This window comes from Moschus berezovskii, chromosome Y (assembly GCF_049115385.1).
Source record: "Moschus berezovskii isolate FMDL1 chromosome Y, NW_MosBer_1.0, whole genome shotgun sequence".
Classification (NCBI taxonomy): domain Eukaryota; kingdom Metazoa; phylum Chordata; class Mammalia; order Artiodactyla; family Moschidae; genus Moschus; species Moschus berezovskii.
Window position 1 is genome coordinate 81,185,107 of NC_142489.1, and position 60,948 is coordinate 81,246,054.

The 60,948-nt window shown below is 41.4% G+C and overlaps 2 protein-coding genes across 4 annotated transcripts; both read right to left on the minus strand.

Moving 5' to 3' along the window:
• Nucleotides 1–13,160: 13,160 nt before the first annotated feature.
• LOC129540274 (RNA-binding motif protein, X chromosome-like) lies at nucleotides 13,161–38,681 on the minus strand. Of its 3 annotated transcripts, XM_088834411.1 has the most exons (9): nucleotides 38,576–38,681; nucleotides 38,001–38,111; nucleotides 35,870–36,034; nucleotides 19,789–19,935; nucleotides 17,816–17,927; nucleotides 17,767–17,777; nucleotides 16,522–16,654; nucleotides 16,356–16,444; nucleotides 13,161–15,602 (listed from the first exon to the last, which is right to left on the minus strand). In XM_088834411.1, exons 1-9 carry the CDS (start codon nucleotides 38,679–38,681, stop codon nucleotides 15,298–15,300), a joined length of 1,179 nt encoding a protein of 392 aa, XP_088690537.1. In that variant the 3' UTR covers nucleotides 13,161–15,297. The 3 variants fall into 3 exon arrangements, with proteins under 3 accessions (XP_088690537.1, XP_088690535.1, XP_088690536.1); XM_088834409.1 differs by lacking the exon at nucleotides 17,767–17,777 and having other exon boundaries at nucleotides 16,522–16,647; XM_088834410.1 differs by lacking the exon at nucleotides 17,767–17,777 and having other exon boundaries at nucleotides 16,522–16,647; nucleotides 19,783–19,935.
• A 12,350-nt stretch (nucleotides 38,682–51,031) lies between these two features.
• LOC148773177 (testis-specific Y-encoded protein 3-like) lies at nucleotides 51,032–58,488 on the minus strand. Its single transcript, XM_088834536.1, has 6 exons — nucleotides 57,985–58,488; nucleotides 57,273–57,350; nucleotides 57,014–57,125; nucleotides 56,769–56,914; nucleotides 56,563–56,649; nucleotides 51,032–51,274 (listed from the first exon to the last, which is right to left on the minus strand). The coding sequence occupies exons 1-6, from the start codon at nucleotides 58,486–58,488 to the stop codon at nucleotides 51,032–51,034; spliced, it is 1,170 nt and encodes a 389-aa protein (XP_088690662.1).
• Between the last annotated feature and the right edge of the window lie 2,460 nt (nucleotides 58,489–60,948).

Sequence of the window (60,948 nt, forward strand, 5' to 3'; positions counted from 1 at the left end):
TCAGGCTCTCTGGGATGGTGTACACAGGTCCAGACCTAGGATTGTACCAGCTCCTTCTTTTCCAAGAACAGAGCTGTGGCCACCATAATCCCCCCTGCAATGAGAAGCCCTTGCATCACAACCCTAAGAGTTGGCCCCTGCTCTCTGCAACTAGAGGAAAAGTCCATGCAGCAACGAAGACCCAAAAGAAATCAACAGAGAAATTATTTATAACAAATTCTGGCATTACAGAGATGTTGCAAAGAGCAAAAGAAGCTATTACTATTAGACAAAAAGCCTTCTTAACAGAGCCTAGCATAGAGGAAACGCTCAATAAACGTTCACTGTTGTCAGAACTGCAACCACAGAAGAGACAGTAAATCTCTCCTGAAGAACTGATGGTCTATCCGCAGAAAGCAGACAACACAGAAGAATCTAAAAGACTTTCAAGCAAAACTGAAAGGAACTAGTGACGAATGCTACTGAGTGCCTGCTGCACTCCGGGCACAGAATCTTGCCTTTTGTGTGCATTAACAACAAACCTTTCAGTCACCAAGGAAGCAGAATTACTGTTATCCCCATTTCACAGACTTAGAAACTTAGGCTTGGGGAGTAAGAAAGTGGCGGCGTTGGGACTCGAAGTGGGTTCCTTCCAGCTCAGTTCAGTCAGTCGCTCAGTCGTGTCTGACTCTCCGCGACCCCATGAATCACAGCACGCCAGGCCTCCCTGTCCACCACCAACTCTATTTTCCACCTAGTCAAATGCAGCAATCTTGGAGCCCAAGAAATAGTCAGCGACGGTTTCCAAAATTTCCCCACCTATTTGCCATGAAGTGATGGGACTGGATGCCATGATCTTAATTTTCTGCATGTTGAGCTTTAAGCAAACTTTTCACTCCCCTCTTTCCCTTTCATCAAGAGGCTCTTTAGTTCTTCGCTTTTTTCTATAAGGGTGGTGTCATCTGCATATCTTAGATGACTGATATTTCTTCCGGCAAACTTGATTCCAGCTTGTGCTTCATCCAGCCTGGCGTTTCTCATGATATACTCTGCATATAAATTAAATAAGCTGGGTGACAATGTACAGCCTTGACGTACTCCTTTCCCAATTTGCAAACAGTCTATTGTTCCCTGTGTGGTTCTAACTTTTGCCTCTTGATATGCATGCAGCTTTCTCAATGGCAGGTCAGGTGGTCTGGTGTTGCCATATCTTTTAGAATTTTCCACAGTTTGTTGTGATCTACACAATCAAAGTCGTTGGCAGAATCAGTAATGCAAAAGTAGATGGTTTTCTGGAACGCTCTTGCTTTATCCATGATCCACCAGATTTTGGCAATTTTATCTCTGGTTCCTCTGCCTTTTCTAAATCCAGCGTGAACATCTGGAAGTTCACAGGTCACATACTGCTGAAGCCTGGCTTGGAGAATTTTGAGCATTACTTTGCTAGGGTGTGAGAGGAGTGCAATTGTGTGGTACTTTCAGCATTCTTTGCCTTTTCCTTTCTTTGGGGTTGGAATGAAAACTGACCTTTTCCAGTCCTGTGGCCACTATGGAGTTTTCCAAATTTGCTGACAAAATGAGTGCAGCACTTTTTCAGCATCATCTTTTAGAATTCGAAATAGCTCAACTGGAATTCCATCACCTCCTCCAGCTTTGTTCATATTGATGCTTCCTAAAATCCTTTTGACCTCACATTCCAGGATGTCTGGCTCTAGGAGAATGATCACACCATCTTGGTTACCTCGGTCGTCAAGATCTTTCAAAAAATTCTAATAAGAGGGACTGATATTTAAGAAAGATTATCTGACATCCACAGACTGCTCTTTGAACTAAGTAGTGTGCATATGTATTTTGTGGTTACAACAGTGCAGTCCCTTCCATTTGCGAACTTTAAAGACCCAGTCACTGTGAGGCTATGACTCTGCTATGACTCTGAGATTAATGTGAGCATCCCTGTGACACTAATTCCTTACTTCGATAGGCTCTCGAGTTTCAATCATTTCTTCTATAGCTACACACTTTCTTTCTGTGACGTATAGATTAAATTTATGTGTTGTGGCTAGACTATGAGCCAGGGCCTGAGTCAAGGCCTTTTGGAGGATTTTAAAAGTGTTTGTGGCCCTGGGGTCCAAAGCAACTGATCAGTACTTGTTTTTTGAGTCTGGCAGTGAAAGTCGCTCGGTCACGTTCAACCCTTTGTGACCCCCGGCCAAAATATTGGAGTGCGTAGCCATTCCCTTCTCCAGGGGATCTTCCCAGCCAGGGATCAAACCTCAGTGTCCTACACTGCTGGCAGATTCTTTGCCAGATGAGCCACAAGGGCAGTCCAAGAATACTGGAGTGGGTCAGTTCAGTTCAGTTCAGTTCAGTCGCTCAGTCGTGTCTAACTCTTTGCAACCCCATGAATCATAGCACCCCAGGCTTCCCTGTCCATCACCAGCTCCCAGAGTTCACTCAAAATCATGTCCATCGAGTCGGTGATGCCATCCAGCCATTTCATTCTCTGTCATCCCCGTCTCCTCCCGCCCCCAATCCCTCCCAGCATCAGTCTTTTCCAGTGAGTCAACTCGTCGCATGAGGTGGCCAAAGTATTGCAGTTTCAGCTTTAGCATCAGTCCTTTCAATGAACACCTGGGACTGATCTCCTTTAGAATGGACTGGTTGCATCTCCTTGCAGTCCAAGGGACTCTCAAGAGTCTTCTCCAGCACCACAGTTCAAAAGCATCAATACTTCGGCGATCAGCTTTCTTCACAGTCCAACTCTCACATCCATACATGACCACGGGAAAAACCATAGCCTTGACTAGACGGACCTTGGTTGGAAAAGTAATACCTCTGCTTTTTAATATGCTATCTAGTTCGGTCATAACTTTCCTTCCAAGGAGCAAGTGTCTTTTACTTTCATGGCTGCAATCAGCATCTGCAGTGATTTTGGAGCCCAAAAAATCAAAGTCTGACACTGCTTCCACTGTTTCCCCATGTATTTCCCATGAAGTGATGGGACCAGATGCCATGATCTTTGTTTTCTGAATGCTGAGCTTTAAGCCAAATTTTTCACTCTTCTGTTTCAATTTCCTCAAGAGGCTTTTGAGTTCCTCTTCACTTACTGCCATAAGGGTGGTGTCATCTGCATATCTGAGGTTATTGATATTTCTCGCGGCAATCTTGATTCCAGCTTGTGCTTCTTCCAACTCAGCGTTCCTCATGATGTACTCTGCTCATAAGTTAAATAAGCAGGGTGACAATATACAAACTTGATGTACTCCTTTTCCTATTTGGAACCAGTCTGTTGTTCCATGTCCATTTCTAACTGTTGCTTCCTGACCTGCATACAGGTTTCTCAAGAGGCAGGTCAGATGGTCTGGTATTCCCATCTCTTTCAGAATTTTCCAGTTTATTGTGATCCACAAAGTCAACGGCTTTGGCATAGTCAATGAAGCAAAAATTTATGCTCTTCTGGAACTCTCTTGCTTTCTCCATGATCCAGCAGATGTTGGCAATTTGATCTCTGGTTCCTCTGCCTTTTCTAAAACCTGCTTGAACATCTGGAAGTTCACGGTTCACATATTGCTGAAGCCTGGCTTGGAGAATTTTGAGCATGACTTTACTAGCGTGTGAGATGAGTGCGATTGTGCGGTTGTTTGAGCATTTTTTGGCATTGCCTTTCTTTGGGATTGGAATGAAGACTGACCTTTTCCAGTCCTGTGGCCACTGCGGAATTTTCCAAATTTGCTGGCATATTGAGTGCAGCACTTTCACAGCATCATCTTTCAAGGTTTGAAATAGCTCAATTGGAATTCCATCACTTCCACTAGCTTTGTTCATAGGCCCACTTCACTTCACATTCCAAGATGTCTGGCTCCAGGTGAGTGATCACGCCATCGTGATTATCTTGGTCGTGAAGGTCTTTTTTGTACAGTTCTTCTGTATATTCCTGCCACCTCTTCTTAAAATCTTCTGCTTCTCTTAGGTCCATACCATTTCTGTCCTTTATCGAGCCCATCTTTGCATAAAATGTTCCCCTGGACTCTCTAATTTTCTTGAAGAGATGTCTTGTTTTTTCCTATTCTGTTGTTTTCCTCTATTTCTTTGCATTGATCGCTGAGGAACGCTTTCTTATCTCTCCTTGCTATTCTTTGGAACTCTGCATTCAGATGCTTATATCTTTCCTTTTCTCCTTTGCTTTTCGCTTCTCTTCTTTTCACGGCTCTTTGTAAGGCCTCCTCAGACAGCCATTTTGCTTTTATGCATTTCTTTTCCATGGGGATGGTCTTGATCCCTGTCTCCTGTACAATGTCACCAACCTTCACCCATAGTTCATCAGGCACTCTATCTATCAGATCTAGTCCCTTAAATCTATTTCTTACTTCCCCTGTATAATCATAATGGATTTGATTTAGGTCATATCTGAATGGTCTAGTGGTTTTCCCTACTTTCTTCAATTTAAGTCTGAATTTGGCAATAAGGAATGCATGATCTGAGCCACAGTCAGCTCCTGGTCTTGATTTTGCTAACTGTATAGAACTTCTCCATCTTTGGCTGCAAAGAATATAATCAATCTGATTTCAGTGTTGTCCATCTGGTGATGTCCATGTGTAGAGTCTTCTCTTGTGTTGTTGCAAGAGGGTGTTTGCTATCACCAGTTTGTTCTCTTGGCAAAACTCCATTAGCCTTTGCCCTGCTTCATTCCGTGCTCCAAGGCCAGATTTGCCTGTTACTCCAGGTGTTTCTTGACTTCCTACTTTTGCATTCCAGTCCCTAGCCTATCTCTACTCCAGGGGATTTTTCCAACCCAGGAATTGAACTCCGGTCTCCTGAATTGCAGGTAAATTCTTTATCATCTTAGCTCTCAAGGAAGCCTAAGACTCATTAAGGAGATGATGTATAAAGCAATTATCCATATCCAGGAATACAAATCCTACAGTAGCCCATGATTCCTAAAAATCTTATCTCAAAATATTCAGCTTAAGAATTGATCTGACTCTCATATCCCAAGGCTTTGGTGCCCTGGAAGATTATAAGACCCAGATATTGGACCAAAAGCCTGAGGTGTTTGTGCTTTAGTCTTTGACACCTTGTAATTACAGTCTTCTAGGAAATTTAATAGTTGCTCTGTGGCTGAGGAGCCTAATTCCTCAATGGCCATACATAACAAGATATCATTGAAAACTGTAGCCTGTTGATCTGCAAATCTTTTTAAGTCCCAAGACAAAGCCAGTTTGAACAAGTGAGAGCTGTCTCAAAACCCTTTGGGACAAATGCGGTCCTTGAAAACAAACAAAAACTGACTTACCTAGGCTGATGGAATGTTGATAAAGGCATATTTTAAATCTAGAATTGTAAACTATTTGGCATTTTCAGGTACAGTGCAAGGCAAAGTATAAAGATTGGGGACCACAGGGGTGTAAAGGCACAAGTGCCTCATTGACAATTCTCAAATTTTGAACCAGGTGTTACTGACCACTAGGCTTCCTAAGCCCTAATATGGAGGAGATTATTAAAAGATACTAATAACCCTTGTAAGTTCTATGATTGGTCACAGTCTTTCCTTAGCCTTTGAACTTAAGAGATATTGCTTTGGATAAGGGAAAGAAGTAGGATCTTTAAGTCTGATAAACTTAGCTCTGCATACTTATTCCAATTTGTCCCCCTCAGCCCATACTTCTGGATCTGCCTGGGGAATGGAGGGGTTCATGTTCAGGTGCACAGAAACTTAAATTGTTACCAATATATCTCATCCCAACAAGGTATAAGAGTTCTCAGGCATTATTAAAAGGCATTTGAATTTAAAAAGAACCAGAGTCTCAATTACAGCTATGAGGTTGACTAAAATAGCACTTGTTAAAAATTTTTTTTATTGGAGGCTATATGCAGATGACACTACCCTTATGGCAGAAAATGAAGAGGAACTCAAAAGTCTCTTGAGGAAAGTGAAAGAGGAGAGTGAAAAGGTTGGTTTGAAGCTCAACATTCAGAAAACAAAGATCATGGCATCTAGTCCCATCACTTCATGGGAAATAAGACGGAAAAACAGTGGAAACAGTGTCAGACTTTATATTTTTGGGCTCCAAAATCACTGAAGATGCTGATTGCAGCCATGAAATTAAAAGACGCTAACTCCTTGAAGGGAAACTTATGACCAACCTAGATAATATATTAAAAAGCAGAGACATTACTTTGCCAACAAAGGTCCGTCTAGTCAAGGCTATGGTTTTTCCCATGGTCATGTATGGATGTGAGAGTTGGACTGTGAAGAAAGCTGATCGCCGAAGAATTGATGCTTTTGAACTGTGGTGCTGGAGAAGACTCTTGAGAGTCCCTTGTACCACAAGGAGATCCAAACAGTCCATTCTAGGAGAGATCGATCCTGGGTGTTCATTGGAAGGACTGATGCTAAAGCTGAAACTGCAATACTTTGGCCACCTCATGCGACGAGTTGACTCATTGGAAAAGATTCTGATGCTGAGAAAGGTTGGGGGCGGGCGGAGAAGGGGACGACCGAGAATGAGATGGCTGGATGGCATCACCGACTCTGTGGACATGAGTTTGAGTGAACTCTGGGAGTTGGTGATGGACAGGGTGGCCTGGCGTGCTGTGATTCATGGGGTCGCGGAGAATCGGACACGACTGAGAGACTGAAATGAACTGAACTGAACTGAATTAGTTTACAATATTATATTGGTTGGTTTTGCGATACAGTGACATGAATCCTCCCCAGGTGTTATTTGGCCAGTCCTCTTATGGCTGCAGATGCAGAGAGCAGACTGGGAGGTCTCAGTGAGAATGGAGAATGTATCCCCAGTACCTAAAAACAAATCAGTAATCCAGCCACCATCAGTTGTACCCTGGACTCCTCAGATGTTATTATAAAGGGGAACTGTGTGGGTATCCCAGGCCTCATCGGTCTTGGTTACTGGGAGGGTCCAATTACTGGGGCCTTTGTCTCTGAGGATTGTTCCTACTCCAGTGTGTTCCTTTACAGACCAGGCCCAGGGCCAGGGGCAGCATAGATGCCTGAAGACATTCTCACATGAAGTCTCTCCTTTCCACACAGGTAATATATTTGCCCCTTACCTGGGACTCCCTGGGCTTGAGGCACCCCTTGAGTCCCTGACTGCCTCATTACAGCCTGTACAGTCATGACTAGGGCCTCAGTTTTTCCTTAGTCCTTGGCTGTTTACATTTCTTTTCCTAGTGTACACCCAAAAGTGGAAATCAGTGCCATTAGACTGTCTCTCCATCTTTAGACACTAGTGCAAAGTAGTGTGCCAAACTTGGTTAAAAATTACAGGTTCTCATTATCCCCATTTTCAGATTTAGTAATTTACTGTAATGGCTTATATAACCCAGAAAAACATTTACTTTATTATAAAGGAAACAAATTGAACAGCGAGAGCAGAAGACACAGGTCTGGAAAAATCTCAAGCTTTCCATTGAGTCTGAGTTGTACCTTTCCGGTACATGAATGCATTTTTTCCCACCAATCTGGAATTCAATTACAAACTAGTTTGTTTGGTCTTAAACAGTTCCAATACACATGCATAATTGATGAAGTTAGTCATTAATGATTAACTGAATTCCCAATTCCTCCGACTTCTCAGGAAATCAGGAGTTAAGGGAAACTTCTAAATCTCTAATCTCATGGTGAGTTTCACTGGTAGCTAGTCTCCATTCTAAAGCTATCAAGTGGCAACCCAAAGTCACCTCTTTAGTGTCAACTCACATATTTTTGAAAGAAGCGTATAAATAACAAAATGCAGTCCTGTTACCAAAACCACTCAGGCAATTCCACAGGTTTCAGCAATTCTGTGCCAGAAACTGGGAACAAAACCTAGTACATATCAAATACATAAATACATATTTCATATGTGATTCCTGGATAGCTCCACTGGTATCAGTCTGCAATGTAGGAGACCTTGGTTCAGTTCCTGGTTGGTGAAGTTTCCCTGGAGAAGGGATAGGCTACCCGTTCTAGTATTCCTGGGCTGCTCTGCTGCCTCAGATGGTAAAGAATCCACTTGCAAGGCAGGCGTCCTGGGTTCCATCCCTGGGTTGTAAAGATCCTGTGATGGAGGGCATGGCAACCCGCTCTAATATTCTTACCTGGAGACTCACTATGAACAGAGGAGCCTGGTGGACTATAGGCTATGGGGTCTCAGAGTTGGACACAACTAAGCACAGCACATCACATACATATTTTGTATGTGTGTGTGTGTAGACGTTTTATATATGCATATTATAGATATATAAATTCAATTATATACATACCTATATGTATGTGTGCACATACACAAACATATGTACAGAATGAACCACAAGTCCCTGTGTTGCAGGGAGGGGGACCCCATCCAGGTCCCAAGAGTGGACTCTTAACCTGACACTCAGAAATGAATTGTCTGAGAAAACACTTGTGCTAACAAATTACTTTATTGGGAAAGGGTACCCAAATGGACAGCAGTAGGATAACGGAAGCTAGGACTGCTCTGCCAGGTGGCTGGAAGCCTCAGGTTTTATGGTGATGGGATTAGTTTCCAAGTTGTATTTGGCCAGGCATTTTGATGTAAGATACTTCCTGGTGGTGCAGACATTGTTCAACCAGGAAGAGTGCCAGTGAATATAATTCTGGGAAGTGTTAGAACACATGGCATCTCCTTTTGATCTTGCTGAACTCTTCTGTTGGTGGTGGTTTATTATTTCCATGTTCCTTATCAGGACCTCCTGTCATAAAATAACTCACATAAATGGTTACTATGATGCCTCGATAGGGTGTGCAGTTTCAGTGAATTTCACAGAACATTTCTATAAACACCAGCTCATCAGTGTTTATAGATTAAGGCTGTATCATGGCATTTATAGGGATGCTTTCCACAGATACTTTCATAGGTTTTCCAGTGGTTGGATCATGGTACTTATAGGGACACTTTCCACAGACCAGACAGATAACAATTATATGCATTATATGAAATTGATCTTTAAGGAAATTGTACCTGTTTCCTTTCAGGGGTTTTATGGCTTATACCTAATAATGTAGGCCAACTCACAGCTTCCAAGTCAGTATATTGAAAGGACAAGTTCAGAATACAGTGAGAAATCAAGAAAATTTTACGTTAATAATTATTAATTTCTTAATCCTGACAAGAAATAAAATATATGAGTGGAGAGAAAAATACAAGATTAAATCTTAGGTGGTATCTTTAGAAAATCACATTATGTGTCAGCTACAAATTGCCACTTGCCAAGAGCACTGCCAACAGCTGAACAAGAACATTTACTATCTGCCCTATGCTGCGGCGGCTGCCAACTATCAACACCCCTTGAGAGAGTCTAGTGTGCAGTGAGGCATTCTGTGCTCCAGGGAATCTAGACCGACAGGTTTTAGATAGTTGGTGATTTTCAGGAACTGATTTCATGATCCCAATTCCTGCATCTCCTCACGGTTAGAAAAGCACTAAATCCCATCAGCTCCTTGACTACCAGAAAATCTTTGTAACCTGAATCCTTAATTGTATTGCACTCCCCTTCACCAGGGGCTTCCCTGGTGGCTCAGTTGGTAAAGAACATGCTTGCAATGCAAGAGACTTGGATTTGATCCCTGGGCCAGGAAGATCCCCTGGAGGAGGAAATGGTAAGCCACTCCAGAGAATGCCATGGACAGAGAAACTGCAGGTTACAGTCTATGGAGTCACAGAGTCTGACACACCTGAACAATTAACACTTTCACTTTCCCCGTCACCAAAATATTACATACTGACCTCTCCTGATGCACCTCTTTCGAGTAGTCTGTCAGAGCTATCTGAGGTGCTGCCCCCCACACTGCAGTCCTGATTTTGCCCCAAAGACAACTTGTAACTTTCAAGTTGGGCATCTTTCTTAGTTGACAGAAATTTGAATATTACTTACTCATGAACAAAATTATGTGGTTAAGTGGTATAGCTAAAATTTTGTTTTATGGCATAAATATATTTTTCAGTGACTGCCATGTAACTAAATGACAGTAAAACTAAGGCAGTTTTAGTTGTTACAATAGGCAGATAGCTATGAGAAGAGAAATGGAGACAGTGGGCATGTGGCAGGAAATCATTCACCCTGTTAACAGCAGGGGTCCATAGGCAGACAAAAGCAGGAATGTCCAGACTGACAGGAAATCACACATTTTCTATAAGTGTCCCAAAGTCAGCAAAGAAATGTGTGGAATGGAAGGAATCTCCTGTGTTCACATGTAACCTATTGCTTATTATGCTTTCATTACAAAACAATTAGCCTTGCAAGAAAGAAATACCAGATCATGCATCAACACCATGACACTTCTGATCTAAGGTAAATAAAGACAACAGTCCCTCCTCCCCTCAGGAGACTGGAGCTGGGGTGAAAATCAGGGAAAGGACCTCCAAAATCCTTCCCCTGGGAATATTCTACCCCTTCATTTGTATGCCCCTCATAGCTGGCTTACCAAAGAAATGCAGAGTAGCACTTCCTCACCTATCTGCCTGTTCTCCCTCCAAGGACAGACCCTTGCTTAACTAAAACACTCATTTTACTTCTTATTCTTCCTTTCTTATCTTGAAATTCTCTCTGCAATGAGGCAAGAATCTTAAACTCACTGGGAACATGATGACTATTTACTCATGAAGAAGGAACAAATATAGCTTAACAACTAGTAGAAAACTTTTTTTTTTTCCTTTCTCGTTAATAGGAGAGACTGATTTACCTTAGAAGTCACCAAATTGGAGAGTATTTTTAGAGGTAAAAGCAGAAATTACAACAATTCAAAGTTCAATCTGTATGCAGGTTAAGAAAGGACTCGATTAGGAACAGACTGGTTCCAAACTGGGAAAGAAGTAGGTCAAGGCTCTATACTGTCATTCTGCTTATTTAACTCATATACTGAGTACATCATATGAAATGTCAGATAAGCTGGAATCAAAAGATTGCTGAGAGAAGTATCAATAATCTCAGATGACAGCACCCTCATGGCAGAAAGCAAAGAGGAATTCAAGAGCCTCTTAATGAACATGAAAGAGGAGAGTGAAAAAGCTGGCCTAACAGTCAACATTCAAAAAGCAAAGATCATGGCATCTGGTCCCACAGCTTCATGGCAAATAGATGAGGAAAATATGGAAACAGTGACAAGCTTTACTTTCTTGGGCTCCAAAAACAACTGCAGCTGGTGACTGTATCCGTGAAATTAAAAGACAGTTGCTCTTTAGAAGGAAAGATATGATAAACCCAGACAGCATACTAAAAAGAAGGGACATTACCTTGTTGACAAAGGTCCATCCAGTCAAAGTTACTTTTCCACTAGTCATGTATGGATGTGAGAGTAAGACCATAAAGAAGGCTGGGTGCCAAAGAATTCGTCTTTGGAGCTATGGTGTTGTAGAGGACTCTTGAGAATCCCTTGGATTGCAAGGACATCCAACCAGTCCATCCTAAAACACATCAGTCCTGGGTGTTCATTGGAAGGACTGATTTTGAAGCTGAAACTCCAATACTTTGGCCACCTGATGCGAAGAGCTGACTCATTTGAAAAGACCCTGATGCTGGGAAAGATTTAGGGAAGGAAGGAGAAGGCGATGACAGAGGATAAGATGGTAGGCTGGCATCAGTGACTTGCTGGACGTGAGTCTGAACAAGCTGTGGGAGTGGGTGATAGACAGGGAAGCCTGGTGTGCTGCAGACCATAGGGTTGCAGAGTGGAACATCACTCAGCAACTGAGCTGAACTGAAAGCTTAATTCCTTGGAGTGGTGGAAGAAAACAGGGATACAGACCAAATAACAAAATTGTGTCCTTAAATGATGGCGAGCTTATGCAGGAAACTGAGCAATTAAGAAGTTATTTTTAATAAAATATCACTTGAATAAAACAACTTTTAACAAAAAGAGCATCTATTCGTTAATTACAACATAGATAAAATTTCATTCAAGACCTAAGCATTAAAAATTACTTTAAGAATGTAGCTAACAGGGCTTCTGGGTGGCTCACTCTTAAAGAATCTGCCATCAATGCAGGAGACATGGGTTTACTTCCTGGTACAGGAAGGTCCCACATGCCAAGAGTCAACTAAGCCTGTGAGCCACAACTACTGAACCAGTAATCCAGGAGCCTAAGAACCACTACTACCACATGCCCTAGAGCCTGTGCTGTACAACAAAAGAAGCCACTGCAATGAGAAGCTTGTGTACTGAAATTAGGGAGTAACCACCACCTGCAACAACTAAAGAAAACACCATGCAGCTCCAAAAATCCAGCATAACCAAAAACAAGTAAATAGGAGAATGTCATTAACAAATGAGGTGATAAGGGCCTTTACTGAGAATCTGTCAGGTTCTAAATAGAGTCTGAATATAAGGAAAGATGGGTGGGAAAAGTTTAAAACATTCAAGTCACTTTCACCCTAATTCATTGATAAATGTAAAGCAATGACAGTCAAAGCTTCAGTGTCCTATGGAACTATATAAAGCAAACAGCCAGAAAAATAAAAGATAAAATTGGACAATAACTGAGTTACTTCTGAAGTAATGTGGTACATGGCAATACATACCAGAAATTTTCATTAAGAGAAATGGAATACAGAGCTGAGTGAAGATGTATGTACAGTTTAACTTTTATGCTAGTTTTCACTGGAAAAAATGGTGTTTAACTAAGGAATGAAAATATTTATATCATATATCACAGTAAGAAAAAATAATAGACTAGGTGTAAAAAGTCAAACTAACACTTTTAGAGGAGAAGGCAATGGCAAGCCACTCCAGTACTCTTGCCTGAAAAATCCCATGGACGGAGGAGCCTGGTGGGCTTCAGTCCATGGGGTCGCTAAGAGTCAGACATGACTGAGCGACTTCACTTTCACTTTTCACTTTCACACATTGGAGAAGGAAATGGCAACCCACTCCAGTGTTCTTGCCTGGAGAATCCCAGGGACGGGGGAGCCTGGTGGGCTTCCGTCTATGGGGTCACACAGAGTCGGACACGACTGAAGTGACTTAGCAGCAGCAGCAGCAGCAGCAACACTTTTAGAAAGTTATGTAACTTTTTAATTTCAAGATAAAAATTCTTAGCACAAACTACTAAAAGTTTACAACACATACAGAATTAATGAAAAATCACAAGTGAAAAAAGTTTTCTCTAACAGAAAGAACATCAAATGAAAACAAGCAAGATACAAGAAGATAACCACTTTAAGTCAAGGACTTTTTTCCACTTTACTCTGGCTATATAAATGTAGACGATTTCATAGTTGCTAGACACTAAACAAATTGCACCTTTATATTCAGTATATACAGCAAAGCCTGGGATACAGAGTTCTAGGTAAATGTAGAGAAGAAGAAAACTTCATTGTGTAGGTTTTTTAACACAGTTTCTAAAGCAACTTGATATTCTTTATTACTACACACCAGTTTAATGGCTAGGGTCAACAGAAAGGTACAATATTTCTTACACGATAAGCTTTTTCAACAGGAAATTTTACATTCCTGGGTTAATTGACATTTTCAAATTAAGCCAACTACAGGAACCTGCAGGTCAAACGGATTTTAAAAACAGGAACTCCTTACAAATAAAATGTAGAGAAAACTTATAGTTGAAATTTACTTCTCATTCTCTGTACTACAGACAAATTCATTATATTCTCATGAACGTTTTAACAAGATAGGCTTTTAACTTTGGTTATAATTTTCAGCATTTACTCTTTCACAAGCTCAAAAACAGAATCCTTGTAGCAATGTTGGGGAGAAATTATATTCTAGGCTGCCATTCTCATTTTCTCACAAATGTTGTCACTATGATAACAAGACATCCTGTCAAGGATCTTTCTGTTGCTCAAAGCTTCCAGGGTAGGTAATACAGACACTATTTCCTGTGAATCCGTTATGGTAACTAGAAATTATGCTACAACATTTATACTCTTATTCAGTCCTCACAAACACTACAGCACAACTGAATGAAAATTATGCCTTCATAATGTCTAGTAAAAATGTTACCAAAATATCAAAGGAGCAGTTGCTGACTTTGGTTGGCATTTCAGCAGTTACCAATGCAACTACTCAAAACATATCCTGTTCTTTCTCAGCTTCGTACTAGGATCAGTAACTTACTGCTTATTTTGTACCTGCTTACCTGGACAGTACTGCCTGGTGAACTTCATGTAGAACATGAATGTCACTTTTATGCACTGTCCTTTGTCTTGAAAATGTATTTTAACTATGCCTTTGACGTCTAACATGTGGAACAATCCTAAGAAATTTCTTAATCTGTCTTCTGAGTTTGCCTCAAATGTTATTTTGATTTTATTGTTAATGGAACCTTTAACAAGTAAATTTCTGTTACTTTAAAAGGACACTGCAAATTTCTCCACTAATTTTGCAAATTCCAATTTGTTCTGCAGCGCTTATCCTTGCCTCTTAATAAAAAGTTGATGTATTATTACTGATACCTAGGATTGCCTACAAAACCCCTTAACTTTCCTTATAGATAAGCCTATACTTTGGGGTTATACCAAGTACTCCAAAATGAAGTGAAAATAAGTATTACTTAAAGCATTGCATTTCCAACAAATCTAGAACTGCTTCCTTTCATGAAGATACATACTCAGAATACTTAACTAGTTCAATCCCGACTTAGGTGCAGATTGTTTTCTTTTTAATCGTGGTTGGCACTTTTATCATTTGCCACTTGAATGACTAAGACAATTGATACTTAACTTCAGACTTCTTAAACATTTATTCACACATCTAAATTTTCTTCTGATTTATACTATTGTTTTAAAAAGTTAGACAAAAATTTTAGTAAAGATGCAAACATTTCCTTCAGGTTTTTAGAGCCTTGCCAAACCTTCTATACACTGCTTTCAAAAATAACATGTAATATTGTTAACCTAAATATAAAGCAGGTAAGGCTTGCAATGGAGAAATACCATACTGCTTAATTCTGAATGCATTCGTGTGCAAAGACTACAAATGGAAACTTTAAGCAAACAGCACAATTCACCTTCTAAACAAGAAACAAGTGTTTTTATGCTCGTTTAACCCACCAGTAAAATAAACAATAACACTTTACAAAACATACTCAGAAAATTTAGACATTAAATTTAAAAATTTTAACTTCTATCTTTCAACCAGCAGTAACAAGTATGAAATTACTTTGAATAACTCTATTTTTCAACTTATCTGAATAATTCTATTTTTCAATTTATCTGAAAATTCATGGAGGTGAAAGTTTACAGCTCTTCCCTCCAAAACCAACGGTTTTCTTCAGCAATACTCAAGTACCAGTTAAAACAGAAACTCACAAAAAATTTTCCCATGCCAAGAAAACATTTTTAGTACCTGTTTCTGCCTACTCTTTCAGATCGGCTCCCCCCATGACCTCCCCTGGAAGCCTCACAACCTGAGCTACTGTATGACTCACGAGGAGGAGGGTACACCCTATCCTTGGAGGATGGAAACCCTTGTTCTTGTCTTCCGCCACGGTCACGACCACTTAAGTAGGTATCACTTCGGCTGCTTGAGTAACTTTTCCGACTTCCTCCATATCTGTCTCTTGTACTGCTATAATCATCATAGCGACTGCTTCTGCCATAACTCAGAGGTGGACCTCTTCCTGACGGAGCACCACGGGAGCCCCCTGTGAAATCAGTAATTGATAAAATTATAAAACTTTTCCCGTTACTTCTATAACATGACTGTAAAGTACTAAATCTTTGAAAGGATAGCCTTTATCTGCCTCTGTGGTGAAGATATGAATTAGCAGCAGTGGTGAAGGGGCTTTCACAGTTATTTAAAAGAGCAGTACTTTTTAGTTCCAGTAGTTGAGAAGGCAATGGCAACCCACTCCAGTACTCTTGCTTGGAAAATCCCATGGGTGGCGGAGCCTGGTAGGCTGCAGTCCATGGGGTCACTAAGAGTCGGACACATCTGAGCGACTTCACTTTCATGCACTGGAGAAGGAAATGGCAACCCACTCCAGTGTTCTTGCCTGGAGAATCCGAGGGACCGGGAAGACTGGTGGGCTGCTGTCTATGGAGTTGCACAGAGTCGGACACGACTGAAGTGCCTTAGCAGGAGTTTAAATGTTAATTTTTTGGAAAAGACTAAAATTTTGAACTTCATAATGTTCCTGTGCTTCATACTCTCAACAGCACTTTTGCTTTTAAAAATGTTACAATAATTTTTGTGATTAAAAAATGTGAGCTGCCAAATTATCCTTCATATCATTTGAAATGACAGATCAAAAATAATTCAAAGACCTTCAAACCAATCAATTAGGTAGAAATTACATTTTATTTTCTGAGAAAATAGAAGTAAACTTGAGTAAATGATGTAGATCTAGCATGTCAATTCTAATTTTGTCATTTGTAAGCTGTAACTGTACTCTTACCATAACTCTTGTATGAATCCCTGTAGGAACCTCCACTTCGATGTTCAGAATAATCTCTATCACGGTTTCCACCATAGCCATCACGATCACTACATTTAAGGGAATTAATGTTATAATTAACCATTTCCATAAGTTATTTGATTAAAAACAGAATTGTTTATAGTACCTATGTCCTCTAGAGGAATAATCATCTCGAGAACTTGAATGGCCATAATCACAGTATGCATAGTCTCTAGACGGTGGAGCATAATCCTCGGTGTCTCGCGAACTTGAATAATCTCTGCCTGAGAAACTTAAAACAAACAAACAAAATTAAATGACAAGAATTCAGAAAGAAAGTTTTAAATGTGCAAAGGACTTCAATATACTTTTCCTCAAGGAAGATATATAATTATGAACAAGAATATAAAACACTGCTTAACATAATTGTATTTTAGGGAAATACAGTTTCTCAATCCGAATGAGATATCTACTCTGCACCTAGCAGACAGGCTATATATAGAGAGAGATATTTTTTAATCTAAAATATAAAACATCAAGTGTTTGTGAACATGCAGAGAAACTGAAATCCTGTGTGTGCATGGTAGAAATATAAAGCTGTGTCAGACTCTTAGAGACCTTGTGGACTGTAGCCCACCAGGCCCCTCTATTGATGGGACTTTCCAAGCAAGAATTTGCAGTAAGTTGCTGTTTTCTCATCCAGGCAATCTTCCCCACTTCGGGACTGAACCTGAGTCTCTTGCATTGGCAGCAGTGCAGTTATGGAGATGAACGGTTCCTTAAAATACTGAAGTTACTGTACGACCCAGGAATTCCAATTCAGAGTTTACACCAAGAATTGAAAACAGGCACTCCAATGTTTGTACACATTAACTACAAAGATGGATAAACAAACCATGTTAACTATACATACAATGGTGTTAACCCCCACTCAAAAACTGAAGTACTGACTCATGCTTCAGCAAGGATTATCTTTGAAAACACTCACACTAATGGAAAAGCCACATATTAAAGGTCACATATTGTTAGGGCTTCCCCGGTGGCTCAGTTGGTAAAGAATCCGAGTGCAATGTGGACGACCAGGGTTCAATCCCTCAGGAAGATCCTCTGCAGAAGGGAATGGCTACCCACTACAGTATTCTGGCCTGGAGAATTCCATGGATAGCGGAGCCTGGCAGGCTACAGTGAACGTATGATATATTCAGGATTAGGTAAATTTACAGACACATGATATAGGTGGGTGTTTACTAGGGATACAGGAGGATAAAAATGGGAGCAACTGCTTATGGATTTTGTTTTGGGGTGATTAACTATTTTGGAACTGAACAGAGAGAGTGGTTGTAGAATTCTGAGTATTTTAAATGCTACTGAATTGTTCACTTTTAAAATTTTGTTAGATAAATTTTACCTCAACAAAATGAACTATGACTTAAAAATGCATGTATTTTATTTTTCTTTACCTCTCTTTAGTAGCACAACCATTATCTCTTGATGACACACAGTTATCTCTCCGAGAAGACATTGGCTCTCTATGAGGACCTCCTCTGTAATTTTCTCTCCGCAATACTGGACCTTTAATTTTAAAATGCTTACATAAGTATCTCAGAATTGAGAGTAATAGTTCAAAGAAAAAAAAAAAAATCAAAAGACTGGTATCTTTCCTCTCTCCAAAACAATTTAAAAAAACTACTTATAAAATCCCATTAATGCACATTTAGTTTGCTTTATACATGTAATTCCTGAACACTTTATTTTCTGACACCATCTGCTCCCTGTACATTTTGCATAATCCTTAAATTACAAGTAATAGAATCTCTCAAAACTTCAGTAAAATCTAATTAATTTTTGAAAACTATTATCACATATTCAATCACAAAGTAGCTGATTCTCTCCTAATGGTGATAAATTTAACATAAACCGCAACCTGAATTACTGACCTTTCTAAACAATAGTGCTTTTGAGTTCAACTACTTATTAGTAATAAAGGGCGCACTTGAAAAATGCTGCCTCTTCCAAAACAGGAAACTAATTCCCATAAATAATGTTCACTTCTTGTGCTAATTCTTATTAATTCCTGGTGGTCAGACTTCTCTTGTTTTGTTTGCTTACTGGGCTAATAGTCTAATGAAACTTTAGTTTTCTCAACTTCTTTACTATTTTGAAATCAATACCATATTACACTTGGCTTCAATAATAGTCTATACATAAAATGACAATTTGATAGTGATTCAAAATTTTTAACTGTACCAGGAGTCAAACAACAAAGTAAAAATATGTCAAGAATCCAAACTAAAGTTAATATGGCAAATTTCAGTTAATGTTTATAATTACATGAACCAGGTAGCCAATATAACAGAGCTAAACGATTCTACATTCCAAAATGCTGACTCATAGGATATTAGTTTTCATAAAAATACTTGACCTTGAAACTACATGAAAACTCCTACTAAGCAGCAAATGTTAGCAACTTAAAAAAAAAAAAAATTCTGAGGAATTCTCTAGCAAGCTTCAGTTCAGTTCAGTCGCTCAGTCGTGTCCGACTCTCCGCGACCCCATGAATCACAGCACGCCAGGCCTCCCTGTCCATCTCCAACTCCTAGAGTTCACTCAAACTCATGTCCATCAAGTTGGTGATGCCATCCAGCCATCTCATTCTCTGTTGTCCCCATCTCCTCCCACTCCCAATCCCTCCCAGCATCAGATTCTTTTCCAGTGAGTCAACTCGTCGCATGAGGTGGCCAAAGTATTGCAGTTTCAGCTTTAGTATCAGTCCTTCCAATGAACACCCAGGATTGATCTCCTCCAGAATGGACTGCTTGGATCTCCTTGCAGTCCAAGGGACTCTCAAGAGTCTTCTCCAGCACCACACTTCAAAAGCATCAATTCCTCGGCAATCGGCTTTCTTCACAGTCCAACTCTCACATCCATACATGACCATGGGAAAAACCATAGCCCTGACTAGACAGACCCTGGTTGGCAAAGTAATGTCTCTGCTTTTTAATATGCTATCTAGGCTGGTCATAACTTTCCTTCCAAGGAGTAAGCGTCTTTTAATTTCCTGGCTGCAATCAGAATCTGCAGTGATTTTGGAGCCCCCCAAAATAAAGTCTGACACTGTTTCCACTGTTTCCCCGTCTATTTCCCATGAAGTGATGGGACCAGATGCCATGATCTTCGTTTTCTGAACGTTAAGCTTCAAGCCAACCTTTTCACTCCCCTCTTTCACTTTTAGATTTAAAGGAAATGTCTTCCCCACTTCTATGTTAATCACCTACTACACATCTAAAATTAGATGCTAAAGAATTATTTTCCAGCTGTGAATCAACAAATAAACTAGTGATCAGTAAACATGTGCATCTTAAAGTTAAGCATTCATTTTAAAATTGCTCACTTTTACTAAGAAACAACAGTCCCTATATAATATAGCGTTTACCTTGTCCTTTCATTCCACTACTGGTTCGCCCTTGAGCAGAAGGAGCAGATCTTTTAGGAGAAGGACCTTCACATCTTGAGGATGGTCCTCTTTTAGGTGGATAAGTTTCTCTTGAAGAGCTCATATTGCGACTATATCCATTATCACCTGTATTTCAGTGAAATCTTTTAAGTAGAATAAACATTAAGTTTCGCTTACTGTTTATAGATATTTACTAAAGAACTACCATTGCCTTCAGCATTCGTATTTGCCTAAACCAATAAAACTAATTCCTCAAATGATACATCAGTTAGTACAATTCAGTTTGAAAAATTTACGAAATGAGTCAAGAACCACTGCTGTGATAGTAGTCTGAAGAGAATAAAGGAGGTGGAGAAAAACCAGGATAAAATAAATTTTTAAACACACTTGGAGGAAAATGATAATAATTCATACTATTCTGGTATCAAAAAAGCTTTTTAAAAAAGTAACACAATAGGGCGGCGGTCCTAAGACAGCGAAGGAACAGAAGAGGGAGACCACTTCCTCCACAAATTCATCAAAAGAGCATTTGAACGCTGAGTAAATTCCACAAAACAACTTCTGAATGCCAGCAGAGGATATCAGGCACCCAGAAAATCAGCCCATTGTCTTCGAAAGGATATACAAAAGAGGTAAGGATGGAGATCTGTCCCAGAAAGGGAGTCTAAAAAAAGAAAGAAGGTTCCAAACACCAGGAAACATTCTCACTGGCGAGTCTGTGGCAAGCCTTGGAAACTCAGAGGGCAACATAACTGGGAGGAAAAATAAATAAATAATTTAAACCCACAGATTACATGCCCAATGGTAACTCCCAGTGAAGAAGCAGCACAGACGCCCATATCCGCCACTAGCAAGTGGGGGCTTGGCAGGGAGATGCGGGCTGCATTGCTTAGAGTAAGGACCGGACCTGAAGGCCCCGAGGGCAATCTGAGGGAGCTAACTTGAGATAGCAAAGCAGACTGTGGGATAGATATCCTGCAAAAAGGCAAAAAGCCCAAACCTAAGACACCGCCAGACCTGCTCACAGAACAAAGGACTGAGCAACTTAGCCAGCTGCGGATGGCCAATCCCCCACCAAGACAGGCAGGAGAGGGCAAGCAGAGCTGTTTAAGGGGGCAATCAAGGCCCCACAGAGGCATCATCTACCAAACTGCAAGCAGGCTTCGATGATAACCAAGTTTTCTTGGGATTCTGGACGGTTGACAACAGCCTGAGAGGGTACGCCAGTTGTATACCCAGAAAACCGAGAAGCAGGGCCCAGGGAGGTGATAAGTCACAGCGACTGCGCTAGCCAAACACCTGGCCACCTGAGCTGCTCAGACTGGGGAAGGGCCCAAAACGCAGGCCCAACCAAGTCTGCGCCTTTGAGGAGTACTACCTGAACCTAAGCGGCTTTGACCTGGGAAGTGCATGCTACCCAGGGCCTGCCTCAGACAGTTCCTGGCAGAGCAACCTAGAGCTTGAGCAGTATAGAGAGGGAAAGTACACACGCTGTGAGCGGGGGCAAACCCAGTGTGGCCGAGACACTGCGAGCACTCCCCACAAATGCCAGTGATATCTGTTTGCAGACTTCCTCCTTCCCCACAGCACAACTGAACGTGAGCCTAAAAAAGTGTCCACCACCGCCCCCTTGTGTCAGGGCAGAAGCTAGACACTGAAGAGACCAGCAAACAGAAGAAGCTAAAACAGAGGGAACGGCTTTGGAAGTGACAGATGGAGAAGTCTTGAGGCTACTGCAAGAATAAGACTGAAAACCAGAAGTAGGAGGCTTAAGTCCAAATCCTGAGAACAGCAGAGAACTCCTGACCCCATGGAACATTAAGCGATAGGAGCTCATCAAACACCTCTATACCTAAACTGAAACCAAGCACTACCCAAGGTTCAACAAGTTCCAGAGCAAGCACACAAAGTTCCAGAGCACAGCACACAAATTCTCCAGCCACACAGGAACATAGCCCTTAGCCTCAATATAGAGGCTGCCCAAAGTCACTCCAAACGCACTGACATCTCATAACTCATTACTGGACACTTCATTGCACTCCGGAGAGAAGATATTAAGCCCCACCCACCAGAACACCAGCACAAGCTTCCCTAACCAGAAAACCTTGACAAGCCACACCGTGCAATCCCACCCACAGAGAGGAAACTTCATAATAAAGAGAACTCCACAAACAGACAGAAGACGGAAAGGCCACCCCACCCACAGCAATATAAGCAAGATGAAGCGTCAGAGAAATACCCAGAAAGTAAAGGAACAGGATAAATGCCCACCAACCCAAACAAAAGAGAAAGAGACAGGAATCTACCTGATAAAGAATTCTAAATGATAGTGAAAGTGATCCAAAATCTTGAAAACAAAATGGAGTTACAGATATTTAGCCTGGAGACAAGGATCAAGAAGATGCAAGAAAGGTTTAACAAGGACCTAGAAGAAATAAATAAGAGTCAATATATCATGAATAACACAATAAATGAGACCAAAACACTCTGGAGGGTATCAACAGTAGAATAACGGAGGCAGAAGATAGGATAAGTGAGCTAGAAGACAGAATGGCAGAAATAAATGAAACAGAGAGGAAAAAAAGTAAAACGAATTAAAACAAACGAGGACAATCTCAGAGACCTCTGGGACAATGTCAAATGCACCAAGATTTGAATCACAGGAGTACCAGAAGAAGAAGACAAAAAGACAGACCTGAGAAAATACTTGAGATAATAGTTGAAAACTCCCCTAAAATGGGGAAGGAAATAATCACCCAAGTCCAAGAAACCCAAAGAGTCTCAAACAGGATAAACCCAAGGTGAAACACCCCAAGACCCATATTAATCAAATTAACAAAGATCAAACACAAAGAACAAATATTAAAAGCAGCAAGGGAAAAACAACAAATAACACACAAGGGGATTCCCATAAGGATAACAGCTGATCTCTCAAGAGAAACTCTTCAGGCCAGGACGGAATGGCAGGGCATACTGAATGCGTTGAAAGAAAATAACTTACAGCCCGAATTACCGTACCCAGCAGGGATCTCATTCAAATATGAAGGAGAAATCAAAAGCCTTACAGACAAGCAAAAGCTGAGAGAATTCATCACCATCAAACCAGCTCTCCAACAAATGCTAAAGGACCTTCTCTAGAAAGAACACAGAAAGAGTGTACAAACTCGAACCCAAAACAATAAAGTAAATGGCAACGGGATCATAGGTATCAATAATTCCCCTAAATGTCAATGGGTTGAATGCCCCAACCAAAAGACAAAGACTGGCTGAATGGATACAGAAACAAGACCCCTATAACCCCTATATATGTTGTCTACAAGAGACCCACCTCGAAACGAGGGACACATACAGACGGAAAGTGAAGGGCTGGAAAAAGATACTCCTCGCAGAGACCAAAACAAAGCAGGAGTAGCAATACTCATATCAGATAAAATACACTTTAAAACAAAGGCTGTAAAAAGAGGAAAAGAAGGACACTATATAATTATCAAAGGATCAATCCAAGAAGACATAACAATTATAAATATATATGCACCCAACATAGGAGCACCGCAATGTGTAAGATAATGCTAGCAATTGAGAGGGGAAACTAACAATAACACAATAAGAGTGGGAAACTTTAATACCCCACTCATACCTATGGATAGATCAACTAAACAGAAAATTAACAAGGGAACACAAACGTTAAATGATACATCAGACCAGTTAGACCTAATTGATACCTGTAGGATATTTAACCCCCAAACAATCAATTTCAACTTTTCCTCAAGTGCACACGGAACCTTCTCCAGGATAGATCATATCCTGGGTCATAAATCTAGCCTTGGTAAATTCAAAATAATTGAAATCATTCCAACCATCTTTTCTGACCACCATGCAGTAACATTAGCTCTCAGTTACAGGAGAAAATCTATTAAAAATTCCAACACATGGAGGCTGAAGAACATGCTGCTGAGTAACCAACAAATCGCAGAAGAAATCAAAATATGCACAGAAACGAATGAAAATGAAAACATGACAACCCAAAACCTCTCGGACACTGTAAAAGCAGTGCTAAAGGGAAGGTTCATAGCAATACTGGCATACCTCAAGAAACAAGAAAAAAGTCAGCTAAATAACGTAACTCTACACCTAGAGTAATGAGACAAGGAAGAAATTAACAACCTCCTCAGGGTGAGAGGAAGGAAAGAAATCTTAAAACTCAGGGCAGAAATAAATGCAAAAGAGACCAAAGCAAAAATCAACAAAGTCAAAAGCTGTTTTTTTTTTTTTTTTGAGAGGGTAAATAAAGTTGACAGACCATTAGCCAGACTCATCAAGAAACAAAGGGAGAAAATCCAAATCAATAAAGTTAGAAATGAAAATGGAGAGATCACAACAGAGAACCCAGGAATACAAAGGACCATACGAGACTACTATCAGCAATTACAGGCCAATAAATGGACAACTTGGAAGAAATGGACACATTCTTAGAAAAGTACAACTTTCCAAAACTGAACCAGGAAGAAATAGAAAATCTTTAACAGACCCATCACAAGCACAGAAATGGAAACTGTAATCAGAAATCTTCCAGCAAACAAAAGCCCAGGAATTCTACCAAAATTTTAGAGAAGAGCTAAGGAAGGTTATGACCAACCTGGATAGTGTATTAAAAAGCAGAGACATTACTTTGCCAATAAAGGTACACCTAGTCAAGGCTATGGTTTTTCCCGTGGTCATGTATGGATGTGAGAGTTGGACTGTGAAGAAAGCTGAGCACCAAAGAATTGATGCTTTTGAACTGTGGTGCTGGAGAAGACTCTTGAGAGTCCCTTGGACTGCAAGGAGAGCCAACCAGTCCATTCTAAAGGAGATCAATCCTGGGTGTTCATTGGAAGGACTGATGCTAAAGCTGAAACTCCAATACTCTGGCCACCTCATGCGAGACTTGACTCACTGGAAAAGAGTCTGATGCTGGGAGGGATTGGGGGTGGGAGGAGATGGGGACGACAGAGAATGAGATGGCTGGATGGCATCACCGACTCGGTGGACATGAGTTTGAGTGAACTCTGGGAGTTGGTGAAGGACAGGGAGGCCTGGCGTACTGTGATTCATGGGGTCGCAAAGAGTCGGACACGACTGAGTGACTGAACTGAACTGAACGCCTCTCCTGCTCAAATTCTTCCAGAAAACTGCAGACGAATGTAAACTTCCAAACTCCTTCTATGAGGCCACCATCACCCTAATACCAAAACCTGAAAAAGATACCTCAAAAAAAGAAAACTACAGGTCAATATCACTGATGAACATAGATATAAAAATCCTTAACAAAATTCTAACAATCAGAATCCAACAACACATTAAAAAGATCATACATCATGACCAAGTCGGCTTTATCCCAGGGATGCAAGTATTCTTCAGTATCCGCAAATCAATCAATGTAATACACCACATGAACAAACTGAAAAATAAAAACTGTATGATTATCTCAATAGATGCAGAGAAAACCTTTGACAAAATTCAACATCCATTTATCATACAAACCCTCCAGAAGGTGGGAATAGAAGGAACATTCCTCCACATAATAAAAGCTATATATGACAAACCCACAGCAAACATTATCCTCAATGGTGAACACTTGAAAGCATCTCCCCTAAAGTCAGGAACAAGACAAGGGTGGCCACTCTTACCATTACTGTTCAGCATAGTTTTGGAAGTTTTGGCCACAGCAATCAGAACAGAAAAAGACATCAAAGCATTCCAGATTGGAAAAGAATTAAAACTCTCACTATTTGCAGATGACATGATCCTCTACACAAAAAACCCTAAAGACTCTACCAGAAAACTACTAGAGCTAATCAATGAACATAGTAAAGTTTCAGGATATAAAATCAACACACGGAAATCCCTTGCATTCCTATACACTAATAATGAGAAAATAGAAAAAGAAATTAAGAGAACAATTCCATTCACCGTTCCAACGAAAAGCATAAAATCCTTAGGAATATACCTACCAAAAAAACCAAAAGGCCTTTATATACAAAACTATAAGACACTGGTGAAAGAAATCAAACAGGATACTAATAGATGGAGAAAATACCATGTTGGTGGATTGGAAGAATCAATACTGTGAAAATGACTATACTGCCCAAAGTTATCTACAGAGTCAGTGCAATCCCTATCAAGCTACCAATGTTATTTTTCACAGAGCTAGAACAAATAATTTTACAATTTGTATGGAAGTACAAAAACATCGTACAGCCAAAGCAATCTTGAGAAAGAAGAAAGGGGGGAATCAATCCACCGGACTTTAGGCTGTACTACAAAGCCACAGTCATCAAGACAGTATGGTACTGGCATAAAGACAGAAATATAGAGCCACGGAACAAAATAGAGAGCCCAGAGATAAATCCACACACCGATGGACACCTCATCTTTGACAAAGGAGGCAAAGATATTCAATGGAGAAAAGACAATCTCTGTAACAAGTGGTCCTGGGAAAACTGGTCATCCCCTTGTAAAAGAATGAAACTAGAACACTCCCTAACATCATATACAAAAATAAACTCAAAGTGGGTTAAAGACCTAAGGGGAAGACCAGAAACTATAAACTCCTAGAGGAGAACGTAGGCAAAACACTCTCTGACATAAATCACAGCAGGATCCTCCATGAACCACCTCACAGAATATTGGAAATAAAAGTAAAAATAAACTAAGAGGACCTAATTAAAATTAAAACCTTCTGCACAGCAAAGGAAACGATGAGCAAGGTGAAAATACAGCTTTCAGAATGCGAGAAAATAATAGCAAATGAAGCAACTGACAAATAATTAATCTCCAAAATATACAAGCAACACCTGTAGCTCAAATCCAGAAAAAATAAACGACCCAATCAAAAAATGGGCCAAAGAACTAAACAGACATTTCTCCAAAGAAGACAAACAGAAGGCTAACAAACATATGAAAAGATGCTCAATGTCACTTCTAATCAGAGAACTGCAAATCAAAACCACAATGAGGTGCCATTTCACCCCGGTCAGAATTTCTGGCTGCTATCCAAAATTCTACAAGCAAAAAAGCTGGAGAGGATGTGGAGAAAAGGGAACCCTCCTGCACTGTTGATGGGAATGCAAACTAGTGCAGCCACTATGGAGAAAAGTGGGGGAGATTCCTTAAAAATCTGGAAATAGACCTGCCATACGACCCACCAATCTGACTCCTGGGCATACACACCGAGGAAACAAGAATTGGAAGAAACAAATGTACTCCAATGTTCAATGCAGCACTGTTTTTAACAGCCAGGACATGGAGGCAACCTAGATGTCCATCTGCAGACAAATGGATAATAACGCTGTGGTACATATACACAATGCCGTATTACTCAGCAATTAAAAGAATACACTTTAACCAGTTCTAATAAGGTGGATTAAACTGGAGCCTATTATACAGAGTGAACTGAGCCAGAAATAAAAACACCAACACGGTATACTAACACAAATATATGGAATTGAGAAAGATGGAAACAATAACATGGTATGCGACACAAAAGAGACACAGGCGTATAGAACAGTCTTATGGACTCTGTGGGAGAGGGTGAGGGAGGGATGATTTGGGAGAATGGCAATGAAACATGTATATCATCATATGTGAAATGCATCGCCAGTCCAGCTTCGATCCATGATACAGGATGCTCGGGGCTGATGCACTGGGATGACTCTGAGGAATGATATGGGGAGGGAGGTGGGAGGGGAGTTCAAGATGGGAAACACATGTACAACCGGTGGATTCATGTCAGTGTATGGCAAAACCAATATAGTATTGGAAAGTAATTAGCCTCTTAATTAAAACTGTTTATAACAGATAAAAAAAGGATACATTTGAATCAATTCCAATGAGGTGGATGAAAATGGAGCTATTATACAGAGTGAAGTAAGCCAGAAAGAAAAAAACCAATGCAGTATACGAACACAAATATATAGAATTTAGAAACATGGTAACGATAACCCTGTATGTGAGACAGCAAAAGAAACACAGATATATAGAACAGTCTTTTGGACTCTGTGGGTGAGGGAGAGGGTGCGATGATTTGGGAGAATGGCATTAAAACATGTATATAACCATATGGGAAATGAGTCACCAGTCCAGGTTCAATGCATTATACAGGATGATCGGGGCTGCTGCTCTGAGATCACCCAGATGAATGATGTGGGGAGGGAGGTGGAAGCAGGGTTCATGATAGGGAACACATGTACACCCGGGGAAGATTCATGGCAATGTAAGGCAAAACTAATACAATATTGTAAAGCAATTCAGGTAAAGCAATTAGCGTGCAATTAAAATTAAATACATACATACATACATATATATAAAGAATATATTTGAATCAGTTCTAATGAGGTGGATGAAACTGGAGCCTATTATACAGAGTGAAGTAAGCCAGAAAGACTAACACCAATACAGTATACAACACATATATTGGAATTCAAAATGATGGTAATGAGAACCCTGTATTCGAGACAGCAAAAGAGAAACAGAGATGTAGAACAGTCTTATGAAGTCTGTGGGAGAAGCCAAGGGTTGCATGATTTGGAGAATGGCATTGAGACATGTATGTTATGATATGGGAAAAGAATCACCAGTCCAAGTTCGATCCATGACACAGGATGCTCGGGGCTGGTGCACTGGGATGACCCTGAGGAATGATATGAGGAGGGAGGCGTGAGGGGATTTCAAGATGGGGACACATGTACAACCGGGTGGATTCGTGGCAGTGTATGGAAAAACCAATATAGAGTATTGGAAACTAATTAGCCTCTAATTGAAATTTTTTATAAACGATAAAACATGAATACATTTGAATCAGTTTTAATAAGGTGGATGAAACCTAAGCCTACTATACAGAGTGAAGTAAGCTAGAAAGAAAAACCAACACAGTATACTAACACATTTATATGGAATTTAGAAAGATAGTAACAATATCGCTTTATGTGAGACAGCAATAGAGACATAGATATAGAGAACAGTCTTATGGACTCAGAGGGAGAGACAAGCAAGGGATGATTTAGGAGAATGGCACTGAAACAAGTATGCCGACATACGTGAAATGAATCATCAGTCAGGTTTGATGCATGATACAGGATGCTCGGGGCTCGTGCACTGGGATGACTCAGAGGGATGATATGGGGAGGGAGGTCGGAGGAGGGTTCAAGATGGGGAACACATGTACACCCAGGGCCGATTCATGTCAATGTATGGGAAAACGAATTCAATATTGTAAAGTATCAGCTTATAATTTAAATTTTAAAAAAGAATATATTTGAATCATTTCTAATGAGGCAGATGAAACTGGAGTCTATTATACAGATTAAAGTAAGCCTGAAATGAAAACACCAATACAATATACTAACACACACATATGGAAATTAGTAAGATGGGAACGATTACCCTGTATGTGAGACAGAAAAAGAGACACAGATATATACAACAGTCTATGGACTCTATGGGAGAGGGCGAGGGTGGGATACTTAAGAGAATGGCTCTGAAACATGTATATTATCACATGGGAAATGAATCGTCAGTAGAGGTTCGATGCATCACACAGGATGCTCGGGACTGGTGCACTGGGTTGACCCAGATGGATGATACGGGGAGGGAAGTTCGGCGGGGGGCGGGGGGTTCAAGATGTGGAACACCTGTGCACTCAGGGCAGAATCATGTCAATGTACAGCAACACCAATAAAATATTGTGAAGTAATTCGCCTCCAATAAAAATATTTTTTTAGAAAAAGTATACATTTGCATCAGTGGAGAAGGAAAGGGTAGCCCACTCCAGTATTCTTGCCTGGAGAATCCCATGGACGGAGAAGCCTGGTAGGCTACAGTCCACGGGTCGTAAAAGCGTTGGACACAACTGAGTGACTGAACGGAACGGACGGAATGAGGTGGTTGAAACTGGAGCTTATTATACAGTGAGAAGTAAGCCAGAAAGAAAAACACCAATACGGTATACTAACACATTTATACGGAATTTAGAAAGATGGTAATGATGACCCTGTACGCGAGTCAGCAAGAGTCACAGATATATAGAACAGTCTTATGGAATCTGTGGGAGAAGTCACGGGTGGGATGATTTGGGAGAATGGCACAGAAACATGCATATTATCATATGTGAAACGAATTGCCAGTCCAGGTTCAATGAATGATACAAGATGCTCGGGACTGGTGCACTGGGAAAACCCAGAGGAATGATACTGCGAAGAGGGAGGGGGTTCAAGATGGGGAACACATGTACACTGGGGCATATTCATGTCAATGTATGGCAAAACCACTACAATATTGTAAAATAAATAGCCTCCAGTTAAAATTTAGAAAATGACTACACTGAATCAGTTCTAATGAGGTGGTTGAAACTGGAGCCAATTATAGTGTGAAGTAACCCAGAAAGAAAAACACCAATATAGTTTACTAATCATATATATGGAATTGAGAAAGATGGTAATGATACCCTATATGTAAGACAACAAAAGAGACTCAGATATATACAACAGTCTTATGGACTCTGAGGAAGAGGGCAAGGGAGGGATGATTTGGGAGAATGGCATTGAAACATGTATATTATCACAGGCGAAATGAATCTCCTCCACTCAGGTTTGATGCATGATACAGAGTCCTCAGGGCTGGTGCACTGGGATGATTCAAAGGGATATTATCAGGAGGGAGATGGGTTCAAGATGGGAAATACAGGTACACCCAGGGCAGATACATGGCAAAGTATGGCAAAACCAATACAATATTGTAAAGTAATCAGCCTCCAATTAAAATTTTTTGAAAAGATTAAAAAAAAAAGAATACATTTAAATCACTTCTACTGAGGTGGATGAAACTTCAGCATATTTTACACAGTGAATTAAGCCAGAAAGAAATACACCAAAACAGTACACTAACACATATATATGGAATTTAGAAAGATGGTAACCATAACCCTGTACGCGAGACAGTAAAAGAGACACAGATGTATAGAAGAGTCTTATGGACTCTGAAGGAAGGGCAAATTTGGGATGATTTGGGAGAATGGCATTGAAACATGTACATTATCATATGTAAAATAAATCCCCAGCCCAGGTTTGATGAATGAAACAGGATGCCCGGGGCTATCGCACTGCGATGACCCCAAGGGATGATATGGGGAGGGAGGTCGGAGGGGGGTTCAAGATGGGGAACACATGCACATCCGGAGCGGATTCATGTCAATGTAAGACAAATACAACACAATATTGTAGACTAATTAGCCTCCAATTAAAATTTTTCAGAAAGGATAAAAAAAAGTAACACATTTGAATCAGTTCTAATGAGGTGGACGAAACTGGAACCTATTATACATAGTGACGTAAGCCAGAAAGAAATACACCGATACAGTGTATTAAAGCATATATATGGAATTTAGAAAGATAGTAACAATAACCCTGTCTGCGTGACATCAAAAGAGATACAGATATCTGTTACTGTTACTATACAACAGTCTTATGGACTCTGTGGGAGAGGGAAATGGTGGGGTGATTTGGAAGAATGACATAGAAACATGTATATTATCATATGTGAAACGAACTGCCAGTCGAGGTTCGAAACATCTTATAGGAAACTCGGGGTTGGTGCTCTGGAATGACCCAGAGGAATGATATGGGGAGGGAGGCGGGAGGGGGATTCAAGATGGGGAATGCATGTTCAGCCAGGGCAGATTCATGTCAAAGTATGGCAAAACATATACAATATTTTAATTAGCTTCCAAGTAAAGTTTGTTTTTTCTTTTTAAGATTAAAAAAAAGAGAATACATTTGAATCAGTCTAAATGAGGTGGATGAAACTGGGGCCTATTATACAGAGGGAAGTAACCCAGAAAGAAAAACACCAATACAGTATACTAACGCATATCTATGGAATTTAGAAAGATGGTAAAAACAGCCCTGTATGTGTGACATCAAAAGAGACACAGAAATATACAACAATCTTATGGACTCGGTGGGTGAGGGAGAGGGTGGGATGATTTCACAGAATGGTATTGAAACATGTATATTATCATATGAGAAACGAATAGCTAGTCCAGGTTCGATGCATGATACAGGATGCTTGGGGCTGGTCCTCTGGGATGACCCAGAGGAATGACATGTGGATGGAAGTGGGAGAGGGGTTTAAGATGGGATACACAAGTACACCCAGGGAAGATTCATGGCAATGTAAGGCAAAACCAATACAATATTTTAAATAATTAGACTCCAATTAAAATTAAATATAAATATATACATATATATACATATACATATATATATATATATATATATAACATTGAATCAGTTCTAATGAGGTGGATGAAACTGGAGCCTATTATACAGAGTGAAGTAAGCCAGAAGGAAAAACACCAACACAGTTTACTAACACATTTATATGGAATTTAAAAAAGATAGTAACAATATCCCTTTATGCGAGATAGCAAAAGAAACACATATATAGAACAGTCTTATGGACTCTGTGGGAGAGGGCGAAGTTGGGATGATATGGATGGATGGCACTGAAACATGTATATTATCATATGTGAAATGAATTTCCAGTCCAGGTTCGATGCATGAAACAGGATTCTCTGGGCTGGGGCACAGGGATGACCCAGAGGGATGATATAAGGATGGAGGAGGGAGGGTGTGTTCAAGATCGGGAAGACATGTATGTCTGGAGCAGATTCATATCAATGAAAGGCAAAACCAATACAATATTGTAAATTAGCCTCCAATTAAATTGTTTTAAAAAATAAAAAAAAAGAAGCAATTTGTAACTGTTCTAAAGACGTTGATGAATATGGAGCATATTATACAGAGTGAAGTAAGCCAGAATGTAAAACACCAGTACAGTATACTAACACATATATATGAAATTTAGAAAGATTTTAATGAAACTCTTGTATGCGAGACAGCAGAAGAGACACAGATATATAGAACAATCTTATGGACTCTGTAGGAAACGGCAAGGGGGGATGATGTAGGAGAATGGCATTGAAACATGTATATTAATATATGTGAAAATGAATCGGCCATCCAGGTTCAATGCATGGTACAGGATGCTCGGGACAGGTGCTCTGGGATAACCCAGAGGGATGATATGGGGACAGAGGTGGAAGGGGTTTCAAGATGGGGAACTTATGTACACCCGGGACAGATGCATGTCAACATATGGCAAAACATATACAATATTCAAAAGTCATTAGCCTCCAGTTAAAACAATATATATATAAGAATACATTTGAATCAGTTCTAATGAGGTGGATGAAACTGGAGCCTATTCCACAGAGTGAAGTAAGCCAGAAAGAAAAACACCAATACAGTATACTAGTTCATATATATGGAATTTAGAAAGATAGTAACAATAATCCTGTATGTGAGACAGCAAAAGAGACACAGATATACAGAACAGTTTTATGGACTCTGAGGGAGAGGGAGAGGGTGGGATGACTTGGGAGAATGGCATTAAAACATGTGTATTATCATATGTGATATGAATCTCCAGTCCAGGTTCGATGCATGATACGGGATGCTCGGAGCTTATGCACTGGGATGACCCAGAGGAATGATATAGGTTGGAGATGGGAGAGGGGTTCAAGTTGGGAAAGACATGAACACCCAGGGCAGATGCATGTCAATGTATAGCAAAACCAATACAATATAGTAAAATAATTAGCCTCCAAATAAATTTTTTTAAAAATATTAAAAAAGGGCAAAAAATTACAATTGAATCAGTTCTATGAGGCGGATGAAACTGGAGCCTAATATACAGAGTGAAGTAAGCCAGAAAGAAAAACTCCAGTACAGTATACCAACACATATATATGCAATGTAGAAAGATGGTAACAATAACCCTGTATACGAGACAGCAAAAGAGACACAGATATATACACCAGTTACGGACCCCGTGGGTGACGGTGGGATACTTGGGAGAACGGCACTGAAACATGTATATCATCATAGGTGAAACTAATCGGCAGTCTAGGTTCCATGCATGATACAGGATATTCGGGGCTGGTGCACTGGGATGCTCCAGAGGAATGATATGCGTAGGGAAGTGGGATGGGGGTTCAAGATGGGGAACACATGTACACCCGGTTAGTTTCATGTCAATGTATGGCAAAACCAAAACAATAGTGTAATTGGCCTCCAATTAAAATTAACATAATAAAAAAAGAATGCATCTGAATCAGTTCTAATCGGTGGATGAAACTGGAGCCTATTATACAGAGTGAAGTAAGCCAGAAAGAAAAACACCAATACAGGATACTAACACATACATAGGGAATTTAGAAAGACAATAACGATAACCCTGTGTGTGAGACAGCAATAGAGACACAGGGCTGGTTGGGATGAATTGGGAGATTGGCACTGAAACATGTATATTATCATATGTAAAATGAATTGCCAGTCTAGGTTCGATGCAAGATACAGGAAGCTCGGGGTTTGTGCTCTGGGATGACCCAGAGGAATGATATGGGGAGGGATGTGGGAGGGGCATTCAAGATTGGGAACACATGTACTCCCAGGGTGGATTCATGCCAAGTATGGGACAACCAATACAATAATGTAAATTAAAAAAAAAAAAAACATGTCACAAAGCTATTTGTACCTCATAGAGAAAGAGAGAATATTTTACATGAAATATACATTGACTTGAATCTATCCAAATATTAAGTCCCAATGTTGCACAAGTGAAACTAATCCATTCTTTTAAATAAACTATACTTCAAATAAATAAAATGTAACAATAATTAAGTCAAAACAATAAAAATATGCACCTAAAAATACAAACAACACCTTTTATAGGAAAATATGCAACTTTTCAAACAACCATGGATACATATATAATTCGATAAAAAAAAAAATCCTGCTTATAATTGAATTCACACAGATCAATTCTGTTTTGTTCAAGCATAACCTTTAGTGTTAATTTTGAGTAAAAGGCTATGTTCTGTTCAAGTTTAACAGACGTTAAAAATACATGGTATGCAATGAAAAATTATCTTTTTATCTAACTAGAAAAATGTTGACAGATATATTCCAATTACACTTGGCAGAGTATAAGCTAGTAAACTTTTCCCCTCATCTCTTGAGAAAACAACAGGACTGTGTGATCTTATAATGAACACACGCTGTAACTGAACTTAAGATTTTCTAAAAATGGCACATCTGGTTGTCAAAACCAGAAGTGAAATTTTTTAAAGATTTGCTACTGTTAGTAGAAGAGACAAAGTTCGTTAAATACATGGAAGTTTATGAATGGAAAGTGACTCCCTTCTTCTGTCTTACCAAGTAAAAACTTCTTTGAAAATCTCATATTACCATTTTCAATAACTCACTGTTCTCTAACACACACAAACATGTAAATATATATGTTTTGTATGTAAATATACATACAAAACAGATGCTTTTACATCTGCATCAAAGACAACTTTTCCAAAATGCAAATTATACTACAACAGAACCCAGGAACAAAAGCACCGTATCAAAATGACAGTGGATATTTGCATAGATTTGTCTGCACATTTATGCTCAAGACAAACACTATAAGGTCAGTCCAAAAATATGGAATTTTCACCCCTGAACTGTGGTTATCTGTTATGTAATCTTGAAAATTATCCAGTACTTTTTACAATACAGTAGGACTACTCTGAAAGTATATCAACGTAGTTTTAATTCTTTAAATAAAGTTATTTGCTGTAAGCTGGAAAATTCTAATGTATGATCAACAGAAATGAATTCTGTAGAAAAACTCTTAAAGAGGCATCAATAACAATGGTTAAAAAAAACTTAACAAAATTTAAGTGATTTCCCTGTAAGACGATAAACATTTTTTGCACATACGTAATTTTAAAACTACGACAATTCTTTACAACTTAGAAATAATTTTGATTATCAAGAATGGTAATTTCTCACCTAATATATTCTTATCGATTATTCTGCTCATTACCAATGCAATAAAAATTAAGGTTTACTAGATGTTCAAACTTAACAGGTTTTCAGTGCTATGGCATCCTTATATTTTAATACATTACCAAAGTGTCCTCCTTGAGACACACGCCCTCTTGCTCCTCCTCCTTTTTCACATCTCAGATTTTTCGGATGGCCCCTTTTTCTTGCAGGAGGTTGAGATCTCAGTTTGCCACCACTTTCAAATGATGGCTTATTGGCTTGTTCTACTTTGTTTTTCCATCCAAAAACTAAAAGATTAAGTACAGCATCACTAATGTTACATAAAATTTAACTTATTGTTGTAATGAGTTAAATCAGTATTTTTTCCCCAAAAGCAAACATTTTTTTCCTGAAATGACTGTGTCCTTCCACATGATGAACATGACTTAATTGGCAATTGCCTTTCTTAAGTCATCCACCACAAAGCATATGCATTTACTATCAGAATTTCCGGAAAGGTTCTCTGGTATTAAAAGATGTGTATCTCTCCATTACCATGAAAAAGCACACATTTTTATTTTCTGTAACGTGCTTCATTTTAGTAATTTTTCCATTTAAAATTTGTTTCCCAAGGGTATGTAAAAGCATGCATATTACTTACAGTATTTACTCAAAATTATTGTTCCTATCATAATTACATTTTTAGCATTTGTTCTATTAGACACAAACATAAAGAAAATTTCTCAATATAAGTGCTGCTCTGTATTTACTCTAGTTCTATTAATTTTCTTCCTTTTTCTTTTTTAAAACTAGGGTCCTTATTTGGTCTTTAACATTTCTTGCCTTACACAACTGTTTTATTTTGTGTTCCCAAATAGTTACCGTAATGCTACTTCATATTTTTCAGAAATGCTTAAACTTAATTGATCTTCCAATATCTGCCTTAATCTTTTACAGAGACCAAAGGGAGTTTTGAAAACCCAGCAGGAATCATACTATATAGACTCTTGTTATTTCATATTATTTTTGGAAAATAATTTTAAATCCTAAATTCCTACCAGGACTTCTGGCTGAAATGGGCTCTAGCTCAATATAATCAGCCTCAAAAGCCATGTTTTCCCATCTTAGGTCTTATTTTCTATTTTTTGGTTTAAAATATTTTCCACAAATTCATGCACTGCCTCCTTCCCAACGCAGGATTTAGCTTACATTCCTAGATATACCTAAAAATAGTATCCAAAACCCAATAAGCTCTACCAAAATTACTACTTCATTTTCCTTAACATTTCTGCATGTGAAATTAATGTTTCTTCTCGTACATCTTTTCCCTTCACCCTAGAATACCAGTGCTCAAGAAAATAAATACTTTGTCTCATCCATAACCATTAGTCAGCTACTAAATACAATCAATGCCTTACAATATAACACCTATTGAATAAAGAATAATTCAAGTGTAATTTCAGATTACATGTTCCTGTGGCTAGACAACTAGAACAAATTAAAAAACAGCAATTAGTTACCATCAAGTAGTCTCAAGGAAACTTTATCTCTGTGACCCAAAGCTGGGTCAAACTTAACTTTTAGGTATTACCATATCTGAAAAATGAAAGTACAAGGGTCAGCTTGTGCCACATGCCTGAAATATACTAGAACCATAACTATAGATAATAGGGAATTAATGTAGTCACACTAAGGGAATGTAGAAGTTTTAGAGATAATTTAACAATTAACAGGATATCATGAGTACAAAAGCCCATGACCCACAATACAAAATGGGGGAAATAGACTTTTTTATTTAATATAACAATCCACAGAGGGGGAAATCCTGGAGCAAACACAGTGCTCTGTAACTAGCTAAAGAAATGGGATGCTTATGGCTGATTCATGCTGATAGACTGCAAGAAACCAACACAATATTGTAAAGCAATTCTCCAATGTTTAAAAACAGTTCTGCCTCTAACGGACAAATTTTTATTCGTAACACTGAAACAGTGAAGACTGACTTAAATAGAAAATGCCAAGACTTAAAATACAGAATGGAATACCGGTAGAGTGCTGAAGGTTAAAACCTATTTGTGTTTACACTTGAATGCTAATAGAAGACAGATTTAATCTATTTTGTTACTGCTGGGTATTAACTTCAATCTCTTCCCAACCAGAGGATCCAGTGTTTATGTGACAAAAAGGAGAGTGAAGCCTTACAGAGCATTATACTATTGTAACAATAAAGAAATCTATAAAGAGTACTAGATGAAGAACATTCATTATTAAGACTTACCTTTCCATTCATTCCTTTGGCAGCATCCTTTGCATCTGCCGGGCTCTCAAAAGTAATGAAAGCAAAGCCTCTCGACTTGTTTGTGTTCCGATCCCTTATCAAGAGAACTGTAATATACATAAATCTTTTTAATTTAAAATGTCACATAAAACTGAACTTTATTGTTTTCAAAATAATCACTCCTTTGACGCTTTCTCATAAGACCCCTTTAACATACTTGAATGTTATCAATAGAGTACAAACTTTTGAAAGTTACTTAAAAGCAACAAAAATCTATATATTATTTTATATATGATATAAAAACACCACACAATTTGATTTTTATGTATAACTTCTAGTATTTTAAAAACTAACAGTAAATAATCTCAATAATTCTACAATTACCATATCTTATTCTTTTTCATGTCCCAGGACCATTAGTACATTTTAAAATCACTCTTTTCTTCCCTTTTCAGTAAGAGGAGACCCTTTCACTGACTGCCAAGTGCTTAATCAATTAAAAAAAAAATCTCAAACTACTCAAAGTATACATATGCTTTAACGACTTAATGTATATTGATTCTACAGTTACCTTCCATAATGTGACCGTATTTCCCAAAATCAGCTTCAAGAGACTTCTCCGTTGTTTCAGCACTGAGGCCTCCTATGAAGAGTTTTCCAGGCTTATCTGCTTCCATCGTTTTACTGTTAGGTGGCAAAAAATATGCCAAAAAACTAATCATGAGCCAAAATGTTCAAGTGTCATTAAAAAAAAACAAAAAAACTTAACTTTAAAAAATGTTTACTAAAAAGACAAGAAAACTTGTAACGCAAAAAGGAAAACAAGCGCTGAACTAACGAATGACGTTTTTTACAGATGACAAAAGCCTGGAAGTTTAAATTACATTAGACGGCTGCTGTAAATCTCTTTTGAGCTGCACTATTTAAAGGTTTCATTCATTAAAACCTAAATACTGTATCTAAGTTTTATAACATGTGCATAAAATATACTAAACAGATTTTCAAATTTCCTCCATTTTCTCACGTTTATATTCATTACCCTACAAATAATCTTTAAAATACACTTACATTCAAAAACTTCTGCAATACTAAGTCATAAAAGCCACAAAAGAATAAAATACTTTGTTGAGGGAAATTTAACCTGTGGGCTTTTGTGGTAGAGTAAGAATCATGGCGCCAAACTGAATAATGTTAACTTTTACGAACATTAAAATTTGACCGTTTTTGTTAAAATAATCAACAGTTCGACATTTGAAAACTTTAAAGTCATGTAAGTAAAATGGTTAGGTATATTGGTTAAGTTTTCCAACTACTGTCACTATCTCGGAGAAAAACTGTTTAAAGAAGTGCACGTGAAACCAAACGGAGCCTCGGCTGTTACATCGCGATGCACAATTTGCACACCCAAGGCAAGGGAGAAAACCTAAGTTATACACCAAAGCAATATCCCACGACTAACAGCCGGAAGCCGAGAGAGAAAAGCTGGATTACGCACCAAAGCAACAGGCCCCACAACTAGCAGCCCCAAGCCAAGGGAGAAAAGACGGTTTGCACACTGAAGCAACAGTCTAGCGCACTAGCCGCCCCAAGCCAACGTGGGTGGGGGGGGGTGCGGGGGCGGACCGAATTACACACCAGTGCAACATTCAGCCCGGAGAAGGAAATGGCAACCCACTCCATTGTTCTTGCCTGGAGAATCTCAGGGATGGCAGAGTCTGGTGGGCTGCCGTCTATGAGTCGTTCAGAGTCGGACACGACTGAAGCGACTTAGCAGCAGCAGCAGCAGCAGCCCCAAGCGGAGGGAGAAAAGTCGCGTTACCCACCAAAGCCGCATTCCACACAACGACCAGCCCCAAGCCAATGTAAAAAAGCCGAATTACACACCAGAGCAACCTTCTGCACGATTAGCAGACCCCAGCGAAGAGAAAAAACACGTATTACACACCAAAGAGGCAATTCGCCCAACAGGCCCAAGGCAACCGAAAAAAAGCCGCATTATTCACCAAAGCAACATTCTGCAAGACTAACGGCCCCAAGTGGAGAGAAAAAAAGCCGCACCAAGGCAATATTTCGCCAGCAACCAAAGCAAACTTCCACATGACTGCTGCTGCTGCTGCTAAGTCAGTTCAGTCGTGTCCAACTCTGTGTGACCCCACAGACGGAAGCCCACCAGGCTCCCCCGTCCCTGGGATTCTCCAGGCAAGAACACTGGAGGGGGTTGCCATTTCCTTCTCCAATGTGTGAAAGTGAAAAGTGAAAGTGAAGTCGCTCAGTCGTGTCCGACCCTTAGCGACCCCACGGACTGCAGCCTACCAGGCTCCTCCATCCATGGGATTTTCTAGGCAAGGGTACTGGAGTGGCTTGCCATTGCCTTCTAGCGAGTTCATTTCTACTTTTCACTTTCACACATTGGAGAAGGAAATGGCAACCCACTCCAGTGTTCTTCCCTGGAGAATCCCAGGGACGGGGGACTTCCCTGGTGGGCTTCCGTCTGTGGGGTCACACAGAGTCGGACACGACCGAAGTGACTTAGCAGCAGCAGCAGCAGTCCCAAACCAACGGAAAAAAGCCGCATCACACACCAAAGAAACACTATGCGAGTAAAAACAAGAGCCGCATTACACACCAAAGGAACACTACGCGAGAAAAAACAAGAACACACCAAAGTAACACTAGGCGAGAAACGAAAGTAATATTCCACGCGCTTAGCAGCCCGAAACCAACGGAAAAAAGCCGATCTGCAAACCAAAGCAACATTGCACGAGAAACCAAAGCAACATTCCACGTGACTAGCAGCCCCAAACCAACGGAAAAAAAACGAATTACACACCAAAAGCAGCCAAGATTCCGCACTAGTAGCCATAAGCGGATGGAGAAAAGCCCAGCGTTATATACCAAATTAAAGAAAGCAAAAGCAGCTTTCTCAGTCCCAGGGAAGGAGTATATGCCCAGTATATCTTCCCACGGCCAACATCCAGACGTTTCAAACCCCCTTCTTTGCCCACCCCCACCCTCCCGTCCATCCCCCAGCCCTCCATTCAGACAAAAGGACTCTCCACCTTCACTGGCTTTCCATGGCTACTTCAGGCACTGATTCTCCAAGGAATAAAAATTAAAGATACTTTTCAAGAATTAAACTGATAAGACTTTTCAGGAGAAGGTACACACACACACACACACACACACTTCACTCAGTTATTAGTTCTTACAGGAAAAGGCCTGACAGGAAAAAATCAGTCTGAGTTACCATTTTTCTCCAGTAAACACGGACGCTATAACTATAAACATGTTCTCGTAGGGTCTAAATCTGTTTTCCAATCTTAAAATGTGCAACTCCGTACCTTTTTTCGCCTCGTTCTTGCGAACACGCAACAGCAACCTTCCTCAGCTGACCGCTAGCTAAACTACTGTTGAAGGCGGCCGTGCCTCTTCCGTCAAGAGCATAAGGAACCGGATGTATGGCGCCAGGAGACGAGCGTAAGAAACCCGGATGTATAGCGAGCTGAGCCTCAGGGAAAGTAGGACAGGAAGAGAATACAGAGGCGGGGGAGGGGTAAATGGAGACCTTTGAGGGAAAGTCTAAAAAATAATAATAAAAGAAGAAGAGCCAAGTGTTCTACGTTTCTTTTTTAATGAATAGATTTACCACTCGCCTTAACTTAATTACTATAAAATACAGAAGATAACTTTCACCATCACATGTTTTTCATAATTTATTGCCGTCTCAAATGTCGCCAATATGATCACGCTTGCCTGGCATATTCTTTAGTTGCATGTGATTTTCTTTTTTCTTCATACAAAACAAAAGTAATAATAAAATTAAGAAAACATAAGGAAAATACTCAAAACATTTAGGAGTCAAAATCTTAGTGTCTTTGAAGTAAACACATTTGGAATTTTCTCAGTAAGCAAATACAGGTAATGCTTTTCACTGAAAATTCAAAAATTAACAAAATGAAGAGATCCACTAAGGAAAATTTCTGCAATTTCTGTCACCTCAGCTTCTGTGTAATAAATACTCTTTCAGCTAATGCATGTCTATACCCGAAAAAACTGGAAAAATTGTAACCTTTTAAAATTGATAAATTATTTTATAAATTATAAAATTTATAAAATTATAAAGTTTATAAATTGTAAATTATTTTCCCTAATATAAAATTCTTCTCTCTAGGAATTAACATGCAAAATCATATGTAATAGAAGAAAATACACTTAATGCAAGACAGAACTAAAACTTATTTTCCAAGGCTTTCCCTAGAATTTATCCACATAGTTTATATACCCATATATAATATACATACATACACGCTCATAGATACATAAATATTGACATATGTATATATTCATACATATATAAATTGTAATATACTTGTATATTTATATTTGGAAGTATACTAGATTTTACTACTTTTAGAAAAGCAATACTGTAGCTCCATTTTCAGTGTTTATGTCTTATTTTAATACTGATGTCTACTAATCTTTATAATACTTCCCCATTTACAAAAATACTTAGAATTTCTTAGTAAGCTGTTATAAATAAGTAATATAGTGTTGACTGGTTCTCCCCTTTGAGGGCTCTAGCCATGTTCCATTCTCTCTGAGAAATGTGAGGAATCCAGATTTCTGTGTTAGGTGCATGTAAGGCAGAATCTTCCTGACACCAGCATGGACCTTAAACACTTGAGGGTCTGGAAGGACCACTGATTTTTCTCAACTCTTTTCTAGCATTTGCCAGCCCTGGGCAGGCACTGATCTGAATCCCCTTTCTCCCTGTGTCATTCCCCACTCCCTTGTCCCCTTCCTTCCTTCTACCACTCTTGGATGAATGGATATTTGTGATGCTAGCTGTTTCATTTTGTTATTGCTGTTTTCCTGTGAATCACACATATTGCAGCAAATTTTGAAAACTCAGCATTGGCCACAGGATTGAAAGAGGTCCGGTTTTCATTCCAATCCAAAGAAAGGTACACTAGTAAAGTAATGCTCAAAATTCTTCAAGCCAGGCTTCAACAGTACATGAACCATGCATTTCCAGATGTCCAAGCTGGATTTAGAAAAGGCAGTAGAACAGGAGGTCAAATTACGAAAATCATAGAAAAAACAAGAGAGTTCCAGAAAAACATCTAGTTCTGCTTTATTGACTATGCCAAAGCCTTCAACAGTATGGACCACAACAAACTCTGGAAAATTCTAAAAGGGATGGGAATGCCCTAAATTTTGACCTGTTCTCAACTTGTAGCAAGCAGTAACATACTAAGGTAGAACATACTTCCTAACAGCTTATACTGAGAATAAGTTGGCAGAAAGAGAAATTTTCTCTTAGAAAGATGATATTTTACTTCCTGCTCACCCATTTGCTTGTGCCCCCATAAGCTTCTGCCTAGTTTCTCCTAGGCTAGGAAAATCACTCCATAATCATTATGGAATGATTATGCTCATTCCATAGTCTTAAAAAAAAAAAAAAAAAAAACTTACTTTAAGAATTCTTTTTTATTTTAAAATATTTGCAGATTCTGAGATGGAAATGTTCTTCTATTTAATTCTCTTTTTAAATAAACTTCTTACCAGTGTCTCAGTTTGTTTTTCCACTTTTGAGTGCTATGACACAAATGAGTTTTGACATCCTTTGTCCTCTTCCAGTGGACAATGGACAAGAAAGAGTAGGCCATCACATTACTAGAAAACAGACATACGAGTATATTAATAATAATTTCTAAATATCATTAAACATCAAGTGTGTTCAAATTTTCATTCATCAACAGCAAATACAAATCTTTATCCTCCTAGAAATGCTGAGAAAAGCTAAGGGTTCTAACCCAGGATTTGCATCTCTCAATTGAAAGTGTATACATACTACTCTTGAATACAACTCCTTCACCCTACTTGGGGAGTTAAACTGAGGAACTCTCTTCAGTGCCCAAGGGCAGACAGGACTATGAGATCGATAGTTCTTTATAGGCTGTTCCTATTTCCCAGGAACTTGGGCCTGAGCAGACGACATCAGGAGAGATGGTCAGCTTCTACCTAAGATATCAGAACAAGACCCCCAGTCTGAGAAATTCCTTGTCTTTCTGTCCTTGCCATTTATTTGGTCTTTCTTTGCTGAATTTTCATCTCTATCCACTCCACCATCACTTCTGCTGTCCTTAAAACTTTCACCATTACAACAGTAGCTCTCTACTGCAAGCCTTACGTTATATTAGCTGTTTAAAAACTTATTTTTATCGAAGTGTATTTGATAACAATGTTATGTTAACTTCAGGTGTACAGCAATGTGAATCACTTACACATATACACCTATCTGCTCTTCATTAGATCATTTTCCCATATAAGCCATGACAGAGTACTGAACAGAGTTCCTTGTAACAGATACTAGTAAGTCCTTATGAGTTTTATATATATATATATATATGTATGTATGTGTGTGTGTGTATATATATATATATATATATATAGAGAGAGAGAGAGAGAGAGAGTAGTGTTTATATGTCAGTCCCAGTCTCTAAATTTATCCCTCTTCCTTTCTTTCATTCCCTCTTGGTATGTTACCTCTTTGTCTTCCTCTACACATGAACCATTTCCCCTGTAAGAATTCCTCTGTCCCTCCAAGGACAGAGGAATTGTCCAAATGTACCTGACTCCTTCATTTGATTTTTCTATTCACTTTCCTTTGGAAAACTGCAGTTTCTTGAAATTCCTATACTGAATAAAGGGCATCATTTGTCTTGAAACTTAGTATGGGCTAGCTTTAAATTCCTCTCTGGATATCAAAAGGAACCTCCATGAACCTCAGTGATTTTCAGAATGAGTAATGTATACTTCCATTGTAACATAACCAAAAGGTTTTTCAGGCATCTTACTGTTTTCAGTTATACTCAGTTGAGTTCAGTTCAGTCGCTCAGTCGTGTCCGACTCTTTGTGACCCCATGAATCACAGCACGCCAGGCCTCCCAGTCCATCAACAACTCCCGGAGCTCACTCTGCCACAAAACCACATGTTCCTTGTCTTGTTGTGTGAATATAGTATACTGAGATGGTCCTAACTATAATGCAAACTTTACTTGGAACTTCTGATTGTCATGCAGTCAAAAACCTGGGAACTTTCATCTTCCAAAATGGATGGTATACTACTTCCATCACAACAGGTCATATGAACTCTAAAATATGAATCCTTTGGACAACCATTTTAATGAGCCCTAGGTAATTCCTAATGAGTCATATTTATGACAACCATGTATAAGTTTCACTTTAAGCTCAGTTGTTGGTTATATATTACTTTTTGACCTTAAGTAATTGTCCTTTTAATTTCATTCCTAAGAAGACTTTTCATCAACAGTTATTAGTCCAAAACATGCTCAACCGATGATACAGCTACTATTTTGAGGACGATAATATGATGATGATTCACATTTTCCTAAAGTGAGTCTAGGAATCTCAGGTTGAATCTGGGTTCATTGCAGTGGGCTCATGGTTTCTTAAATAGGGTTGCCCTAGTAGCTCAGCCGGTAAAGAATTCACTTGCAATGCAGGAAGCCCTGGCTCAATTCCTGGGTTGGGAAAATCCCTTGGAGAAGAGATAGGATACCCACTCTGGCATTCTTTGGCTTTCCTGGAGGCTCAGATTGTAAAGAATCCACCTGCAATGTGGGAGACCGAGTTTGATTCCTGTGTTGGTAAGATCCCCTGGAAGAGGGCATGGCAACACACTGCAGTATTCTTGCCTGGAGAATCTCTATGGACAGAGAAGTCTGGTGGACTACAGTCCATGGGGTCGTGAAGAGTCAGACACAACTGAGCAACTAAGCATGTAGGGCTGAACTGAAGTGGGTTTCAACGAAAGTCAGTTCAGAGTTAAAGGGCTCCACCCACGGCTTCACAGGTAAAGACTTTGCTTGCAATAAAGGAGACATGGGATACAGGTTTGATTCTTGGGTTGGGAAGATCCCCTTGAAGCAGGAAGTGAAAACCCACCCAAATATTCTTCTCTGGGAAATTCCAAGGACAGAGAAGCCTGATGGGCTACAGTTCATGGTATCAAAAAGAGTCAAACACAACTGAGAAACAGAGCACAAAGCACAGGGTTCCTAAATCGGGATGATATCGCCAGAAGTTATATAGGATTCTAGAACTAGTAGACTGTCCAGTGTACCACGAGGTAACTTGGAGGTTACTGGAGAGGTGTTTGATTCCCCTGAAGTGGGTTTATGCTTCTCTGAAGTGGATCTGGAAAATCGTAAATTGCTTCTGGAATCTTCTCACCTGGCCACTGAGGGTCTGAGATCCCTGACGTGTTCCTTGAGATGTCTGGAAATAAACTGGTTCCCTAACACAAGTTCTGGTTCTTAACAGTAGCCCTGTAGACCGCGGATGTGGGCCTAGAATCCCCAGAAGCAGAACATGGGTGTCCTATATGAGGCTCAGTCTTCTACATTTAGTCACAGATCTTCTGAACCGAGTCTGGATCCCATAATGTTGTTTCGGAGTTTAGGGAGGTGGTCTTGAATGCTAAGAGGTGAACAGCGATTCCTAGGAGTGATTTGAGGCACCATGAAAAGAAATGGTTATTCCTTTACCAGCCAGTAGCTGTTAAGAGACATAGTGATAATCAGAAACATCCCCACGTGCCTCGTGGGGTAGAAGCAGCCTCACCTGAAAAGAGGCAAAGGCCTAGAGAATTCCAGAAATAGTGATCAAGGGCCTGGCCATTGGTGAATCAACCCAGCCGCCAGCAACTTCCAGGTTTCTTGCTCAGTGTGATAAACCAATGCTGTCCTGACAATGAAGCTGGTGGCTTTCATGATTTGGCTGCACAGTAGAATCACCCAGGGAACTCAGTAAGTCCCAATGCCAAGCAGCAGCTAAGCCACAAAGAGCAGATCCTCAGGGGACTCCAATACGAGCCAAGCTTGTGAACCAGTGTTTTCAGAAATCACCTGGGAATCTTGTTAAAGACACAGACCTGACTCCATTGCCTTGGCAGGGGCCTGGAGTCCCATTTCTAACAAGCTCCCAGGTGATGCTCATGTGGCTGTACCAGGGAACACAGTCGGAGTAGTCAGGGCTGAAGCCTGTGGTCCTCAAATGTTCAACAAGCATCAGAGTCACCTGGAGGGCCAGTTAAGATGCAGAGGGCCAGGCCCACCCCAGAGCTGTGGATCTGACAGGTCTGAGGTGGGGACCAGAGACTCTGCATTTCTAAAGAGCCTGCAGGTGACCCTGATGTTGGACCACATGTGGAACACCTCGGTGGGGTTGGAGGCATAAATCGTGGATGGGAAAGACAAGTCATCTGTCCCTCAGCTTCCCCAGAACCAAAGTGGAGATGATGAGATCCTCTCCCAGAGGGTGTCAATGAGGGCGGCACTGAGTGAGCTAGGATTTGTAAGCCTCTTGGAACCTGGCACCGAGCCGCTGGGATATGAGTGACAGCATCCATTCTTGATGACTTTCCCTTGGTCCAGGGTGCGCCTGGAGTCCAGGCAGGCAGACCCTTCAACCACCATGGGTGGCCCTCTCCCCGGCCCACTCACTGCCAACATTGTTCTTGTAGGTGTTGTCATCCCATTCACCCAGTGGTAGCGGAGGGCCAGCTTGCTCATCCAGTCCACAGCCGCTGTGCACACCGAAATCATGGCACAGGCTGGCTCCTGGGGTGGAACTGTGGAAGCCATAGGGGAGAAGTTGTAGGTGCTGGGGAGGAGGAAGATGGCTGCGGGATGGAGAAGAGACTTTCTTACTGTGGGGAGGAGGGCACTTTTCACCAGGAGACCATGGGTGGGATTAGGGCTGTGTTTCACTATGTCTCTGAATGCGTGATGGTGCTGAATCTGCATTCTGGGGGTAGCAGGATCAGGGCTTTCATTCACTTCCTGATCAACGGTGGCTTCCTGTGCTCGTGCCCAGTCAGGCTCCATCCTCTTGCTTCTGGTATCAAAGAACATGTCTAGATTTTTGAGGGGCAGTCATCCTGTTCCCTGCATGCAGTGAGTGGCCAAGCCAAGGGAAGCCTCTCTGCTTCCCACTTTGGACTTTGAAGCTGGAAGGCAATTCCAAAAAGTGGTTGCCTTTGGTTCATCCCAAGAGAAGATTCTGGAAGAAAATACCGTGGGCTTTTGGTACTCTTGCTACTTGGCAAGTAGCCCCTGCTTGCCCCAACGAGAGAAAGTCTGTTCACAGTACTGAAGCAAAAGAATAAATACTACTACTACTAATCAGGCCGAGTCGATTGCATATGTACAGAGTACTTTGCATATATCACCCTCTATCAGCGTGAAGCATGCCCTGGGAACACGTCAGAGTGTCATGGGAAGTTAATGACATGAGCGGCAGCTGGGAACCTGAAGGGGGAATAGTGGGGAATTTGTCATTGATCGCAGCTGGAGCATGAGAATGAAAACCCCAGCTTTCCTGGAACACCATTTTCTCTCCCTCCACCAGAAGCCTGGTATCCGTTCCATTCCGTCGCTCAGTCGTGTCCGACTCTATGCAACCCCGTGGACTGTAGCCTACCAGGCTTCTCCGTCCATGGGATTCTCCAGGCAAGAATACTGGAGTGGGTTACCATTTCCTTTGCCAGGGGATCTTCCCGACCCAGGGATTGAACCCGGGTCTACCGCAATGGAGGCAGACGCTTTAACCTCTGAGCCACTGGGGAAGCCCCGGGGAAGCCCCTGGTATAGCTCTGCAAAATCACTCGACATCACAAGGAAATGTGTAGACCCAAAACTTCAAAAGTGAAGGTCTTTTCAGAGAGGAAAAGCCTGGGTGGGGAGCAGCTCAGCATGGTACCAGGGCCTCTCAATGGGTGGGTTTGGCTGACATTTCTTCTTTTTCTATTATTTTGTTGTTTCTGGATTTTCTGCGATGAGTTTAAGGGTAGAGATATGATGCACTAGGAATGAAACAACACTTGGAACTGTACCTTCGGTATCCCCAGTTTAACACCAGGGCTGCGACAGAGAAGAGAGAATTTGGAAATGGGAAGCACTGGGTCATTCTCTCCTGTGCTTCAGGCTCCGCTTGAATATCAAACTGGGGACAACAAAATCCCTGCAGGATCCACAGAGATGCCTTGAGTGATGCCTCAAATCCGAAAGCAAATGTCACCACTGGGGCAGGCAGCCCAGAAGGAAACTGACTGGGGTGACTTAATCTGAAAGGGCTCAGCTGCAAATTCTGGCATTCCCTCCAGAGGAGGTTGGATGGACAATCACAGAGACACCAACCAGCTGACAGAAGCTCTTCATCAGATATCTTCAAGCTCTTGCCAATGTGCCCATAAACACACACAACCCCACACACCCACACCCACACCCACAGACACACACCTTCACATGGGTCATTTGTCAGAGACATTTGTGAGTGTGTACAAGATTGGAAGCAAATAAGTCGTAATATCAGCAAGTGGTGAGTTGGAGGTGGTGGGAATGGGGTGATCACAGTCTCTGCTCTGTTCTTTACCAAATGACTCAGATTTAAGAAGATGAGGAATTCCCTGTTAGTCCAGTGGTGGCTAGGAGTCCGTGCTTCCGCTGCTGAGGGTGTGGGTTCAGTCTCTTGGCTGGGAGATTAAGATCCCCTAAGGTGTGCAGCATGACCAAGAAAATGAATAAACACAATAAACATACAGATTGTGAGTAATTAACTTGTTCGCCCACTAGCTTGATATCATGGTATTTAACATCCTAACTTCTGAGATCTTGAGAAGGTTACTAAAAAAATGTTTTCTGGGTGCAGAATAAGATGTGGCTCTTCTAATAACCTGCTTGCATGACTCTGTTCCCAGAGCTGACCACCTGTGTCTCCCAGAGGCACTTAGGCTAACCTGCCCACTGCTGTTCTGTGTGCACAGACTCTCCTCCCCACCACCCCTGCACCACAAGGGAGCCTCCCAGGGGATCTGATGCAGTGGATGCTGGCCAGGAAGACCTGCATATGCTGGGACCATCTCGCCCTGAGTACTGGAAAGTGAAATTATGGAATCCTTCTTCTTTCCCATGAGAGATGCCAGCGGGTTTATTACTCAGAGATATTGCTGTCGCTTTTTCCTCAGCCCCTCCCTTGTGGTGGTGATCGGGGCTAAAGAGAAATAAAATACCCCCAACTAGTGAAAGGGAGCAGACAGCATCTAATCAAAAGGACAGAGAGCCATTTAGTAAGGATTACTCACTGTGCTGGTCACTGAGCATATTCTTAACCTGACCAGAATGGGGCAATGCAGCTTTATCTCATCAGGGCTCCTCTTTTCCAGAACCCATGTTTTTATTTTTTTTCCACCTGAGAATTTTGCTTTATTGGGTGTTTGGATAAATACAAGGTATTTCTTATTTGAGCGACCACCACTATGACTAATGTCAAACGGAAATGATTACATAGCTTGCTGTATGCAAGGCCTCTTACTCTGGGTTTTTTTTTTTTTTTTTTTTCTTCATATTTAACTCATTATTTTATCAAGTAACCAAAATTTTAGAGGAGTGGTTTTTTTTTTTTTTTTCAATCAACACAGTAAGGGAAGATATTTTGGATATTTCATGATGCTTTATAAAAAAATAATAGAACACTTTGTCCTGAAATTTAAGTTTTATATCTTGAAGTAGTATTTCAAACCACTGTTATGACTAGCCTATTTCTAGCCTCATTAGGCTAGAATTCTTTTGCATATGTTGCAAAAATTCATATTTCTAATGAAACTCAGTGGATTTTGACAGATTACAATACAATGACCATGTCCCTGGGAAGACAAATTATAAGAGGGAATGTTCATAAGTTTTGCAATGCAAATGTTTTTACTAAGGAGAATCGTATGCCCCAAGAACCGAAGCTGTTTGCCACATGCTCCTTCCTCTCTCCTGTCAAGGTTCTCATCTTGCTAGATGACGTTTTCACTTTAATTTCTATCAACCACTTTTCCGCTTACCTTTAAGTATCTGTGGAAGAGCAGCCTCAGACCACTTCCTATCCAGCGGTCTGAGCACTGAAGTCTCCGGGAGGGAGGCGCTGGGCAGGCACAGAGGGCATCTGTGTGCCTTTAGACCAGGCTGTGACCTTGGTTGAGTGGCAGTGAACTTGGGTGCTGGAGCATCGATTCACCATAACATTCCTCCTTTTCGAAAGTGACTTGTTCTTCATTTTCAAACTCGTCTGGATCTCTGGAGAAGGAGAGATCAGGCACGACCTCCCCACGCACCTGTAGGACTTCCTGATCTACCACATCGGACCCGCTGGGCAAGTTCCCTTGGTATTGCAGGGACGGCACAAAGGAGAGACTGTGCTACACAGAGCAGGGGTGGGCGGGTTTATCCCAGAGCCTCTGGGAGATGAAGGAATCAGCTCTGGGATCAGTAGCCACCTGTAGCCCCTCCCTGGGGAGTGCAGAAAGGCTCGACTATTTATTCTTGAAAAACACTGACTTGAAACTCAGAGGACTGAGTTTCTGGGGCGATGGCTGGATATTCTGCCAAGAGGTGGAGGGCATGCCAGGGCAGGGTGTCCATGAGTCCTGCTCCCACCCAAGAATTAACAACTTTTCTTCTAACAAATTTTCTTGGGTGCAGTATAGAGACTTTCACACCTCTAGCATGAAAATCACTTTATGTAGGAAATAGAAAATTCCATATTTCTTGTAGGAACATTGATGCCAAGTCTTTCAATTGTTAAATATACGGCATTCTGTACTTCGTGAAGGAAAGTCAGCACACAGATTTTCAAATGAGAAATATGAAAAATTCCATATTTCATGTTACCTTGTTTATTCCCAATTCAGTGTGCAATACAAGAATTTCATATTTCATGGGAAAAAGCTCTGTGCCTAGAGTTTCAAATGCCAAAGCGGAGAAATCCGTATTTCATGTAGGAAAATCATGGCTCAGAGTTTCCTAAATGAAATATAAAAAGTTCAGTATCTCATGGAGTAAGTCTCTGCCAAGATTTTCTTATGTGAAATACAGAGAAATCCGTCCTCAACAGAGGAAAATCAGTGCCCCGAATTGCATATATGAAATCATCAAAATTCCACATTTTGTGTATTAAAATCAGTGGCCTGATGTTCATAAGTGAAATAGACAAAACTCCAGATTTCATGTGGAAAACTCAGCACCCAGTTTTTCGTATGTGAAATACGCAGAATTCCAAATTTCACGTAGGAAAATAGTATGTGCGTATATTTTCATATAAAATGTAGAGAATTCCATTTTCATTTTGGAACGTTTGTGGTGAGATTTTCACAGGTGAAATGTAGAGAATTGCATATGTCATTCATGAAAACTTCATGCATGGATTCATATGTGAAATACCGAGTTCCGTGCTGCACGTAGAACACTTTTGCCCACATGTCAAAAAGTGACACAAACATGGAATTCTCTCTGTAGAGAGATTTAGAGATGAAGCATCTCTTAATACAGAGATGCTAAGGACATGACTCACCAGTGCCAGAGGAATTGAAGTCTGAACATTCATTGTACAGAGGTCCTTTCAAACTAGTTCTGTTCTCATCCAGCCTCCAGGTGAGAGAACACACGCCAGCTAACCCCATCAGCCCAGGCCTGTGGGACTGGGAGGGGGTGAGAGGATCATCCTAAGACACCCTTTTATGGAGTGATGTTTCAAACTGGCAAACTATGCACGTAGCAGCTGCTGATGCTACAGTGCCATCCGTCTTGCAAGCCTTACAGAAGAGGGCAAGCTGGGTTCACGTGGCTGGTCATGTCAGGGAAAGAATGCTCCTGCACTTGAGGACAGAAAACCCTCTGTAGCCGCGTGTCCTAGGGGCTGTGTGTAGCCCCTCGTCTGTGCCTGGGAATCTGGCCCATTCTCGTTCTCTGCCCCTTCACATCCTTCCTGACTGCCCCCGGGTGCTTTTTTCCTGTCTCTCCTTTCTGCTCAGGGATCCACGTTTACACTTACATCTTGCTCTGTCGGAGAGATCCCTGGGCTTTTTTCCATCACGTCAGTGCTTCTGATGCCCCAAGGTCTTTGTACCTTACACAAGCTCTTTCACGTTTCCAGTGTCCATTCTTCCATCCCCCAGCCAGGCCAGTTCAGAGAGCTCACACACCCATTTTTGCCAGCGCACATGCGTGTGCACGCACACATACACACACACTCCTAAGTCTGAAAAGAAACTTGCACACATGCGCGACTCTTGGCTTACTTGTGCAGTATAATGGACTTTGGTAAGCACCCCTCTTTTTTAGTCCCAGTTATCTGCTTCACTCTCTAGTTGATCAAGTCAGTGTCCTCGTCTACTTCCACGATATATCCTGGAAGGTGAATGGGATTTGCTCATGAGGGGGACTGACATGCAAAGAGGCTGGCAGGGTTGGAAGTCCTCACTGTGGACAGTCGAGTGACGTGTGCCTGCGTTCCCTAATCCTATCGCCTTGGACCGGCTCACAGTGCCAATCAGGTTGGCGTGATTCCATTCCCTGTGCTTTACTTCCAGAAACAACACAGAAATAGCAACGGGTTTTGAACTGGAAATTGATCATGCACCCCTTTTCCCTGGGTCACTGAGGACAACAATTCTTTAACAACTTTCTCTTTACAGAAAGGCAAGCCCCAATTCTTACCACCTGGGTGATAATTCACTTAAAGTCATGAAGAAATTCTGCATGGGTAATGTCAGTTTCATCATAACTGTAATGGTCAACGCAAGAATACATGGATGGGGGTAAAAGTCAACGTATTTCAATCCTGCATTAGTGTTTTTTAGAACACTTAACCAGTCAACCCTAAATCTTTCCTGACAGAAGCATTCCTGCAACATCTTTGCCCTCTGTGATCCTAACTAATACTCTCACTTCAGCGAGTGATATTCTTGCCCGTTGGGCATAACTCTAAGTGTGTAGGCATTCTTGTTTCCAAATGTGGGTCACTGTTAACTATTCCTGCGATAACGCATTTCTTGTTGAGCAGAGATATCACGGAACTCTTTAAAAAAGTCACAATTCAAGATGCTGGAAGCATTTGATCCAGGAGTGAAAGAAAGGGTCAAATTCACATGCAATCTAACAAGATACACAAATTAAAAAAATAAAAAAAAAAAGAGGGCATACGAGCAACACAATGCAGGAGTGTTGAACAGGGCAGTGTAAGAACTCAGAGAGCTATGGCAGCAGAGCTGTGCGTAACAGCACAAGCATGGGTGCATCATGAAAGAAGGAGGCAAAGGCAGACCCGCAGGAAGGAACATCAACTCACATTCATGGGCAGACACAATGGAGATGCCCGGTCTTCATTCTAAACAGAGGAAAACATGAACACATCCAGGGAACAGGAAGCAAATGCAGCTCAGGGTGACTGAGACAGAATGCTCATGAATTCATCAGAAACCCGCCAAGTCTCACACACATTGATATTCAGTGGAAGAAAACCTTACACAACACATCCTAGTGTGCAGTCAAATCTAAAAGCACCTAGACCCTAGGGCCTAAGTGAAAGCCCTGAAGAGACTGGGACACAAGTCATGGCAAGTTTCCAGAGACTGACCAGCAAGTCAACCATCCACAGTTCACTTTTACTCACCGACCTGTGACTATCTCTGCACTCTTCACTCCAGCACAAGTTAGAGCTAAAGCCACCCCTGGTACTGAAGCACTGGCAGGAAATATTAGGCACTGGGGGACCCTGTCCTAAACTTTTCTTGTCTGTAAGTTCTTTGCAATGCCTTCTTGCTTCATAGTGAGTTGAATGTTAAGGCTTTTTCCTTGTTCTGTACTCTTAAAATGTCTGATGCTGTGCAACAGAGAAGATACCTGGGGCACCACCTTCCAACAAAATTGCGTTCCAGCTTTTCACTCTCTGGCCCTTGTTCACCTGACCCTGTGCGTGGACATCCACATTTCCCTTGTAAAACTGCCAGACCCACAGTTAATGGGCCCCTCATCTTCTTTCTCCATCCTCCCCAAGCCCCACCCCACAGGAAGAACTGTGTCTCCTGACACAACCCCCACATACGACTTAACCACCTCTACAACTCTCCATGGACTGGTACTTCCCACACGGTAAACTGAGAATTCTATATGCAGCTGAAGTTTTTGTCCTGAGGCCCTCCCCAAACAATACGCAGACGCATACAGTTGACGCTTTTTATTTGTCCTTCGGCATTATTTCAGGTTTATTTGTGTCTCCCTCTCGATCCGTTTCACCACCAGACCACTCTTCACTACTTTCCCGTCCAAGAGAACTCTGATGGCCATTGATCTTCACATGAAGCAGCTTCTTAGGTTTTCTATTTTAGGGAAATGGGGACACTGCCTCATAAACGTCTCAAAGTCGAGCAGGGGCGCGAGCAGGGGCGGTTCCTTTCAAAAAAGACAGAGACACAGATATGAAAACCTACCCTCTCTGAGAACACTAAAGACAACTTTACTCTTTCAAGTCAGTTCCCAGGAGACAGAGTCTGTGAATTTTTACATGTCCTCTAAGCACATACTAAAAGACATGTACCCCATTCTTCCCCGTAGAACTATTACAATACCTAGGACATGGAAGCAACCTATATGTCCCATCGGCAGATGAAGGGATAGGGAAGTTGGGGTACCGATACACAATGGTGTTGTGACTCAGCTCTAAAAAGGAATGCATCAAAGTCAGTTCTAGTGAGATGCAATGCACGTGGAGCCTATTACAGGGAGTGAAGTGGGTCAGAAAGAGAAAAACAAACACTGTATGTTAACACAAATATCTGGAGTTGAGCACCATGTAGGTGATACTGAACATGCAACACGCAGGGCAGCAAATAAGACACAGACATATAAAGAACAGGCATGGGACTCAGTGGGAGAAGGGGACGGTGGGTTAATGTGAGAAAACAGCCCTGAGACATGTACATTACCTTTTGAACAATAGATGACCAGTGTGAGTTTGATGCGTGAAGCAAGGCAACTAAAGTCATGTTGTGGGACAACCCAGAAAGACAGGGAGGGGAGGGCGGTGAGTGGTGGGTTCACCATTCGGGGGACACGTGTATACCTCTGGGTAATTCATGTTGGCCAAGGTACGGCCAAACCGGTCACCACATTATAAAGTAATTATGCTCCAGTTAAAATAAATAAAAAACTATTCTCCATAATCCTTCACAGTGGTCAGTTTCTCATAGTGAGGGTGGCAGGTGAAAAAGATGCAACGGAAAAAAAAAAAAAAAGCGTGATGACCAAAATGGAATCAAGTGATGGGTCAGTGGGGGAACAGCCTTGTACAAAGGAGACTCACAGACCTGGTGGAAAGGGGACTTCACGAGGAATAGTAGGTGGACCCCAATTTAAGAGAAGCCTGAGGCTGGACTTGTTGGCCAAGGAATGACAGTTCAGAGATGTGTGCAGCTGACTCAGATATAAATTGGAGTGACTTTGGCCTGACCAGGCCACTTCATCTACCTCAGGCTTCTCTAGTTAGAACCTGTCTTTCACTACAGTTCTCCACACTTGCTGTCTCTTGCTGATTTCCCCGTGCACGGTGTCACGCTGGATTCCACAGAGTCTCACTTTCTCCACAAGTGAAATAAACGACCCAAGTTCCTGGACAACCCTTATGCCAGTGCTCAGCCCCTGGGCGCCTCACCTCTCGTCCTCCCGCTACCTCTCGCGGTGGAGCCTTCCTCCTCACATAGTACTGCAAAGGATTGGGCCACAGATCCTTTATGATGATCTGCCAGGGAAATGAGCAAGGTCGGCACAGGGCTGGCCAGACACTGAGCCTTCCCGTGCACCGCCAAGAACTCCAACATAAATCACCAATTTCGGCCCACTGGCCACGTGGGACCCAACCTCAGCAATCCGGCCAGATCCTGTGAAGTTGTGGTCAAAGAACCAATTGAAGAAGTTAACGCTGCTGTCGTGGTGCCTGAGGCTGTATGCCTTACGTTCAAACCCCTGGGACCACTGAATCGGAGTGGAATGAGACGCTCGGTATCCTGCAGGAAAAGGAGTATGGGAGAAAGACCTAGCTCACTTTCCCACTCAACCTACACTCTTCTGCCCCCACTCCCCAAATCCAGGGAGCTGCCTCTTACCAGGGACGTTAATGAGATACTCCTTAACAATCACTTCATTCTGGAAATACCTATTCCTCCGAAAGGACAATGTGATCTTGCAGTGATGAGTGGGATGCCTGAATTCCTCCACCTGCCAGGACAAAGTGTTGGGGGTAGGGGGAGTGGGTATGAAACCTCTTTACAGAAGAGCTGTCCTTTCCCGTATTCAGGGATAAACCATGCCCTCTCCCCTCCCCAGTCATCTCCCCTCCACAGTTAGCGGGGTCCCCTGCCTGACCTCCAAGTTGGTCATGTAGTGAAGCATCTCTTCATCCTGGTTGCTCATCATAACTGACATCTGGGGGTGGTTCATAAACTGCTTTAGGTCAAGGAGCCTCTAGATGCTAGAGGTAAATGTGCTGGAAGAACAAAGCTAGCCTAAAGAGTAGAATGGCATTGTCTGACTTCAACGTGCTACTAGTGAACTCGCCACATTTCCGTGGATGCAGACTGTATGAACGCGGAACAAGGCCCAAGGCTGTGCCTATGAGTGCACTACCAGAAGGAGCTTCTGTTCCTAACAGGAAGGCCCTAAGCTCCATCTCAGCCTCCTTCAAGGTAGCTTACTTCTGGAAAACAAGCATTCCTAGCTACAACCAGTATGAGCACTTACACATCCCAAACCCACTCCCAAATTCACTCAACTTTTTGGAGAAGACCTGGATTCCAGACAAGCTTTTTCTCTGAGGAGTCCCTAATGCTAATGACGATTCTGACTGGGACCTCTGCAAGTAAAGCCCAAGTATCAATTTGTGCTAGTCAGGACAGCAAGAACATCACATCTAATATCAGGAACAGATATGCAGGACGGTAACCAATACCCATCATCCAAAAAAAAAACAACTTTCTACCAGAACTGCCAGATCTGTAAAACTGCTCCTGCAATATCCCAGGTTTAAAGAAAACAACAAAAGAAAAAAAAAATTCACAACCACCACACCAAGGGATACAACTTCGACCCAGAAGCCACAGATTCCCTGGATGATGGCGCTTCTGTGTTCTAGACGCAGCTTTCGCCTCTGACAGTTCTTATGTTTCAGGCGAGCGTGCGCCCTTTGCGCTCTCTTATTCACCGGCTCCAGCTCCACCTGCAGGGCCGCCAGCGCCTCCAGTGCAGGCTGGTCGCTCGGGCCTCCAGGCCGTGGATGTTTCTGGCCCTGCTCCTCCGAGGACACCTGCTCCTGCTCCTCCATGACGTCTAACACCAGCAGCTGCAACTCCTGCCCGATTCCCGCCAGCTCTCCCTCCTCCAGGACCGCACCTTCCTCCGCTGCCTCCACCCAGAAGAGGGCGGCCTCCTCGCCTGGCGCACCACCTGGGGCCTGCAAGGCCTCTGCCGCCCGCACTGGGCTGACAGGCCCCAGGGCCCCTCCCTCCTGAAGACCCGGACTCACAACCAAGATCCAGGATCCGGGGGTGCTGCCGCCTTCCTCTGGCCCCGTCTCACTCGCCATGGTGTTCTGGCCGGAGCCCGGAGCTGTGAAGAAGGTGGCCACCAGAGCACAGCAGACTCCGGCACAGTGCGCCCACCGGGCAGCCGCACTCAATGCGGTACCACCAACAGGATACTCGTGCGCAGCCAGTGAGCAGGGAAAGGGAGACACGCATGCGCAGAACCGTGAGCCACCACGCACACGTAGTATGGCAGCGGGAAGGGGCTGAACTCTACACCCTGACCTCCAGACCTCACGACAGAACCAATCAAATGGAGTCTAAAGGCGTTGGCTCCAGGGCCACGCCCCTTGGAATTCTGGCCACTCTGGCCCCAGGTGACCCCTGGGCCAAAGTCGGGCCAGCACTCTGTGCACCAGTCCACACAAGCCTTTTGCCTGCTCAACAGTGCAGATGTGCCTGACCAGAGACTGGGAGAGCCAGGCCAGTTGGAGGCGAAGGAAGGGACCCTGAACCTGACACCGCGACCATCCTCAAGCTTGAAATTGCCTCTGGAGCAGCGGGCGACTCCATATGCTCAGAGATCCACAGAAGTGAGACAGGGTTCCTGGGTACCTCAGGGACAGAGGTGCTCGCCTCGGATCCATACTGCAAGCCATGGCAGGGCGTGGGGTGGGGGCGAGGTGGGGGGCGGGGATGCGGTGGGCTTACACAGACCTCACCTGTGGTGCACCTGCTGCCGAGTCCATCCCTAAACTTGGGTCTTAGGCTTGAGCAGTGTTAGGAATGCAGCCGTCGTCTGAGGAAGAAGCAGAGCACTTTCCTCGGCTCGCTGTTTGGGCCCCACAACGCAGCCCCAGGCCAAACCACCGTGGAGACCCTGGCCTATGGTCTGTCAGCTCTTGCCCTTTCCGCCAGCCCCTGGCTTAAAGCAGGCACCCGGGTGGCTAAGGATGGGCGCCTGCGGATGCACTTCCCAGAGGAACAGAGCTGCTCACGCTCTGTCGCCTAGGATGTCTGCTCTTTCACAGTGAGCACCTACCTTAGGACGCACACACACACAATCAGGTGACCCAAGCACACACATGTACACACACATGTGCAATGCACAGGGACACTAATGCAAACAGGTGTTTCAGAGACTGAAGAACCAGTGGTTCATGTGAAATGCATAGATTTCCTTATTTCTCCCAGGAAAATGTTCATTCTGATCTTCAGATGTGAAATGTAGAGAGGTCCATCTTTCCTGAAACAGAATGAAAGCCTACTTTTTGATACAGGCATTACAGAGAACTCCATACTTCATGGTCGACAGTCATTGTTTTATCTATGAGAAATACAAAGAATTAAGTATTTCACAAAGAAACAGTGGTGCCCAGAATTTCATTCATGAAATAGGGATAATTCCAATTCCATATTGGCTCCCCAGATCTTAATTACATACTTCATGTCAGTAAAAGTTCCTTGAGATTTTCATATAGGAAATGTATACAATTTCACAATTCAAGCAGGGAAGTATATGCTCAACTTTTCATATCTGAAATATATAGAATTCCCCACTCATATAGAAAATGTGTGCACAGATATCTATGTGTGAAACAGACAAGGTTCCATGTATGATGAAGAAAACGATACAAGTAGATTTTCAAACATGAAATACAGATTTCCTATTTCACGTGAAACATCTGCACCCATGTTCTCACATGTGAAATAGAGATAAGTACATATTTCATGCAGAAAAATCATCTTTCGTGTTTTCATCTGCATGCAGCAGGGGATGCAAAGCAAGTACTCTGGAACAACCCAGAAGAATAGCATAGGAGGGCATGTGGGAGCGGCTCCAGGGTGGGTGGGACACCTGTATATTTATGGCTTATTAATGTTGATGCGTGGCAGAAACCATCACAAGATTGTACAGTAATTAACCCCCAGTTAACTTAATTAAAAAAATACTACTATGTTTTGAGAAAAGTAAAAGAACAAGGGGATCCGACTCTGCTCTCTGGTGACCTAAATGGGAAGGAAATCCAAAAATGATGGGATGTATGTACACCTAAAATTGATTCACTTTGACATACATATAGCAGAAGCTAGAGCAACGCTGTAATGCGACAATAGTCCAAAAATAGTTGCTGGAAATATATTACATGCTGGAACTATAACTCCAGCAGTGAATAAATAAATGGTAGCCCCCTTTGCAATATATGTCTTCGGGGTCATTATGCTAAGTTAATTACTTCAGTTAGAAGAAGACGAAAGCTTTTATATCACATGGCATTGTTAAGTTGAAATCCCTATGTTATAGAAACAGAGTAGAATGTGGTCATCGGGCTAGTGGAAATGGCCCATGATGGTCCAAGTTACCAACTTTTGGTCACAGGTTGAATAAGCTTATCAAGGAAGATACTGTAATAGAGGCAGGATGGAAAACGGAGCTGCAGGCCTCAGCCCAAGACCATTAGTGAAGTTAGAAAACCAAACACCACCAACAGAATGCCTCTCAGCATAATGTAGTGAAAGAT

Coding starts and splice junctions, on each gene's coding strand:
- LOC129540274 (XM_088834411.1), bottom strand. CDS start 38,681: ATGGAAGCAGATAAGCCTGGAAAACTCTTCATAGGAGGCCTCAGTGCT. Junction 19,936..35,869: donor GTCTCAAGGAGGACACTTTG/GTAATGTATTAA, acceptor ACTGAAATACAG/GTGATAATGGATATAGTCGC. Junction 16,445..16,521: donor TATTCCTCTAGAGGACATAG/GTACTATAAACA, acceptor CCTTAAATGTAG/TGATCGTGATGGCTATGGTG.
- LOC148773177 (XM_088834536.1), bottom strand. CDS start 58,488: ATGGCGAGTGAGACGGGGCCAGAGGAAGGCGGCAGCACCCCCGGATCC. Junction 57,351..57,984: donor GTGGCTTCTGGGTCGAAGTT/GTATCCCTTGGT, acceptor GACCTAAAGCAG/TTTATGAACCACCCCCAGAT. Junction 51,275..56,562: donor AGGTAGCGGGAGGACGAGAG/GTGAGGCGCCCA, acceptor TGCTCTGTGTAG/CACAGTCTCTCCTTTGTGCC.